The 72089-nt window shown below is 38.5% G+C and overlaps 4 protein-coding genes across 4 annotated transcripts in view; 1 reads left to right on the top strand and 3 right to left on the bottom strand.

Annotated features, from left to right (window-relative positions):
• LOC120289874 (B3 domain-containing protein At3g17010-like) overlaps nucleotides 1–4043 on the bottom strand; it is a 4500-nt gene extending 457 nt beyond the window's left edge. Inside the window, exons 1-6 of the mRNA XM_039305254.1 lie at nucleotides 3905–4043; nucleotides 2633–2721; nucleotides 1901–2300; nucleotides 1448–1548; nucleotides 779–1022; nucleotides 66–235 (exon numbers count right to left, since the gene is read on the bottom strand). Coding sequence (XP_039161188.1) covers nucleotides 66–235; nucleotides 779–1022; nucleotides 1448–1548; nucleotides 1901–2300; nucleotides 2633–2721; nucleotides 3905–4043 — 1143 coding nt within the window. The remainder of the gene's footprint in view (nucleotides 1–65; nucleotides 236–778; nucleotides 1023–1447; nucleotides 1549–1900; nucleotides 2301–2632; nucleotides 2722–3904) is intronic.
• Nucleotides 4044–17004: 12961 nt separating this feature from the next.
• Nucleotides 17005–17433, top strand: LOC120289873 (classical arabinogalactan protein 7-like). Its single transcript, XM_039305253.1, has 2 exons — nucleotides 17005–17310; nucleotides 17413–17433. Exons 1-2 carry the CDS (start codon nucleotides 17005–17007, stop codon nucleotides 17431–17433), a joined length of 327 nt encoding a protein of 108 aa, XP_039161187.1.
• A 26254-nt stretch (nucleotides 17434–43687) lies between these two features.
• Nucleotides 43688–45765, bottom strand: LOC120290039 (methionyl-tRNA formyltransferase-like). Its single transcript, XM_039305734.1, has 4 exons — nucleotides 45570–45765; nucleotides 45239–45336; nucleotides 44120–44220; nucleotides 43688–43996 (listed from the first exon to the last, which is right to left on the bottom strand). The coding sequence occupies exons 2-4, from the start codon at nucleotides 45327–45329 to the stop codon at nucleotides 43895–43897; spliced, it is 294 nt and encodes a 97-aa protein (XP_039161668.1). The 5' UTR covers nucleotides 45330–45336; nucleotides 45570–45765; the 3' UTR covers nucleotides 43688–43894.
• Nucleotides 45766–47659: 1894 nt separating this feature from the next.
• Nucleotides 47660–52098, bottom strand: LOC120286144 (pentatricopeptide repeat-containing protein At5g48730, chloroplastic-like). Its single transcript, XM_039304466.1, has 5 exons — nucleotides 51678–52098; nucleotides 50572–50753; nucleotides 49397–50126; nucleotides 48847–48940; nucleotides 47660–48612 (listed from the first exon to the last, which is right to left on the bottom strand). The coding sequence occupies exons 1-3, from the start codon at nucleotides 52089–52091 to the stop codon at nucleotides 49418–49420; spliced, it is 1305 nt and encodes a 434-aa protein (XP_039160400.1). The 5' UTR covers nucleotides 52092–52098; the 3' UTR covers nucleotides 47660–48612; nucleotides 48847–48940; nucleotides 49397–49417.
• Between the last annotated feature and the right edge of the window lie 19991 nt (nucleotides 52099–72089).

The following is a 72089-nucleotide window of genomic DNA, read 5'->3' as shown; positions in this document are numbered from 1 at the left end:
ATTTGAATTGGACTCATACCATGAACTCGATGTATGCCACCAATGAATAGAGCTCATGATCTTACCGAATAATTCTGAACATAAGAAGGCTGCATCACCACTTTGAAAAAGGGATGGTCCGATTCAAATCCGCTAGCTTTTTCATGAGTACTGACAGGGCTCAGACATAGAGAACCATGAAAAGAGGGCTCCAAAGAGCTCTCTCGGCATTGAGACTGTTTGATTTCAATCCAACCTGCACTACAAAGAGGAGAAATCTCATAAGCGCCGCTATGAACTTTTCATGAATTCACAATGGAAGGATTTAACGAGGATCGCATATCAATATAGATTATTGTTTTCATCATCGTCCCAGAAGATGTAACCAAGAAGATTTTACACCTCCCAAATCATCTCATAATCAAAAAAGAAACAGCTTCTTTAAAGATTTTTTAGGATTTGAAAACAGATTAAGAATAGAAAGAATGTCAGCAGAAACATAACTTATAAAGCAACAAGTGACTGACACCTCCAAATTTAGATTTGACATGGCAACATCAGTGATAGCACTGTGCAGTTGATTACCATGAATTTCACACACCATATGGAAAAATTCATCATCTTGGAAGACTCATAACTAAGGAAGAAAAAACAGATAAAAGTGCACTTTTTACGAATGCGGCAGGTACTAAACTGAACAATGGAGTAGTAATTAGGAATACTGAATTCCTAGGTGACTTACACAGCTTAAAGTGACAATTTTAATGTCCATCTCAATCAATATAAATCAGGTCCTTACCATCATTGTTGAACATGGAGACTCTGAACATAATGTCATCCCTATCAATGAGCTCGAACACACAGACATCACTTATATGAAGACCAGTTTCTCTCATGAATGAGGACCAACCAGTAGAGAGAAATGCCATTCGTCTGTGTTCATAGCTCCTCAGCTTCACTTGCCATGATCTGTCTGAGTACCTAAGAGTCACAAATTGCTTGTTCTTTTGAACATGTTTCCTGAAGAATTTACAAGGGACGCACTGCCCAGTACCAGTTTGAACAATCAAAATATGATTAAGAAAGGTGATAGAATAAGGATTCACTCACAATAAAAACATGCCCAGATGTGGATTTATGATAAAAATTGCTAATTTCAGGAGTTTTAATCAACTGCTTTTAATTGTCAATGGAAGTTATCAATCATAATGACTTAACCTGCAATTTCGCATCTGAACGTCAAAATATATGCTACTGGACAAAAAGTGAAGCTGCCAATTTTGCGACTAGATGTAGATATCATTCATATTTTAAATTTGACTCATACCATGAACACTTCAATGAGAATAACATGTCATGCGGTTTCCTTCACAAACTAAATCAACTTCAAGAACATAAGACAAGATACAGACAGCGATCAAGTCTGAACTCAATGTATGCCACCGATGAATAGAGCTCGGGATCTTACCAAATATTTCTGAATATAAGAAGGTCGCATCACTACTTTAAAAAATGGATGGTCTGATTCGAATCTGCTGGCTAATTCAAGTGCAGTGAGAGAACTTGGACCTGTAGAACCACGTAAAACAAGCTCAAGATGACTTACTCAGCATCCAAACTCTTTGATTTCCTCTGCACTTAAAGATGACAACTGCACTAGATTTTATCAATTTACCTATTACGACATTTACATAGATTGAAAAGTAATGTGATCTATTTTCTAAGTAAAAATAACTTGATGCAGAAAATTTGTCATCACCTTCACATTAGAAGTAACTGAATTAACTACATTGTCCACATACTTTATCGATCAACACGTAAAGAAAGCTTATTAAAAAACTTCGAAGACATTAAACTTGAAAAGAACTGAGGAAACAGAGTCATGCCGAAAACGAACATGTTGGAAAATCGCAACTCACACCTCCGAATTCTCGTGACAAGCCCTTCGAACTTGGCCAAGAACGAGGCACGAACCCCTCTGAATCTCCGATTTCCACGACATTTTCCTCTTTTCGAGAGAGGAATTCACCCTCAGGGCTCGCCCTGTAACTTCCGATGCTCGAGGGATAATCAATCTCCGAAGCACTCTTGTCGAATATTATCACATGGAAAACGGAGTCCCCTTCATTTCTGAAGACTAGGAGGTGACCATGACCGATGGAGTAATGTTCCATGAATTTTCGCCATCCTTTCCACAACCAAACCATGGCATCGTCACTCTTCTCTAGTTTCACACGCCCGGTTAAACCGCCTGCAACCTTGAGAAGCACCAAGCCCGAGAGATCCTTTCCATGTCTTCTCAAGAATCTTTTTGGGATTCCCTGTGACGAGAGCTTACGGTAAACACATTGCACTTACACGAAGCCAAACTCAAGAACGCCGAAAGAAAAACAGGGGCGGGAAAGAATAGGAGACGTGGTGGATGAACAGCATGAGCCGAGAGATCTCCAGCAAGACGCCAAGCACAACGAAAGAGACGCATAAGGGTGGAGGCCAAATCGACAATGCCATGAAGATAGCCGGTGGATATGGAGCGAACTGTGAAGTGCGGACGAACTTACTAGCTTTCCAGATTCCAGCGTGTGAGAGAGTATGATCTTGAAGAAATGAGGACGGCTCGGTGGAGTGGCGGGAGTCGCCTCCTGCTCGGCACCTTGGTCTTCCACTCTCCGGCGACGGTGGCCACGACGACGGCGACGGCGAGCCATGATCGATCTCCGGTGACTGTGACCGTTCGACTACCTAAGAACGAGAAGGAAGAAAGACAGAGAGTTGGCGCGTTGGATGGAAGCGTGCGCTTTCGTCTTTTAATTGTTTCAAGATGTACCGACAGCTTTACACGTGGCGTCTCCTGCTTTGGTGTCTCTCCTATCTTGTCAAGAGATTACACATATATCACTTTTTAGATCTTGTAACCGAGTCTCCGAAAAACCTACAAGATTTTAAGCAAAATTACAAAATGATCCGTCAACTTTTGCTGATATTCAATGTCTTGTCAAAAGAATGTCACCAACATTATGACTATTATATACCGATTTAAGATGAATACTTACCTGAATAATTTGAGTACGACTTTTTTTTTTTTTATCATTCAAACTTAATAGATTGATAATTACTTCAACAAAAAAATATTTTGCAGCAAGCATTCTTTTGCTACATCCACTTAGAAATTGACATGTGTCCACTCATGCAGAATTAAATTGAAAAATAAAATTTTGTCTAGAAAGATATTCTATCATAGAAGCTTATTGCCTATAAAGTAAAAGCTTCTTTGCTTTGTTGCCTATTGAGAGTTGTTCATCCATGGTCATCATTGGCGACAGCTAGGGATAAGAATAGTTCTAGGGTTAAAACTTGGAATCGGAGAACCAAATTAGCGGAATTTTTTCGTTTCAAGTTTCAAGATATGTAAGGTAGATTCCGGGTTTCAAAATTTGGGAAACCGATTTCGACAAGTAAGTTCTAGGTTCTATATAAAAGGAACATGGAACCTAAATTTTGGAGAAGTTTGTGCTTTTCTTGATCTATGTTTTCACGCAATCCTACAAAATTCCATAACTTCCGATGATGAGTATATAATCTAAAACCACTAGTTTAAGCTTCCATTTTATGATTAAAACTTTTATATATTCTTCGTGTCTCTAAATATAAATCGTGGTCAATGGATTATAGCAACAAATAATTATCATTAAATGTGATGATTCACTACAATCGTTTAATTAATAATATATATGGAACATAGACAGATCTTAGAACCGATCCCGCAACTTATGACGGGATAGGTCCTAGGATCCAAGTTATGTTAGGTAAGTTATATATTCCAAAAAAAAAAAAAAAAAAAGGAATCTCTTACAAGGTTCCAAGTTCAAAGTAAAACCTGTTTGGAACCGCTCAACCTTAACGACGATCATTCAAGATGAGCCACCCGTATACCCATCGCACATCGTTTGTAGCCATAGAGGAGCCATGTCGCCAACTCCAAACATGGAAGTTCCCAAGCTAGATGTGAAGACGCAATCCACATTTGGACTGGTAAGCCATGGACCAACAAAGCTTTCAACCATGGTCGAGGTAGATGCGGACTAGCAATGAGCAAGACAACCCTAAGTAATGATGAAAGGGGTGGCTCGACCTAGATGCATAGGATGTGGCGCTCATGACTGCTAGTGGCAATGGTGGGGGAAGCACGGAGGTCGGACACAGAGGGCTCTGGATTGATGAAGAGAGAGAGAGAGAGAGAGAGAGAGAGAGAGAGAGAGCTAGTTGTGGATGAATGAGGAGGAGGAAGAGAGAAACAAATGAAAGATATTTAATTTTTTTAATTAATTACACATCTATTGTTTACATGGTATTGTGGGCATATGTCAACTTGCAAGTGGCTGTGAGTGAAAAAATACGTGCCACAAATAATATGTATCGCTTGAAGGAAGATCTCCACAGATAGCCGCTAGAACTAATGCAAAAGTGAAAATTTTCTTTATTAGAATATGTAAAACGGTAGATATTTTAGATAAAAGAAACGCTAATTGTAATCAAAGAAAAAACTAAAAAGGAGGGAAAATCCTTTTAGTATTTTAGTTGATTTATTATTCCCTCTTAATTTAGTTTTCTCCAATTTTTTATATCTTTTTTTCTTTTTCTTTTTTACGGTAATTAAGGGTAAAAGAAAGATTTCCTACACAAAATAACATGAAAAATATACTTGTACATTTTGAAAACCACATGCATTGCCTATACGAACGGAAAAAGTAGAGTTAACAAAAGTTTAGTGCGGTATCATGTAACGGTTGAAAGTTGGACACCGAATGGGAACAATCTCCAAAGTTCATGGGAGTTTTGTGTAATTTTCCCTTGCATTTTAATACACGCGGATAACTAGTCCAATGAAAAATAAACAAATTCATCATGCAAATCAAATAAGGAAATAGCTATTTCATTAGTGTTCTTACTTTGTAGGTGTGAGCATAATTCCAATGTAGAACGTGGAATCTAAGAACCGGACTAATGGGAATCTATGTAGTTCTATGTTCCAAAATATGCATTATAGGTTCCAAGTTCTTGGGGAACCTGTTTCAATAAATAAGTTCTAGGTTCTAAATTGGTGGAACCTAGACCTGGATCAAGTTATTGTGTTTTTCTTATTTTATGTCTTCGTGCGATCATGCGGTATTCTATAATGTTCGATGATAAATGTATAATTTGGAATCATTAGTTTAAATTTTCATTTTATAACTGAGACTATTATTTTATAAATGTTTCATATTCCTCATGTATCTAAATATAAGTAATGGTTAGTGAATTATAACAATGAGTGGTAGTTATTAAAAGTGAAAATTCACTGCAATTATGCAATTGATAACTTGAGTAGACCTTAGTTCTAGGATTGGTTCTAAGATATGCTAGACAGGTTCTAAGTTCCAAAAATGAAGAACTTGTTTCAATTGATAGGTTTCAAATTCTAAGTAGAACTTATATGGAACGCGGAGCTGCTCACCCTCGTTACTTTGCTATAGTAGCATAGAATGACTTTTTATTTCCATTTTTAAACTTTCAAACGTTAATTTATTTCACGAATCGAAGGACAAGGGAAACATTATAAAAAAAAAGTCATAAATTTATTGCAATTGTATCAATTCTGTCTTGAACTTTCTTTTTTTGCCAATAGTCTTAAATCTTTTACATTTGTGCAAATTTAGTCCATCGCTAGCCGATGCTAATATGGCATGGTTAATGCTAACATAAACAAATTTTAATTATTTTGTTCTTTTTCCTTTTCCTTTTCTTTCTCTTTATTTTTTTTTTTACTTCCTTCTTTCTCTAGTTGCCAGACTGACGCAACCTCGTCAGCCCCAACGAGGCTCGCCTTGCCATCGCTAGGTGAGGTCAACCTCCCCCAGCTAGCTTTCCCTCGCCTTTGTCCAGTCACCTCGGTCTAGCAACCAGTCGAATGAAAAAGGAAAAGGAAAAAAATAAAGAGAAAGGAAAAAAAGAAAAAGAAAAAGAAAAAATAATTAAAAATTCAAAAAATTACTAAAATATTATTAAAAATTATTTATGTCAGCGACGGCCTACCATATTTGGCTGAATAAACTGAACTAGCACAAATACAAAAGATTTAAGATTTGATTAAAAAAAAAAATATAAACTAAATTAGTACAATTGCAATGAGATAGAACTGTTTTGGAAATACAAAAAAACATGTCACGAGTGTGAGTATACTGATATATGTAAATTATGTTAATGAGTAGCTAAAGAGGCTATACATAGGCTAATGAGAAAAATCTCGCTTTTGGAGAACAAAGGATGTGCCTGTTTTCAATAGAGAAATTATTTTTCTGAACAGTGAAAATGCTATATTTGATCATTAAATGAAAATATATCCATTGAGTAAGTTCCCACGAAACATTTGTTATTAAAATTCCTATGTATTGATGTGTTTTTAACTCTTCAAATACAATTAAGGAAAAATCCAAAAAGGGACCCGAAGTACCTTCTTTTTCTCAAATAAGGGCTTAAAGTGGACCTTGTTTCAAATAAAAACCTAAAATACATTCATTTTCTCAAATAATGGTCTAAAATGGATGTTATTTCAAATAAGGACCTAAAGTGGTTATGTTTATTTCAAATAAGAGCCTGAAGTGGCTATGTCTATTTCAAATAAGGACCCGTCTTTCCAACAATCAAGGGTATTTTCGTCATTTGTCATTTTTCCCTTTTTTTTTTCTTTTTTTTTTTTTTTTTTTTTTTTTGGCTAGTTCTTCTTCCTCTTCGCGGATGGCCCTTGGGTGAGAATCGCCATACCCAGGCGAGGCTGTCCCTCACTTGTGGCCAGCGTGGGTGGCCTTCGCTGACGAGGGCGACCCTTGCTTAGCCCTATGTGGGCATCACCGATGGCCGGTACCACCGATGAAGAGGAAGAAGAAGAAGCAAAAAAAAAAAGGGGGAAGAAAAAAAAGGTGTAATGCAAAATGACAAAAATACCCTTGATCAATCAGAAAATTTAGCCAGTCGGCGATCGGTGAGGTCGGGTCCTTATTTGAAACAACCAAAGCCACTTCAAGCCCTTATTTGAAACAACTAAGGCCACTTTAGGTCCTTATTTGAAACAAAGTCCACTTCAAGCCCTTATTTGAGAAAATAATAACACTTCGGGTCCTTTTTTTAAATTTTCCCTACAATTAAATAGTATTCCACATATAGCCGCTAGAACCAATGCAAAAGTGAAAATTTTCTTTATTAGAATATGTAAAACGATAGATATTTTAGATAAAAGAAACGCTAATTGTAATCAAAGAAAAAACTAAAAAGGAGGGAAAATCCTTTTAGTATTTTAGTTGATTTATTATTCCCTCTTAATTTAGTTTTATCCAATTTGTTATATCTTTTTTTCATTTTTTTACGGTAATTAAGGATAAAAGAAAGATTTCCTACACAAATTAACATGAAAAATATACTTGTACATCTTGAAAACCACATGCATTGCCTATACGAACGGAAAAAGTAGAGTTAACAAAAGTCTAGTGCGGTATCATGTAACGGTTGAAAGTTGGACACCGAATGGGAACAATCTCCAAAGTTCATGGGAGTTTTGTGTAATTTTCCCTTGCATTTTAATACACGCGGATAACTAGTCCAATGAAAAATAAACAAATTCATCATGCAAATCAAATAAGGAAATAGCTATTTCATTAGTGTTCTTACTTTGTAGGTGTGAGCATAATTCCAATGTAGAACGTGGAATCTAAGAACCGGACTAATGGGAATCTATGTAGTTCTATGTTCCAAAATATGCATTATAGGTTCCAAGCTCTTGGGGAACCTGTTTCAATAAATAAGTTCTAGGTTCTAAATTGGTGGAACCTAGACCTGGATCAAGTTATTGTGTTTTTCTTATTTTATGTCTTCGTGCGATCATGCGGTATTCTATGATGTTCGATGATAAATGTATAATTTGGAATCATTAGTTTAAATTTTCATTTTATAACTGAGACTATTATTTTATAAATGTTTCATATTCCTCATGTATCTAAATATAAGTAATGGTTAGTGAATTATAACAATGAGTGGTAGTTATTAAAAGTGAAAATTCACTGCAATTATGCAATTGATAACTTGAGTAGACCTTAGTTCTAGGATTGGTTCTAAGATATGCTAGACAGGTTCTAAGTTCCAAAAATGAAGAACTTGTTTCAATTGATAGGTTTCAAATTCTAAGTAGAACTTATATGGAACGCGGAGCTGCTCACCCTCGTTACTTTGCTCTAGTAGCATAGAATGACTTTTTATTTCCATTTTTAAACTTTCTAACGTTAATTTATTTCACGAATCGAAGGACAATGGAAACATTATCAAAAAAAGTCATAAATTTATTGCAATTGTATCGATTCAGTCTTGGACTTTTTTTTTTTGCTAATAGTCTTAAATCTTTGACATTTGTGCAAATTTAGTCCATCGCTAGCTGGCGCTAATATGGCATGGTTAATGCTAACATAAACAAATTTTAATTATTTTTTTTCTTTTTCCTTTTCCTTTTCTTTCTTTCTTTATTTTTTTCTCTTCCTTCTTTCTCTAGCTGCTAGGCGACGCGACCTCGTCGGCCCCTAGCCGAGCTCGCCTTGCCATTGCTAGGTGAGGTCAACCTCCCCCAGCTAGCTTTCCCTCACCTTTGGCCAGTCGCCTCGGTCTAGCAACTAGTCGAATGAAAAAGGAAAATGAAAAAAATAAAGAGAAAGGAAAAAAATAAAAAATAAAAAATAATTAAAAATTCAAAAAATTACTAAAATATTATTAAAAATTATTTATGTCAGCAACGGCCTATCAAATTTGGCTGAATAAACTGAACTAGTACAAATACAAAAGGTTTAAGATTTTATTGGCCAAAAAAATATATATATAAATTGAATTAGTACAATTGCAATAGCATGAATTGTTTTGGAAATACAAAAAAACATGTCATGAGTGTGAGTATACCAATATACGTAAATTATGTTAATGAGTAGCTAAAGAGGCTGTACATAGGCTAATGAGAAAAATCTCGCTTCTGGAGAACAAAGGATGTGCCTGTTTTCAATAGAGAAATTATTTTTCTGAAATGTGTAAATGCTATATTTGATCATTAAATGAATATATCCATTGAGTAAGTTCCCACGAAACATTTGTTATTAAAATTCCTATGTATTGACGTGTTTTTAACTCTTCAAATACAATTAAATAGTATTAGATTTGATATTGATCCTTCCAATTAAGATGACTCATCCCTTTTTTTAAAGGATTGCCATAAAAGTGCAGTAAAAATATTAAATTTACCTAATTAATGCAATCAAGTCTCTTTTCCTATTAATTTTATCTAATTTGACTAATGGAAAATGTTATTGTCATTTTTCCTTAATTTTTGGAAGGAGAGGTGTTAATTTGTCAACCCCGTCGGCCATTACAGAAGGAAAAAAGATTAAAAGAAGTTGTAAATGAAAATTGACAGGTGGCACCTGCGACCATGGAAAACTAGAAGGAGGTGCACGTCAAATAGAAAGCTGCACGCGGCCATGGCTACTCCAGCTTCATGGAGCTTGACCACAGCACTTGAGCTTTAGTTTTATTTAACGTCGTGATGCTCTTTTCTGTTTGATGGATGTAGTTTCCACTTTCATCATTAGGAATCAACACACTCCTTCAGATCCTCTAAATCAATAAGTCAAACATGACTGATGAGGGATACGGTGAGTTCGTGTTGCATTGAAAGTACTTATACGACTTCTTCAAATTTTGAAAGCTCTTATCCAATCAAGATCAAGATTTGGAAGTTCTTCTCTTCCAATTTAAATATAGATCTAGGAGTTTCTGTACTTGTTCAACCTCTCTTGACCTAAATCTACGTTTGAAGTCTGTTTAACTAATTTTTGGTGTTTTTGTACGGTGATGATATTGAGTGCCCTAGGCATGTATCACCCACCTATTGGGCAAGTCGTGACTATCAGAAATAATATTACGGTATTTATTCATCGCTTATGATGATGTGAGATTTGATGATTAGTCACCGTTCATTTTATTTTGATGAAATTAACTAAGCAATTTAATTGCACACAATTTTTATGTTTTAAGACTTGATTGAATTTTTGAATATTTTAAAACTCAATTACATCTTTAGATTATTAATACATTTATTTTTTTCTACGATATCACTTACCTCGCGTCAATAAATTTGATCTATGAACATCCAGTGCGGCGTTTTCCAACACCCCCTCGAGCATTGCAATCCGTGAAAGACAATGGCTTGAAGAAATGAAAAAGAAGAAAAGGGCACAGAAAAGAGCAGACAGATCGTCATTCTCATCTCTGCTTTACCTTTTAGCTTTTTCTTTTTAATTATTTCTTTTTTGAACACCAAAATAAATGTTGTTTTTACAAAGATCCCTCTACTACTGATTGGAAGAACTATATGCTCGTTTGAGAAATCGGAGGAAGGGGAGAAACGGAAATTTGGAGAAATTTTGAAGTCTCACGTTCTCTTCATCTGACAAAGCTTTCAATTTTTTCCTTAAATTTCAAGCAAATTTTCTTTCTCGCTTCATGACGGCTCACACCTCCCATCTTGGGCCGCGTCCCACCGCTTGCATCGCCCGTCCATCCGTCCCTCCCTCCCTCCCTCCCTCTTTCTCTCTCTCCGTGTATGTGTGTAAGTGTTCAATAGCAACACCGGCCTCAAGTCCAGTAAGCTCTCTAAGGTTGCTTCCGATATGGACCACCAAAGGTTAGATGGACATTCATGGTAATCACTCTAAGCATCTAATTGTTCATCATAATTTGAACAACTTTTGATCGGAATGGTCAATCTTTATAAGTTAAAAAAATAAAGTACAATCGAATGGTACAATTTAGTTGCACACTATAAGAGCTTCCCAATGGCACCCAATTTGCCAAATTTGATTGAACGGATCTCAAAATATTGCGAATTTTAACCATTTTAATACAAATGAAGTTGAACAAACTACATATTTCACAGATTGACGTAATTCATAAACTCTCCAATGTCTTAAGAATTGCCTCAATTGGAGCTTTTCTCAATTATGATTTTTCACAACAATGGTCTATTCAACTTGATTCACAAAAACCCACAATCTTGACACTTATTCAGAAAAATTGGATTGCATTTATGGAAATTCTGTGTCGCTAGCTTTTTGTGAGCTGAAGAATCAATTGGATCAAACGTTAATCAAACTAGTTGTACTCCATCAATATTTGATCAAATTTTATTTCAAAAAAAAAAATCTACTTTCCATCCTTGTACTTTCACGATTTTTTTAATCAGTCCCAATAATTTTTAATTTGTCCAATCAAGTCCTTTAACTTTAAAAAAATTTCAATCAAGTCCTTCCTACACCAAATCCAACTAACATGGCCGTTGAACAATCATTGTGTGACAGGAGTTCTAACAATATATTGTATGGAATGTTAATGGATGGTAGATTTGGATCACGAGTACTAATTTAGGGTTTTTGATGAGATAAATATTAACTTAGAGTAAATGTGTGGTGAATTTTTTCGATGAAAATTAGTTTATGATAAATGCATTAAGGTTACCATGAGATTTTTAATAATATTATCCATTTTCATTTTTTTCTTTTTTCTTTTTTTGCCTACTCAACTATTGAATGGATGATACTCAGCTGCCACATATACTATTAACAATGAACTGGATAGATAGAGTAACGAGGGCTAACTTTGAAATAAAAACTTAAGTTTGTGCACCTGTGTGAAACATTTTAAATTCCGTGCTATTCTTTATAATATAGGCATAGTTCATGCTGTTTTTTCTTTAAAATGAATCTTGGCTTAAAAAAAAAAAAAAAAAACTGTTGATCTTGAGTTCCAAAATGAGAATTACTACATTCAAATTGCTTCACATGCATTCTAAAATTTATTATCATATTCAAACAGTATTAGAATTGTTATGCTCAAATTACAAAAAAAATTTCTCGGTAGTGCTAATACAAGATGTAATTTTGATTGGCCGATTCTAAAATCTTGCTAATTTTATGAAGTTGCCGTGTCAAAAACTATGAATGACACCCCTGTACGAAAATAAAAAGGACAGATATTTTTCATGATTTTTGAATAATTGCATTGAGCTCTTACCTTATATAATACATTCCCTCTAAAGCACGGCCAATTAAATTAAATTTCATTAATTAATTTCCCTAAAATAGCGCTGCGAAACACTCACTTTAACGTTATACCTCCAACGTGCACGGCTTTCCCCCCCGAACGAGTGTTGACCGCTTGACTTGTGACCGTTGCTAAAGGCAAGCACGCAATCCGACGGCTCCGAACCCCCCCTCCCCTGCGGACGCCACGTGTGCGGCGGCGATGCCGTCACAACTGTCGTCGCTAGGGGCGGAAAAGCGCGTGATTGATTGGCTACCCGGTCAGAATATACGAATGAATCTAGACCGTCAGATCGGCCCGGGAGTTTCCCGATTATTATAAGGATCCAACGTTCGACTCACCCCCCAGCACCGACTCGAAGCGCGAAACCTTCTATAAATACCGCCGCTCTTCTCCGTCGTAAATCGCACCAAAAACCCTCGCTCCGATCGGCAGATTTTCTCTCACCGAGCTCTGTTTGGTAAAAATAATTTATATTATTCGAAATAATTATTTCTGTTCTTTTATTTCAGGAAACGAAAAAAAAGATAAAAACATGTTTGGCAAAATTTTTGTTTCCGAAAATAAAAAAATTATTATTTTGTTCTCAGGAATAGAAATAAGAATCAAAAAAAGTAACTTCTTATTTTTAAAAATAATTTTTTTTTTTTTTTCTTCTCTTTTCTCTCGCCCGACCGGTGAGGCACGACCTCACGCAAGCGGCGCAAGGTCGGGCTTGCCCAGCCAAGGCGAGGCCGAGCCTCGTTGATGGCCTGGCGAGTCTCGCGGTGGCCAGGTGAGGCTTCGGTGAGCTTGTCGGACCGACCACAAAGGAGGAAGAATGAGAGAAAAGAAAAAAGAAAAAAAGGTAAAATATAAGAAAAATATTTAAAAATTAAAAGAAGCAACAAAGTTATACAATTATACCAAATGCATTTTTATTCCGGGAATAAAAATTTTGTACAGTTACCAAGCGCGTTCTTATATTTAGAAATTGTTCCCGGGAATAGAAAAAAAATCATTTTTGATAAAAAAAATTATTCTCAAGAACAAAATCATTACCAAACGTGGCTTAAGTTTTACTTCCCTCTTTCTCTTTCCAAGAAGTAGCTTTTCTTCTTCCATGGCTGGCTCAAGCACGTTGCTCTCTCTGGCTGTAATGGCGGTCCTCCTCGTCAGCTTGGTGGCGGCGTAGAGCCCCGCCCCATCGCCGGCCCACACCTCATCCAAGTCGCCCTTGGTCTTGCCCAAGGCCTCGCCGTTGCCACCGCCCCTCCATCAGCTTTCGCCTCGTCTCCCTTTGACACTGTCACCTAGCCCCCGTCGCCCCCGCCATCATCTCCCGCCCCCGGGGGCCCCGTGTCGGGATCTACGCCGTCGATCGCGACGCTGCCGGGCGTGGTGCCCGCTCCCGTTGACAACGAGGCCATGAGCAACATAGTTGGTTTCACCGGGGCAGTGGCCATCCGCGCTCTTGTTGCTCGTCTGGTCATCTAGGCGATAGTCGGATTCCTGCTGCTGCTACTATTTATTTCTTATTACTTTTCTTTTTTGAATTGTTCATAATACTCGAAGTTCTTTTTTCAATATTTTTAGGCGCAGAGAGATATGGACATTGGACAGATCATTTTAGAGGATTGATTATATATTATTTATCTATAGATCATATTATTATTATTATTATTTTGGTAAAGGTAGATCATATTATTATTTATTGCCAATAATATTCATTTATTTATTTTCTTGGTGAATGGATACCAATTCTTTTAATTATTGTTTGTGATTCTTGTTCGCTTAAACAAATACTGTCCATATATTTTCGCAATAAACACTATGTCTAATGATCGGAAAATGGTCTAATTGTCTCATTATTTACTTTTCCGAACGCTACCCAATTCCCAATACTCATTCTCGAGTTTTACATTAAAATAACAAAATAAAGAGGTAATTATCTCAAATCAAGCGAAAAAAAAAATCAAAGATTTCTCTGTACTTTACCGATATCAAGTTCCTCGCAATTCTATAATTTCTAGGGAACAATGATACCAAAAAGGCCATCTTTTAAATCTTATTTTTTCTCACAAACTTAAAGATCTGCACACTGGGTAAAAATTCATACATTTTATCAATTAAGTGGCATCAATTAAGTGAGATTAGAAAAGTGGGTAGATGGGGCATTGAACAAATTAAAAATTTAAGAATTGTACACCAGGTTAAAATTCAAAAATCGCATTGATACATGTTACAAAGGGACGGAAATGGACTATACAACCAGTTTTGAAGGCAAAAGCAAAGAACAAATTTGCGAAGGATGACCTCGGTAATTGATGGGGAGTAGAACCAGTCTACTAATCGGTATTTTGAGAAAAGTATACAGGATTATTGAGAAAAGCAGAACCATCAATTAGTGGACTGGTTCTACTAATTGATGGGCTTTGTTTTGAATTTTTTTATATTTTGCATTTTTAGCATTATTTTCCTTTTTAAAATTTTCAAATCTTCTTTTTTCTGATGTGGCATTTTGTGGGCACGTCACATTATTAAAAAAGTATTGAGAAAGGTCGCATCGATATTTTATGTTAGTCAAATTAAATGTATTTAATGAACACACTGATTCGACAAGTTTTATAAACACTTATTTTAAGTTTTAAGATCAAGTAGTGGGACTTTTTATGATAATTTTTATGACTTCCAACTTCCAAGTACACTTATCTCCCTTTATTCAATGACTAAAAACTAGACCAAGATGCATGACTCAGAAGACGTGGAACAAGAATTCGTCGAATTCAAATCGAGTTTTCAGGGGCTTGAGAAAACATATGATGACAATAGATTCAAAAATTCTAATCAAGCGTCGTCTATTTATTTCCACAACTAGTTCCTAATTTGAAAGTTAACCGGTCCCATAAATTAGAATAAAACTTGATATTATTAGAGATCTCCCAGGGTGAAAGATATACTCAATAAGTCGATGAGTTTTTGAAAAACTTTAAATAGGAGCTTGAAGTACATTCGTTTTCTCAAATAAGGGTATAAATTAAATATTGTTAAAAAAAGGCTCGAAATGGATTTTATTTTTAATAAGGCTTGAAATAGCCACATAAGTCTCGAAGATTGGCTTGACTTAATTGGCTTGTTAAGGGCATTTTCGTCCTTTAATTTTTTTGTTACTTTTCTTTTTTTTTTTTTTTTTTTCTCTCTTAAAAAAGACAAACTAAAAGAATAGAGGGCTACTAGCATCCTTCCCCTGCTTGTGGCCATATCCCCATCGCCGGTAGGGCCGTTGTCGATAGGGCGTTGGCCATAGGGGGCCCTCCCGCCTATTTTTTAATTTTTTTGTTTTTTAAGTTTTAATCTTTTTCCTTTTTTGAATTTTTTTTATAGAAACGTAGATAAAGGAAAAAAAAAAAAAAAAAAAAAATAACAGAAATGCTCTCGATCAATTGGTGAGGCTGGGCTCTTCTCTAAGACTAATATGACACTTTAAATTATTATTTAAAAATAAGATTTATTTAAAGTCATTCTTTGATAAAAAGATGTCATTCCAGACTTTTTCATTTTTGTTTAATTTTTCCAGTTGTTTCGAAATTTATTTTGGGGCTATCGGAACGTGCTACGATGATTAGACCCTTTACAACTGTCCCAACTAAGGGCCCGTTTGATTCGGCTTTGGGCAAATGTCATTGGGAAAATGCTTTAAGCTAAAGGGGTTTGTGAAAATGCAAATAGCTTTTGATAAATTGTAGTTTTAAAGTGCATTGTGAAAGGACTTTAGCTTAAATACCGTTTGGTAAAAGTTACATTTTGTAAAGGACTTTTACTAAGTTTTATATATAAAAAAAGTTTTTAATTTTTTTTTAATGTAGCCACCGGCGATCGGATCTGGCCACCGGACAGCCTCGTGCCTGGGGTCGCGACCCAAGCGGTCATCTAGGTTGGCAAACTCAGGCGGGGGTCGCTTGTTGCCACTGGACCTCAGGCGACGCCTAGGGTTCACGACCCAAGCGGTTGTCGCCTAGGTCGCGAACCCTAAGCGCCATTGCCTGGGTCACGCGGCCGTCGCTTGAGGTTTGGCAACCTTAAGCCTCCGTCGCCTGGGTCATGTGAACCTAGGCGACCACCACTTGAGGTCGTCGGACCTCAGGTGACGCCTGGGTCGCGCGACCTAAACACCTGAGATCGCACGACCTTAGGCGACGCCTGAGGGGTCGCGCGACCCAAGCGGCGGTCGCCGAGTGGCCGCAACCCCCATGCGGCGATCGCCGAGGTCGGGTGATGCCTCAGGCGACGATCGCCGGCGCAGGCAACTCTTTGGCCGATGGTTGTCAGCCTCCGTTCGTTTCTCCAAAGAAGATAAATAGTACCAGGGACTTTCATTCCGAAGATGCAACTTGCCAAAGCACTTCCAGAGCTACATTGGGCTAAAGGCCCTTAGAGCCATTTGGAAATGTAATTGCATCTTGCCAAAGTCGCTAAAAAATTGAATCAAACACGTTTGCGTTTGGCCAAGGGACTTTAGAGTCCCAAAGCCCCTTCCAAATGCCAAACCAAATAGGGCCTAAAGCCCCCGGGGAAGGCCCCAAAACCGCGTGATTGATTGGCCACACCCAGTTAGCAGACATGCAACAAAATCACTACCGTTGGATCGACATGAGGGTTTTTCCAATTGTGATACGAATCCAACAATCAACTCCAATGAACACCACCCCGGTACGGAACTCTGAGTACAAACCTTCTATAAATACTTGCCACCCTCCTCCGTCGTATAACGCACCCGAAGACCCTCACTCCGGTCAGCATATTTTCTCTCACTAAGTTTTAGTTCTCTCTCTAGGAAACTATTCTTCCATGGCTGGCTCAAGTGTGTTGCTCCCTCTGGCCGCAATGGTGGTCCTCCTCGTCAGCTTGGCGGTGGCGCAGAGCCGTGCCCCGTCGCTTGCCCACACCCACTCCAAGTCCCCCTCAGCCTCGCCCTTGCCGTCACCTTCTCCAATGGCGACGAAGACTCTGCCGCCGGCTTCCGCCCCGTCTCCCATTAGCGTCGTCACCTCTCCCTCCTCGCCCCCGCCGTCGCCTCCCGTCCTCGAGGGCCCCGCGTTGGGATCTACGCCGTCGATCGCAACGCCTTCAGCCGTGGCGCCCGCTCCGGCTGATAGCGAGGCCGTGAGCAACGGAGTTGGCTTTGCCGCGGTTGCCAGATTCTTGCTTCTCTCTCAGTACTTTTATTTCTTTTTCTTTTTTATTTAATTTTCATAATACTCAATATTCTTTTTTCGATGTTTTCATGCGTAGAGAGATATGGACATTGGATAGATCATGAGGATTGATTATATATTGTTTATTCGGAGATCATATTATTATTTATTGTTAATAATATTCGTTTATTTATTTTCTCGGTGATGGATATTCATTTTTTTATCCATTATTTGCGATTCTTGTTCACTTAAAGATCAATTTTCGAAAATAGCACAACACATCACGATCAAGAAAAAAAAATTGCCAGTTGATCAAATTATTCGCTTTTCCCAATGCTACTATAGTCCCAATAAACAGTTATTTGACAATTTTACATCAAAATAACAAAATAAAGGTAATTATCTAAAACAGAGGGAAAAAATTCAAAGATTTCTATGTACTTTATAGAAATAAAATGGTGAGGACTTTGCAATTTAATTACCATTTTATAATTTCTAAGGAATAAAAAGTCAATTAGTGATATGTTAGAAGGAATATCGAGTTGAGAGCGACCACTAAAATACTATGCTCTCCTTTGAATAATACAAGAAAAGGCCATCGTTTCTTATTTAAGTTTTAATTTTTCTGGCTCGCATATGGAAATATGATTGTTTCGGGACCACATTATACGAATTAAAAATTCTAAAATGGCATTTGCATGTTGAGGTAAAAGTACGAAAATGACGTAAAATAAAGTAAAAGTTAAAGAAACATTGCATGGACCATATTTGTCACTTGAGCAGTGAAATCGATATAGTACAAAGAAAGAAATTCCCGGAAGAAATGAAAACTCATTATGGCAGAGAAAAAGCGTGCAGATGATGATATCTTATTCAAGGATGGTGGATATAAAGTTGGAGCCCAATCAGTTTGAAGGCTGGTCAAACCAGTTTGATCGTTGGTAATTGATGGGGAAAGAACCAGTCTACTAATACGTTATTTTTGAATATTTTTGTAATTCTTAACATTGTTTTTCCTTTTCAAATTTTCATATATTTTTTCCCTGATTCAGTGTTCCATAGACACCACATCGACGTCACGTGTCTTGAGAAAAGTCGCATTGGTATTTTCTGTTTTAAGATTAAATGGAGATAATGGAGGACCTTGATTGCATCAATTTAATAGGTTTTGGGACTTAATTGCACTTTTTAAAAGTTTCAAACTCAAATAGTAGAACTTTTTGTGACAAGTTCTATAACTTTCAAGTACAGTTAGTTTCAATGACTAGAAACTAGACTTGGATACATAACTTATGAACACATAATCAATTCATCGATTTCTAACCAAGCATCATCCCTTTGGTTCTACAATTGATTCTTAACTCGAAAGATTTTTCGTTTCAAAAATTAGAAAATGCTGACATAAAAGATAATACTCGATATTATTACAAAGGTTAATACCATAAGAAAATCTCAAATTTATATATTGGTGACAAATTTAACTTCAATTAATTTTCATTAAACTTTATTGTTAAATTGTTAATAACGGATGTGATTTTTCATGGTGTTAATCTAATTTAATTGAAAATAATGGATGATAAATTTATCACAAGAATATCAATTTAGAATTTTTTTATGATAAAAAATTATATATGTATCAATTTAAGATTTTTCATGAAATTAAATATTTATTGAAAATATGACTTGAGCAAGTCCTTAAAAGGCTTAAGAGGAGAAGAAACAGACGGGAAATCCGCCTTGGGGTGGGAGACCTCGTAATGTCACCCCCATATTCCATCTTTGTTGGGAAGACAAAGATAGATAGGGAATTAGGCGACCCTACGATGGTGAAGGTAGACATTACATCAAGATTTCGATCTTAACTACTGCGGGTTAGGCATGTATAGTAATCTTCCACGAGTAGGGATAGGTGAAATGCCCACTGCAACACTAGCACGCCTAACGGCAGAGTCTGCATAACCAACTGCCTAGTGTTGTATCTTCGGATGGTAAATTTATCACAAGAATATCAATTTAGATTTTTTTGTAATAAAAAAATTAATTTAAAGTAAATTTATTATATATATATATATATATATATATATATATCAATTTAAGATTTTTCATGATATTAATACTTATTGAAAATGCCCTAATCGCGAAAGATGCACCCGGTTAGACGTTGATGTGCTGTGAATTTATCTTTGGCCTGTTAGAACGTGCTAAAGAGACATAACCCTTTACAACTATCACCACTAAACCCTAGCTACGGGCTAGCATCACCACACAGGACGGAGAAACACATCGCTGATTGGCCATGCGATCAGAAAATACAAATAAATCTCGGCCATTGGATCCAAGGGTTTCCGATTATAATGCGGATCCAACAATCGACTCCGATGAACTCCACCCCAGCATGGAACTCACCAGCACTGACTCGAAGCGTGAAACCTTCTATAAATACCGTCGCTCTCCCCGTCGTCAATCACACCCGAAGACGCTCGCTCCGATCAGCAAATCTTCTCTCACTAAGGCTCCGTTCGTTTTGTGGAAAATAATTTTTGGAAAAATGTTTTCCAGATTTTCCGTAGTTCATTTCACGGAAAATAAATTCTTTGGGGAAAATGTTTTCCATAAAAGGAAAATAGTCTTCCAAATTAAGGGAAAATATTTTCCACTTTTGAAAAGTGAAAAATATTTTCCTCACTTGATCTCTCTTAACTCACATCTCTACAAATCATCACTTTCTCCTCCCTTTTTCTTTTTCTTCTTTTCTTTTTTTGTTTGAATTATTTTTTAATTTTCTTTTTCTTTTTTAATTTGAATTATTTTTAATTTCCTTTTCTTTTCTTTTTATTTTTCTTTTTTTTATTTTCTTATTTTCTTATTTTCTTATTTTTTTTCTTTTCTTTGTTTCCCATCTTCTTCTTTCTTGCCTAGTCGTCGGACCAGGTGAACCTCAAGCCCGTCGATCTCAAACTCACGCTTGTCGATCTGGCAAACCTCGAGCTTGACACTTGCGCTCGCCAATCTGGGGAGCGGAAAATATTTTCCTTATTGAACACCGGAAAATATTTTCCGAAACATTTTTAGGTTTTAGCCGAATTCCAGAAAATATTGTCATTTTCCTAGAAAATGACTTATGAGAAAATATTTTCCGGAAATGGTCCATTTTCTACGAAACGAACAGACCCTTAGGTTTCAATTATCTTTCTCTCTCTAAGAAGCTCTTCTTCCATGGTTGGCTCAATCGCGTTGCTCCCTTTGGCGGCAATGGCGGTCCTCCTTGTCAGCCTGGCGGTGGCGTAGAGACTCGCCTCGTTGTCGGCCCTCACCCCTCCAAGTACCCCTCGCCATCGCCTTCTCCGGCGGCGATGACGACGACCTCACTGCCGGCTTCCGCCTTGTCTCCTCCCCCGGCCACGTCGCCTCTCCCTGTCGTCCCCCCCCCCCCCCCCCCTGTCATCTCCCTTCCCGAGGCTCCTACACCGTCGATCGCAACGCCACCGGCCACGACGCCCGCTTCTAAGGATAGTGGCGCTGTCAGTTAGGGGTGAGCATGGTCCGGGTTAGGCTGGTCCACCCCCTAACCCTAGGACCAACCCGCACAGTGCTGGTCCTCAATTTTTAGGACCGAAGACTGACCCTATTAAGCTTGGGACCGAGGACCGGACTGATCGATAATATTTTATTTCATTTTTTGTACTCCTTAAAAAAGCGATTGAGGACTAAACTGACCCATTGGGTTCGGTCCGATTTCAAGGTCAACCTAGGACCAACCAATAATTTTTTATTTCATTTTTTGTACTCTTTAAAAACACAATTGAGGACCGAACTGACCTAATGAGTTTGGTTCGGTTTCAGAGTCAACCCATGACCAACCAATAATTTTTTTATTTCATTTTTTGTACTCCTTAAAAGGGCAATCGAGGATTATATTGACCCGATGGGTTCGATGATGAGCGAGGTCAGCTAAGAAAGGCAAGCGGTGAGGGTCAAGTGGGGTGAGCATTGAACAGAATGAGCATCGAATGTCGAGCGGGAAGCGACAAGCCTAGCAAGCATCGAGCGGCAAGCGGCATGAGTGACCCAAAGTGAGCGAGGCGAGTGTCAAGTGGTGAGTAGAGAAGTTGTTTATTTCGATTTTGGCAAATTGAAAACTAAGAGGACAAATAAGACAGAAGAGAACAAATACTAGAGCATGATGCCATAAGGAGCTGTTTATACATTTTTGGACGCCGTGAGGACTTCTTACAAAAACATTTTCCTCATTGGTAAATTATGACTATTGACGCCGTAAAAAGACATTAAAAATCTAAGTTATTAAAGAACAATGTAAAATTACTTGAACTCCTCACTAAATAGCTATTTAGTCAGGGTTGGTCCGGGTTGAACCAACCCGAAACTCTCAAGACCGAGAACCAACCCATAAAGTGCTGGTCAAGGAATTCTAGAACTAAGGACCGACCCAATCTCCCTGGGAACCGGACTAGGACCGGTAGGGTTGGGTTGGGCCGGTCCAGGGTCGGTCCAGGGTTGACCTTAGACCGATGCTCACCCTTACCATCAGCAACAGAGTTGGCTTCGTCGGGTTAGCAGCAATCGACTCCCTCATCGCTGGTCCATTCATATAAGTGAGCGATCCGTTGGATTCTTCTAAGGCTACCACCGTTTATTTTTTTTTTTAAAAAAATTGTTTCTTAATACTCAAAATTCTCTTTTTTTTTTTGGGGAATTTTAACACTTTTATGTATACAGAGAAATGCTTATCGAACAGATCATTACAGATGATTGATGATATTGTTTATCCAGAGATTATTATTATTTATCGCTAATAATATTTGTGTATTTAGTTTCTTGGTGAATGGATATTCAATTGTTTATCTATTATTTGTGATTCTTGCTCGCCTAAACAAATACACATTGTCGATGTATTTTTAAAAATTAACAAAATGCCTCATGATCAGAAAAAAAAAAATTGTGATTTGGTCTAATTTTTCGCTTTTCTGAATGCTCTCAATAATAACATCAAAGGTAGAATATACTTTACCAAAATAAAATGGTGAGGATTTCGCTATTTAATTACCGACCTATAATTTCTAAGAAATAAAAGGGTCGATTTGTGATATGTTAGTAGGAGTAGCAAACGAGAGTGATGATCAAATGGTTTGTGCTACTAAGAGTTATGGATAAATATACAAATGGTCTCTAAACTTTGGCCCAACGAGTAATGTGTGAATATAATCACCAAACTTTTAATTTGTTCAATATGTCCCTAAACCTTTAATACATGTTTAATACAATTCATGAATTATATAAAACTATGTTCACGCTAGTCCTTACATTAATTTTCATATAGTTCAAGGACTAAATTGAATAAATTAAAAATTCACGGATCACATTGAACAAATTAAAATTTTAGGGATCACATTACATATCGAGCTGAAGAACCACATTAGACAAGTTAAAATTTTAAGGGCCATATTATATATCGAGCCAAAGTTTATGCACCAATTGTATCATTTTTTTTCAAATAGTTAATGTCATTTGAGGATTCAATTTTTATCCCAAATCTATGTTCTTTTGAAAAATACATGAGAAACTACTATGTGACTGAAAGAAAGGAAATTTAACTTAAAAGGTTCATTTATTCAAGGGAATAAGTATACTAGAAGTCCTATAATAATTGAGTTCTAAAACCTTATTGAATTAGTGCAATCAAGTCCCTGAATTTGGCTAAACAGTTTTTATCAATAAGTTTTTTTTTTTTAAATATTTTTTTCTCTCCTACGGGACTTCAGCATTGAAATAATATACCCAAAAAGCCATTGTTTCTCATTTAAATCATAATTTTTCTCAAAAAAATTAATTAAGTGGGATCAACAGTGAGATTAAAAACCCACACCCTTCCAAAAAAAACTTCCCTAGAGGAGACTGTAACGGTGGCGGAGAGGAGTTTCCGGTCGAAGAGAAGATATATGAGTTAGATCTGGCTGTTTTGACGTCAGCTGCGACTAGTGAGTCATCTAGGTCCGTGGAAAGCCAAATGCGAATTCGAACTCTTTGTTGCCGTTGCCGTCTTCTTGTTCTCACGGCAAGAGACGATGGTTCTGATTGACCTTCTCTGTCGAATCTTCGCTGGTTTTGCCTTAGATTTTTGCGCCTTGATGAGTGCGGTGGGTTCTGGTTATTCTTGTAATTCTCAGCATTTTATTTCTTTTCAAATTTTCGAAAAAGATCTTGATGTTGCATTGAGTGGGCACGAACTTGGCGCCACGTATCTTAAGAAAGTATTAAAGAAAACCACATCAACCTTTACTACCAAACAAATTTGATTAGGATAATAGATAAATTTGATTGAATTGATTTAACGTTTTTTAGGACTTGATTACACTTTTTATGAGTTTTAGGACTCAAATGGTAGCTTTGCAACAGGTCCTGGGATTTTCAGATTGCAATTACTCTTTTATTTATTCAACGACAAGAAATTGTACTTAGATGCATAACTCGTGGATGTAGAACAAGAATTCATTTACCTCGCATCAAACTTTTGTGGGCTCAAGCAAACATATAACAACAACACAAGAGATTCAAAAATTCTAACCGAGCACCGTCCCTTTGGTTCCACAACCGATTCTTAACTCGGAAGTTTCTCTGTCCTAGAAATTAGAAAGAAATGCCAACATAGGAAATAACACTTGATATTATAAAATAAAAAAAAAAAAGGCCAGAATATATATCATATTCGTAAAGTAGAAACATAGGCAAAACTCCTAAAAATGCAAAAAAAAAAAAATATATATATATATTGAATTTATTTTTGGGGCATTAGAACGTGCTAACGAGACACGCCCATTCTTTACAACTGTTCCCAATAAACCCCCGGCTATAAAGCTTGCATCGCTGCGCAGGGCGGGGAAAACAGTGTGATTGATTGGCCGCACCCGGTCAGAAAATACGAATAAATCTCGACCGTCGGATCCACCCCGCTGTTTCCCGATCATAACACGGATCCAACGATCGGCTCCCCACACCGACTGCCACCAACCGAAGCAGGAACCTTCCTATAAATACCGGTGCTCTCCTCCGTCGCATGGTGCACCCGGAAGTCCCTCGCCCGGACCGGCTAGACTATCTCTCACTAAATTTCGGTTTTCTCTCTCTAAGAAGAAGTTCTGCTCTAGCTCAACCGCGTTGCTCTCCCTGGCGGCAATGGCGGTCCTCCTCGTCGGCTTGGCGGCGGCATAGAGCCCCACCCCGTCGCCGGCCCACACCCCACCAAGTCCCCCTCGCCGTCGACTTGTCCAACGGCGGCGACGATGACGACCCCACCGCCAGCTTCAGCCCCATCTCCTCCCTCCAGCCCCATCCCCTCTCCCCCATCGCCCGCTGCGTCGTCTCCTGCCCCGGAGGCTCCTGCGCCATCGATCGCGACGCCATTGGCCGTGGCACCCGCTTCTGGGGACAGTGGCGCCAGCAACTTTGACAAAGTTGGTTTCACCGATTCGGTGGCGATCGGCACCTTCGTTGCCGGTCTATTCATATAAGCGACCGATCTATCGGATTCTTGCCGCTGCTCCTCGCTGGCTACTACTATTTATTTCTTTTTCTTTTTTTTCTTTTCGAATTTTTCATAATACTCAAAATTCATTTTTTTAGATTTTTTTTTAATGTATAGATAGATTTGCGCATTGGACACATCATAGGTTTGATTATATATTGTTTATCCAGAGCTTATTATTGTTATTATTATTAATATTTACTGCTCATAATATTATAATATTCCTTTATTTATACGTAATTTACGATTCTGATTCACCTAAAAGAAACACATAGTCAATGAGAAAATTGAATTAATATCATGCCACCCGAGCCAGAAAAAGGAAAATCTTGATTTGGTACATTTTTCGCTCTTAAACGAATGTTTTCCCATGATTTCTTGATATTACTTTAATTAACAAAATAAAGAAGTAATTATCTATAATGAAGAGAAATATTCAAAGATAAAATATAAGTTGCCAAAATGACATGGTGTTAGATGTTGCTTTTTTATTTTACTTATTTATTTATTTTTCGGTTGAAGATGTTGCCATTTAATTACAATCCATCTAACTTGTGAGGAAAAATAAAGCGATTAATTATATATTCATAGGAATAGCAAGCAAGATTAAGTGATTGGAGACTCAAAAGCATTTTGTAAGTGATATAAATAATTATTTTTAAGAAATTTTTTTCTAGATCATTTATATTTTGCAAAATAGCAAGTTGTGTTTTTCTCACATCTTTAATGTGTACACCATTCTCCAATTCTCCAACAATAATTCAAGTCATTCCATCCCGTTATTGACCAATCTAGGCGTGATTCCTATATCTACAAGTACATGGAGCAGAATTACAATTTGAACCTCCAGTCTAAAGTTTTTGTTCATGAAAGTTACGTTTATCCGGTGACTAGAATTAGACCGAGATAATATAGGTCGGAGACGTTGAGCAAAGGTTTGCTTATTTTGCGTTAAGCTTTCAGAGGCTCAAGCAAACATATAATAATAGATTCGAAATTGTAACCTAAGCATCCCTCTTTGGTTGTTACAACTAATTCATAACTCGAGAGTATCCGTGGCACTTTGCTAATCAAGGCCAAAACTGAAATATTAGAAATGCCAAAATAAGGAGTAACACTTGCATGTTACCTGAAATGCCCATGATGTATCATCTTCCTAAAGCAAAAACATAGATGGATTCCTAGAGTGTCAAACTGCGTTTAAATTTATTTGCGTTATTGGAATAAAGAAATGCTACAAAGATAAAATTTTTATTTTCTTTTCTCTTTAATATAACCCCTTCACTTTACTAGTGAGTTGAACTAGTCAAAAAATTTAGAAGCAATGAGATTTTTTTTTCTTTGTTAATGCCATAAAAAAATCTCAAATTATACCATCAATAATATAAATATCCCAAACCTTTTTTTTTTGTGCTATAACCCTAAACTTACTCATTATAATACAAATATCCTAAACTTATATCAATGTGATAAATATACATCATATGAAACAATGGACAAAATTAAACTTTTTCGTGACACAAAAAGATAGAGAATATTTATATTACAATGGACAAGTTCAGGGATTTTGACAATACAATAGGCACAATTTTTTTTTACCCATTTCTTTAAAAAAAAAAATTAGAACGACTTGATCATAAAAAATAAAGAAAAAAACATGGATTATCTCAAAAGATGGTAGCACGGTATGATTTACAAGAATACACACCAAAACCTGCATTTACAACCAGTTCAAAATTTCTATAGGCCTACAAATTTCTAAAGCTACTGATACGAATCACACTTATGAAACAGAAGAATGATTGCACGTACCAGTTCTTCCCCAATCTTGACACGGTTTTGTTAGAATGGAATACCCAGAAATACGGTGAAGCAGTCAAATGGAGTCCCATCCCCCACCTCAACCACTGATTGGTCGAGAACACATATGATACATAAAAACGCGCTGATCACACTTCATTCCTGTGAGTACTTTCACTGATAAAGAGAGGAATCAACAGATCCCCCAAGATCAGGACAATCCAATCAGGTTCTTCCTGAAGGAGCCCATTCACCTTACCCTTTACATGTTGAATGAAAAGAAGAGACGATGCATGAAGGGGAGCTCGAGCAGAATCTCCGGCAGCCAGATAAATGTAGAGTGAGTAGACGTGCTGTATTGCCGTCTAATATCTATGAGTTACTAATCATCCTCCAGATATTGGTGCACGTGTCAAAGGTGGTCATCTTTGTTGGCAGAAGTACAGCTCAAGTGATAAAACTTGGCACGAGAGGACACTTAAGTGTCACTTTTTTTGAAAAGTGGGACACTTAAGTGCCACTTCTGGCGAACCTTGCCGGAAATCCTACGTGGCAATATTTTATTATTTTTGCTTGCCTATGTGGCTCGCCAGAGAGCTGACTCGGCTCAAACTCACCCAAAACAACGTCATCTACAAAATAAAAATTAAACTACCAGCTAAAATATTCTAAAAAATAAAAATGTGTAAATAATTAATATAAAATTAATTTAATTTAATTTAAACTTAAATTTATTTAAAAATTCTAAAAAATTAAAAACTTAAAATTAAAAATTTTAAAAATGGGGTGCAAAACGACGCTGTTTCGCACCCAACTCATCGGAAAATTGCCACGTCAGCAATTTGGCCGGATTTTAGCCAGAATGGCACTTAAGTGATCCACTTTACTCCGATTATGGCACTTAAGTATACATTGACAAAGTTTTGGCACTTAAGTGTTCTCCGTGCCAAGTTTTGACACTCCAGGTGTCTGTATCTCCATCTTTGTTGAGTCGAACTCAAACTTATCCACGACCCTTTTCTCCCTATCAACAATATCTATGGTTATTGAGATTCAAGGACCGACTGATCTGTGGAGAATGGTGAACTATAGTTAGTGGCCACCACATTAGAGTACATGAACAAGAACAATTGAAAGGATACACCCTGCTTTTCACTAGCATCATCCCTCGAGACCTTCCATCCACAGAGCACCATCGTCACTCATGACCTTCCATTGACAAGCCATGGCCTCAGATCTGGAGCTCGTCCTGGAGATGAAAGATCAAACAGTTCCTCTAGATCTTCACCATATCATCTCATATTCACCCTCCTCTCTCGATCTAAACTCAATTCAACATCGATCCACTCTCAAGCTCCCTCAAAGTTTATATTTTTATCCCCAATCTGATGCGTAAATGAAGGCTCCGACTACGTGTTGGTGACCTGAGCGAGACTAAGATGGGAAAACTCATTCTCTACTTCGACCTCATATGTCGCTTCGTCCGATTATGTTGGCCATGAGTGTCACTCTCGAGCTCAAGGAATGGTTCTCTCTCTTCCCCCACTAAGCAAGGTTTATTCTATACAAAAGATGAAAAACACAGGATGTTTCATACTATGGAAGGGGCGGTGCTCTTTGGATGAGAGGCCCCGAGCGACGGCCCATTCAATGAACAAGAGTGGTTGGCTTGAGGTAGCGTTGACAATTGCATTGGTGACCGAATGAAGGAGGTGACGGTGGACGGAGGAGGAAGAAGAGAGAGAAATCACAGAAGTTCAATTTTGATTTTCTTTTATTTAGCTGCCAGGTCATGGACACATGTCGATTTTTTATTGGCCTTTAGTACAAAAGTATATGCCACGTCATAGGCTGACGTGGCATATATTTTTGTACCGAAGGCCAATAATAAATCGACACGTGTTCATGAATGGGCAGGTAAAAAAAATCAAAATTTAACTTCTGTTTTTTCTCTCTCATCTTCTTCCTTCGTCTACTGCTGTCACGCCCCGACCCTCGAGTGCGCAGCATCCCTCGATCTCTTTGGTCATGGAATTGTGACATCCCAGGACGCGTGGTCGATCCATTCATCTTATCTTTTGATTATACGCTAGTGGAAGCAAAAGAAACATCTCCCAACCATTAACAAACAATAGGAATAGTAAAAGTTATACATCAGAACATCAAACCCAATACTTCCTTTACAAATTTACTATTAACCCTAGGAAGTTTATGATTACAAGCCTTTACACCGGCAACTTCCAACCAACCAACAGTGGGTCAGGGTTAATCTAAACTTCACTAACGCCAGGCCAAACTCTCGTCTCCAATGTAACCCCGAACCGCACATGACGGTTCTCCATACTACGGGCCTGAAAAATGTTAAATCACGATGGGATGTGTTCAACAACTCAATAAGTAAATCGCCTAAACCCCAGATAGGCAGATGCCTCGTTTTGGAACCTACGAACTTGACGCCCACTTGTCGATGGCAGATCAATAGCAAAGCCTTTGCTTTGTCTTAACTATAAACATGAAGGAAAATCTTCCTCTACCTGCACATCCATCCTATCAAGAATCTATGATTTATCTCACACTCATGAAATTTCTAAGCATGCCAATCAATGACTTCAACCACATACACGGGTTCCTCGAGTCCTCCATAATAGCATAAAAATTCACACATGCTACATATTGTGCAATAGATAGCCAATAATACTCACATGTGTCATATATCATTTTCTAACATATCACCATGGCCTTCATGTCTCAAACAATAACTTCCAAAATATTTACGTGCCTCTCTCATCCCAAATAACAATTATAACATGCACGTGCCTTTCAAATCACTAAGTGACCAAATTCAAACATATGCTCAAATTGATGCAAAGACTTAATAATACATATCAAAACAAATCCAGCTTTTGCAAGCATTACACATGTACAGACAATGGCATCACTCTTATCATATGCATTCATGCACTCATGCACTTTTCACACAACCATGTCCAGATTATTATGGTCACTCAGGACCCAAGGCCAACCCGAAGGTTCGTAGTTATCCGGCTTAACCGGGCATCGTCCCGCATAATCATATGCATTAGGACGGATCCATCACCCCGCATAATCATACGCATCAGGGTATTTAAGCGATCACACGAGCATACAACACTCCAAATTTAATTAGACGTCATCCCGCATAATCATACACATCAGGGTATTTAGGTAATCAAGTATGAATGCCTCAATGGCGGTGCCAGGCGGAGTGTATCTCATAATCTATCGAAACTACATCATGCCAAGCACGAAACGAGAGTCTGTGGTTTGCCCGTTACGTTGAGCATCGACCTAAGTCCAATCCGGATCGGAAACGATAAGCTTTGATATCACACCAAGACCAAGAGAGGACAAGTACGTCATGACATGATCACCGTCCTAATACCAAAGAGCACTGCCCCTTCCATAGTATGAAACATCCTCTATCTTTCATCTTTTGTGTAGAATAAAGCTTGCTCAGTGGGGAAAGAGAGAGAACCATTCCTTGAGCTCGAGAGTGACACCCATGACCAACATAATCAGCCAAAGCGACATATGAGGTCGAAGCAGAGAGTGCGTTTTCCCATTTCAGTCTCGCTCGGGTCACCGACACGTAGTCAGAGCCTTCATTTATGCATCGGATTGGAAATAAAAATATAAACTTTGAGGGAGCTTAAGAGTAGATCGATGTTGGGTTAAGTTTAGATCGAGAGAGGAGGTTGAATATGAGATGAGATGGTGAAGATCTAGAGGAACCCGTTGATCTTCCATCTCTAGGATGAACTACAGATCTAAGGCCATGGCTTGTTGATGGAAGGCCATGAGTGACGACGGTGCTCTGTGGATGGAAGGTCTCGAGGGATGATGCCGGTGAAAAGCGGTAGTGGTCAAATGAAGGAGGTGGCGGCAAATAGTGACGCATTGGTGATGCAACATCGGTGACTGCCGGTAAATGAACGAAGGAGACGGCAGTAGACGAAGGAGGAAGAAGAGAGATGAAAAACATAAGCTAAATTTTGATTTCTTTTACCTGCTCATTCATGGACACGTGTCAATTTCTTATATGCTTTCAGTACAAAAATATATGCCACGTCAGCCTATGACGTGGCATATACTTTTGTACTGAAGGTTAATAAAAAAATTGACACGTGTCCAAGACCTGGCAGCTAACTAAAAGAAAATCAAAATTGAACTTCTGTGATTTCTCTCTCATCTTCCTCCTTCGTCCATCATGACCTCGTTCATTCAGTCACCGGTGGAGTTGCCGACGTTGCCTCAAGCCAACCGCTCTTGTTCATCGAATGAGCCATCGCTCGTGGCCTCTCATTCAAAGAGCACCTCCCCTTCCAATGTATGAAACATCCTCCTTTTTTCATCTTTTGTGTAGAATAAATTTTGCTTTATGGGGAAGAGAGAGAACCATTCCTTAAGCTCGGGAGTGACACCCATGGCCAACATAATCGGCCGAAGCGACATATGAGGTTGAAGAAGAGAGTGCGTTTTCCCATCTGAGTCTCGCTCAAGTCACCAACACGTAGTTGGAGCCTTCATTTGCGTATCGGATTGGGATAAAAATATAAACTTTGAGGGAGCTTGAGAGGGGATCGATGTTGGGTTGAGTTTAGATTGAGAGAGGAGGGAGAATATGAGATGAGATGGTGAAGATCTAGAGGAACTCATTGATCTTCGATCTCTAGGATGAGCTCCAGATCTGAGGCCATGGCTTGTTGATGGAAGGCCATGAGTGACAACGGTGCTCTGTGGATGGAACGTCTCGAGGGATGATGCCAGTGGAAAGTAGTAGTGGTTGAATGATGGAGGTGGCGGCAAATAGTGACGCGCCGGTGACACAACATCAATGACTCTTTCGGTAGTTGAACGAAGGAGACGATAGTAGATGGAGAAGGAAGATGAGAGAGAAAAAATAGAAGTTAAATTTTGATTTTTTTTACCTGCCCGATCATGGACACGTGTCGATTTCCTATTGGCCTTTAGTACAAAAATATATGCCACATCAGCCTATGACGTGGCATATACTTTTGTACTGAAGGCCAATAAAAAATCGACATGTGTCCATGACCTGGCAGCTAAATAAAAGAAAATCAAAATTGAACTTTTGTGATTTCTCTCTCATCTTCCTCCTCCGTCCACCGTCACCTCCTTCATTCAATCACCGGTGGAGTTGCCGACGCTGCCTCAAGCCAACCACTCTAGTTCATCGAATGAGCCGTCGCTCGGGGCCTTTCATCCCAAGAGCACCGCCCCTTCGATAGTATGAAACATCCTCTGTTTTTCATCTTTTGTATAGAATAAATTTTGCTCCATGGGGGAAGAGAGAGAACTATTCCTTGAGCTCGAGAGTGACACTCATGGCCAACATAATCGACCAAAGCAACATATGAGGGAGCTTTCATTTACGCAGTCGGAGCCTTCATTTACGCATCTGAGTCTCGCTCAGGTCACCGACACGTAGTCGGAGCCTTCATTTACGCATCGGATTGGGGATAAAAATATAAAATTTGAGAGAGCTTGAGAGTGGATCGATGTTGGGTTGAGTTTACATCGAGAGAGGAGGGTGCATATGAGATGAGATGGTGAAGATCTAGAGGAACTCATTGATCTTCCATTTCCAGGACGAGCTCCTGATTTGAGGCCATGGCTTTTCGATGGAAGGCCATGAGTGACGACGGTGCTCTGTGGATCGAAGGTCTTGAAGGATGATGCCGGTGAAAAGCAGTACTTGTCAAATGAAGGAGGTGGCGGCAAACAGTGACGCGTTGGTGATGCAACATCGGTGACTCTGCCGGTAACTGAACAAAGGAGATGGCGGTAGATGGAGGAGGAAGATGAGAGAGGAAAAACTTATGTTAAATTTTGATTTCTTTTACCTGCCCGTTCATGGACACATGTCGATTTCCAATCTGCTTTTAATACAAAAATATATGCCACATCAGCTTATCACGTGACAAATACTTTTGTACTGAAGGTCAATAAAAAAATCGACACGTGTCCATGACTTGGCAACTATGTAAAAGAAAATCAATATTGAACTACTGTGTTTTCTCTCTCATCTTCCTCCTCCATCCACCGTCAGCTCCTTCATTCAGTCAACGGTGAAGTTGCCGACGCCACCTCAAGCCAACCACTCCTATTCGTCGAATGAGCTATCGCTCGTGGCCTTTCTTCCAAAGATTACCGCCCCTTCCATAATATGAAACATCCTCTGTTTTTCATCTTTTGTGTAGAATAAACGTTGCTCAGTGGGGGAAGAGAGAGAACCCTTCCTTGAGCTCGAGAGTGACACCCATGGAAAACATAATCAGCTGAAGCGACATATGAGGTCGAAGCAGAGAGTGAGTTTTCCCATCAGTCTCGCTCGGGTCATCGACATGTAGTCGGAGCCTTCATTTACGCATCGGATTGGGGATAGAAACATAAACTTTGAGGGAGCTTGAGAGGGGATCGATGTTGAGTTGAGTTTAGATTGAGAGTGGAGGGTGAATATGAGATGAGATGGTGAAGATCTAGAGGAATTCGTTGATCTTCGATCTCTAAAACGAGCTCCAAATCTGAGGCCATAGCTTGTCGGTGGAAGGCCATGAGTGACGACAGTGCTCTGTGGATGGAAGGTCTCGAGGGATGATGCCTATGGAAATTAGTAGTGGTCGAATGAAGGAGGTGGCGGCAAATAGTGATGCGCCGGTGACGCAACATTGGTGACTCTGTCAGTAATTGAACGAAGGAGACGGTAGTAGACAAAGGAGGAAGATGAGAGAGAAAAAACAGAAGTTAAATTTTGATTTTTTTTACCTGCCCGATCATGGACACGTTTTGATTTCCTATTAGCTTTACGTACAAAAATATTTGCCACGTCAGCCTATGACGTGGCATATACTTTTGTACTTAAGGCTAATAAAAAATCGACACGTGTCCATGACTTGAAAGATATTTAAAAGAAAATCACAATGAACATCTGTGATTTCTCTCTCATCATCCTCCTCCGTGCACCGTCACCTCCTTCATTCGATCACCGGTGGAGTTGCCGACGCTGGCTCAAGGCAACCACTCCTGTTCGTCGAATGAGCCGTCGCTCAGGGCGTTTCATCTCAAGAACACCGCCCCTTCCATAGTATGAAACATCCTCTGTTTTTCATCTTTTGTGTAGAATAAATCTTGCACATTGGGGGAAGAGATAGATCCATTCCTTGAGCTCGAGAGTGACACCCATGGCCAACATAATCGGCCGAAGCGACATATGAGGTCGAAGAAGAGAGTGAGTTTTCCCATTTGAGTCTCACTCGGGTCACCTACACGTAGTCGGAGCCTTCATTTGTGCATCAGATTGGCAATAAAAATATAAACTTTGAGAGAGCTTGAGAGTGGATCGATGTTGGGTTGAGTTTAGATCAAAAGAGGAGGGTGAATATGAGATGAGATGGTGAAGATCTAGGAGAACTCATTGATATTCCATCGCCACGACGAGCTCTAGATCTGAGGCCATGACTTGTCGATGGAAGGCCACGAGTGACGACGGTGCTCTATGGATGGAAGGTCTCGAAGGATGATGCCGGTGAAAAGCAGTAGTGGTCGAATGAAGGAGGTGGCGACAAATAGTGACGCGCCAATTATGCAACATTGGTGACTCTGCCGGTAACTGAACGAATGAGACGGCAGTAGAAGGAGGAGGAAGATGAGAGAGGAAAAACATAAGTTAAATTTTGATTTCTTTTACCTCCTCGTTCATGGACACATGTCGATTTTTTATCTGCTTTAAGTACAAAAATTTATGCCACGTCAACCTATGACATGGCTTATACTTTTGCACTAAAGGTCAATAAAAAATAGACACGTGTCCATGACCTAACAGCTAAATAAAAGAAAATCAAAATTGAACTTCTGTGTTTTCTCTCTCATCTTCCTCCTCCGTCCACCGTCACCTCCTTCATTCACTCACCGATGGAGTTGCCGACGCTGCCTCAAGCCAACCACTCTTGTTCATTGAATGAGCTGTCGCTTGTGGCCTTTCATCCAAAGTGCACCCCTTCCAATGTTAGAAACATCCTCTGTTTTTCATCTTTCGTATAGAATAAATTTTGTTCCGTGGGGGAAGAGAGAGAACTATTCCTTGAGCTTGAGACTGACACCGATGGCCAACCTAATTGCCCGAAGCGACATATAAGGTCGAAGTAGAGAGTGCGTTTTGCCATATGAGTATTGCTCGGGTCAGTGACACGTAGTCGGAGCCTTCATTTACGCATCGGATTGGGAATAAAAATATAAAATTTGAGGGAGCTTGAGAGTGGATCGATGTTGGGTTGAGTTAACATCGAGAGAGGATGGTGCATATGAGATGAGATGGTGAAAATCTAGAGGAACTCGTTGATCTTCCATCTCCAGGACGAGCTTCAGATCTGACACCATGGCTTGTCGATGGAAGGCCTTGAGTGACGACGGTGCTCTGTGGATGGAAGGTCTCGAGCAATGACGCTAGTGACAAGCAGTAGTGATCGAATGAAGCAGGTGGCGGCAAATAGAGACGCACCGGTGATGCAACATCGGTAACTTAACTAAATGAAAGAGACGACAGTAGACGAAGGAGGAAGATGAGAGAAAAAAATAGAAGTTAAATTTTGATTTCTTTTACCTGCTAATTCATGGACTTGTGTCGATTTCCTATTGGCTTTCAGTACAAAAGTATATGTCACGTCCGGACGTGACATATACTTTTGTACTGAAAGCCAATAGGAAATCAACACAAGTCCATGACCTAGCAGCTAAATAAAAGAAATTAAAAATTGAACTTCTGTGATTTCTCTCTCATCTTTCTCCTCCGTCCACCGTCACCTCCTTCATTCGGTCATCGATGGAGGTTCCGGCACTGCCTCAAGCCAACCACTCATGCTCGTCGATTGAGCCGTCACTCGTGGCCTTTCATTCAAAGAGCACCTCCCCTGCCAATGTCTAAAACATCCTCTTTTTTTCATCTTTTGTGTCGAATAAATTTTGTTCCGTGGGGAAAGAGAGAGAACCATTCCTTGAGCTCGAGAGTGACACCCATGGGCAACATAATCGGCCAAAACGGCATATGAGATCGAAGAAGAGAGTGCGTTTTCCCATATGAGTCTCGCTCGGGTCACCGACACGTAGTTGGAGCCTTCATTTACGCATTGGATTGGGGATAAAAATATAAACTTTGAGGGAGCTTGAGAGTGGATCGATGTTGGGTTGAGTTTAGATCAAGAGAGGAGGGTGAATATGAGATGAGATGGTGAAGATCTAGGAGAACTCGTTGATGTGAGGCCATGGCTTTTTGATGGAAGGCCATGAGTGACGACGGTGCTCTGTGGATGGAAGGTCTCGAGCGATGATGCCGGAGACAAGCAGTAGTGGTCGAATGAAAGAGGTGGTGCAAATAGTGACGCATCGATGACGCAACAACGGTGACTGCCGATAACTAAACGAAGGAGATGGTAGTAGATGAAGGAGGAAGATAAGAGAGAAAAATTAGAGGTTAAATTTTGATTTTTTTTACCTGCCCGTTCATGGGCACATACCGATTTTCTATTGGCTTTCAGTACAAAAATATATGCCACGTCAGCCTATGATGTGGCATATTCTTTTATACTTAAGGCTAATAAAAAATCGGCACGTCTTCATGACTTGATAGCTAAATAAAAGAAAATCATAATTGAACTTCTGTGATTTTTCTTTCATCTTCGTCCTCCATCCACCGCCACCTCCTTCATTCGATCACTGGTGGAGTTGTCCACGCTGCCTCAAGCCAACCACTCCTTTTCGTCGAATGAGCTGTCGCTCGTGGCCTTTCATTCAAAGAGCACAGCCTCGTCCATAGTATGAAACATACTCTATTTGTCATCTTTTATGTAGAATAAAACTTGCTCAGTGGGTGAAGAGATAGAACCATTCCTTAAGCTCGAGAGTGACACACATGGCCACGGCCAAAGCGACATATGAGGTCGAAGCAGAGAGTGTGTTTTCCCATCTAAGTCTCACTCGGGTCACCAGCACGTAGTCGAAGCCTTCATTTACACATCGGATTGAGGATAAAAATATAAACTTTGAGGGAGCTTGAGAGTGAATCGATGTTGGGTTGAGTTTCGATCGAGAAAGGAGGGTGGATATGAGATGAGATGGTGAAGATCTAGGGAACTCATTCCATCTCCAGGACGAGCTCTAGATCTGAGGCCATGGCTTGTCGATGGAAGGCCATGAGTGATAACGGTGCTCTGTGGATGGATGGTCTCAAGGGATGATTCAGGTGACAAGCAGTAGTGGTTGAATGAAGGAGGTGGCAGAAAATAGTGACGCATCAGTGATGCAACATCGGTGACTCTGCGGGTAACCGAACTAAGGAGACGGCATTAGACGGAGGAGAAATATGGGAGAGAAAAAACAAAAGTTAAATTTTGATTTTTTTTACTTGCGCGTTCATGGACACGTGTCGACTTCCTATTGGCTTTCAGTACAAAAATATCTGCGATGTCAGCCTATGACGTGACATATACTTTTGTACTTAAGGTCAATAAAAAAATCGACACGTGTCAATGACCTGTCAGCTAAATAAAAGAAAATGAAAATTGAACTTCTGTGATTTATCTATCATCTTCCTCCTCCGTCCACTGTCACCTCTTTTATTCGGTCACAGGTTAGTTGCCGGCGCTACCTCAAGCCAACCACTCCTGTTCGTCAAATGAACCGTTGCTCGTGGCCTTTCATCCAAAGAGCACCACCCTTCCATAGTATGAAACATCCTCTGTTTTTAATCTTTTTGTAGAATAAAGCTTGCTCAGTGGGGGAAGATAGAGAACCATTCATCGAGCTCGAGAGTGACACCTACGGCCAACATAATCGGCCAAAGCGACATATGTGGTCGAAGCATGGAGTGCGTTTTCCCATCTGAGTCTCGCTCGGGTCACCGTCATGTAGTCGGAGCCTTCATTTACCCATCGGATTAGGGATAAAAATATAAACTTTGAGGGAGCGTGAGAGTGGATCAATGTTGGGTTGAGTTTAGATCGAGAGAAAGGTGGATATGAGATGAGATGGTGAAGATCTAGAGGAACTCGTTGATCTAGGTGGCCATGGCTTGTTGATGGAAAGCCATGAGTGACGACGGTGCTATGTGGATTAAAGGTCTCGAGGGATGATGCCAGTGACAAGCAGTAGTGGTCGAATGAACTAGGTGTCCGCAAATAATGATGCGTCGGTGACGCAACATGGGTGACTCTGTTGATAACTGAATGAAGGAGACGGCAGTAGACGGAGAAGGAAGATGAGAGAAAAAACAGAAGTTAAATTTTGATTTTTTTTTACCTATCCCTATCTAGAGATGTAACGTCCTCTACACTCTCCAAAGACGATCAAATATGGAAAGCTCCTGCATCAGATTAAATGTATAAAAGCAATTTGTAAAGAAAAGTCTCTTTCCATCGGAGAATTAAATGTTAAAAGGAATTGATAATGCTTGGAATGATAACCAAAGGAAATCAACCCAGCAAATTGGCTCGATACAATGAAACTCTGTTCTTTATCCATGGCGAAGCAGAAAAATCCTCTTCCGTCACAACTTCTTTGGAGTTTGCCCTTGCAAACTGTTAAAAGTAAGAAGGGTAAATGGGTCTTTTCCACTTTTAGGGTTTATTTTAATGTATATATATTAAACGTTATTGAATAATATTGAGTACGTTTTCCTCACATGGTATCAGAGCCTACGGCTTAACCCTAGACGCCGGAACAGTCACCATCGCCATCATCGGCCACTCGCCGGAACAGTCGCCGTCGCGGCTAGTTTCCATCGTGTGTCCCTTTTCTCGCGTGACTCTTCCTTACGAGAGTTCTCTCTCGTGCGACCTCGCGCCTCGCACAATTCACGCTCACCTAGTTCGTGGAGCACCCTCGCGCGGCTCACCCATCTCGGGCTACACCCTTGTGCGGCTCCTCTAGTTCGCTTGGTTCCCTTGACGTAACTCTCGTGGTTGCTGGGATGCTGGTTGTTGACTTTAGTCATTGATTTTGGTTGCTGGGGTGCTGGTCGCTGACGTGAATTGCTGATTTTGGTCGCCTCCAGCATTGAAAAATATATATATGGGTGGCAGGTTTGCTTATTTCTGGGCTGCCAATTCTTGGTGAAATATATGAGTTGATTTGGTCAGGTCGTTTCTTAAGAATGTCTCTGGGTATATGAATTGTTGATTATTGCATATATATGAGTTGATTTTAACGTATTTGCTGATGTTTATGGGTCATTGAGACTCTTTTATATGGAGGTATATTATTATCAATTTGGTGAGTTGGTGAGTTATTGATTTGTTGGGGCTGAGTTATCTGAAGAAAGCTATTGTGATAATTTTTCTGTCGTTCTTGGAAAATGGGTGATCACTCGAAGAGTACAATTGAAGTAGATCCTGAGAAGAATAATACTATGATGACTGAGGTGATTTCCTCTTCGTCTAATCGAATTACTGATAAGAAGCTCGTTGGTAGTGCTAACTTCCACCAATGGAAGAAAATAGTGAAGCTTACTTTGACAGGCAGGAATCAACATAGACACTTAATTGAGTTTAAGCCCAGAGATGATGTAACTTGGGATGGTGTTGATGCACGTATTCTTGGTCAAATGCCGAATTCTATGGAGAGTAATGTAGTTGACATGGTAACTCATATTGATACAGTCAGAGAACTATGGGAGTATTTGAATGTGTTGTATTCTGGCCAAGATAATTTGTCACGGATTTATGAGCTATCACAGGAGTTTTATCGGTTTGAAAGGAAGGGACGCTCTATTACCCAGTGCTTTGCAGACTTTAAGAGATTGTATGAGGAGTTGAATGCTGTTCTCCCTATTTCAGCTGATGTTCAACAAATGCAACGTCAGAGGGAACAATTGGCTGTAATGGGATTCTTAGGAAGTCTTGGTTCTGAATATGAAACTATTAGATCTCAGATTCTTGGAGGAGAGAATATAGCGTCACTCACAGATACGTTTGCTCGAGTTTTTCGAGTATCTCGTGAGTCTTCTCAGGATACTACATCAATGGTGGAGAGTTCAGCTCTTGTGTCCTAGACTCGGACTGGTAGTGGTAATAGGAGTGATGGAGGAAACCGTGGCGGATATAGTGGGTGTGGTGTCCGAGGATGAGGCCGAGGCATAGGAATAGGGAGAGGTCAAGGTAATCGGCATTCTTATGGACAATTCCACATATCTACTGATAATTCGGGGACTACACGAGTTTGTCATTACTATGGCAAACCTGGTCATATTCAAAAATTTTGTTACAAGCTACATGGGAGAGGGCAGCAGCACCAGTTCGCTAATACGGCATCTAATATTGACTCTACTCCACAGTCGTCTGAAGACAAGGTAGTGGTTATGTCTGGTGAGGAATATGCTCGGTACAAACAGTCTCAAATCTCACAGCCTATTTCTTCCACTGCTACTTTAGCACATACAGGTAATGCTACTGCATGCCTTTCGGCTACTTCTCGTCCTTGGATCATTGATTCAGGGGCTTCTGATCACATGTCAGGTCTTTCAGGTATATTTTCCTCTCTTTCTCCGTCTTCGTCCATAGTTACTCTAGCCAATGGATCACCTACACATGTTAAGGGAATTGGCACAGTTAACCCAACTCCTTCATTGCCATTGTCTTCAGTGCTTTATCTTCCACAATTTCCATGTAACCTCATGTCTGTTAGTAAGTTAACCAAAAACTTTCAGTGTTCAATAACTTTTTATCCTGATTCTTGTATTTTCCAGGATCTGGCTACGAAGAAGACGATTGGTAAAGGACGTGAGGAAGGGGGTTGTATGTACTTGAAGATGCTTCTTCAATTGCTTGTTCAAGTGTTGCATCCCCACATCAAATCCATTGTCGTCTTGGTCACCCTTCTCTACATAGTCTTCAAAAGTTGGATTCTAGTTTTCAATCTATTTCTAGTCTAGAGTGCGAGTCATGCCAACTTGGCAAATTACATCGTGTTAGTTACACACCTCGAGCCATTAAAGGAGTAGCATCTCCTTTTTTATTAGTTCATTCAGATATTTAGGATCCATGTCATGTGGTTTCTAATTCGGGTTTTAGATATTTTGTTACTTTTGTCGATGACTATTCCAGAGTTACTTGGTTATATTTAATGAAAGATCGTTCAGAATTATTTTCTATTTTTCGTGCATTTATATCTGAAATTTATACTCAATTTGGCATGCATGTTAAAGTTTTGCGTTCTGATAATGCTAAGGAGTACTTTTCCACATCTTTTTCTGATTTTATGACTCAACATGGTATGATTCATGAATCTTCTTGTCCTGATACTCCACAACAAAATGGCGTTGCTGAAAGGAAGAATAGGCATTTATTGGAAGTTACCAGATTCATGTTATTTGAGATGGTCCCCAAAACCTTTTGGTCTGATGCTGTTCTAACTGCATGTTATCTCATTAATCGCATGCATTCTTCTATTCTGCAAGGTGGTATTCCTTTTTCCACTTTGTTTCCTAAAGAACCATTGTTTGTTCTACCACCCCGAATCTTTGGTTGTGTCTGTTTTGTTCGTGATCATCGACCTGGAGTATCAAAACTTGATCCCAAGGCAATCAAGTGTATGTTTATGGGTTATTCCCGCACTCAAAAGGGATATCGCTGTTATTCTCCATTACTGAAAAAATATTTTATAACAGCTGATGTTTCATTTTTTGAATCCACTCCTTATCATAATGTTCCAAGTGATGTGTCTGAATTAGATGAAGACTTGTATGTGACCACCATTCGGTCTACTATTCCAACTGTATCACCAGTATCTATAGAGAAAGCACCTCCTCTCCAGGTTTATACTCAACGTCCTCGTGTTGCTACTGCTCCCCCCTCTCCTCCCGTGATTACTACGTCATCTTCTGCTCCAGATCCGCCATTAGCTGACCCTCCTCTTGAATCTGATCTTGATCTTCCTATTGCTCATCGCAAAGGTACCCGTACTTGTATTCAACATTCTATTGCAAATTTTATTTCGCACTCTTCTGTGTCTCCTACTTTTCGAGCTTTTTTAATTACTATTGAACAATATCCTGTCCCTAAGTCTGTCGCCGAGGCATTACAAAATTCTGGCTAGAGGACAGCAATGGAAGAAGAATTAAAGGCTCTCGAGATTAATCAAACTTGGGACTTAGTACCACTTCCTCTAGGCAAAACTGCTATTGGTTGTCGATGGGTATATGCTGTAAAGGTCAACCCCGATGGCTCTCTTACTCGTTTAAAAGCAAGACTTGTTGCCAAAGGGTATGCTCAGGTGTATGAGGTTGACTATCTAGATACATTTTCTCCTGTTGCCAAACTTACCTCTGTTCGTCTTTTGATCTCCCTTGCTGCAACATGTAACTGGCCTTTATTTCAGCTTGATGTTAAGAATGCTTTCTTACATGGCACTCTTCATGAAGAAATTTATATGGAGCAACCTCCGGGGTTTGTTGCTCAGGGAGAGTCTGGACTAGTTTGCAAATTAAAAAAGTCTTTATATGATTTGAAACAATCGCCACGGGCATGGTTTGGAAGATTTTCTGAGATTGTACTGTCTTTTAGGCTATCAAGATGTGGAAATGATCATTCTTTCTTTTATAAACAATCAGAGGGAGGCAAACTATTCTTGATTGTATATGTTGATGATATTATCATCACGGGAGATGACTTGGTTGGTATAGCTGAGCTAAAAACCTATCTTCAGCAACAGTTTCAAACTAAAGACTTAGGAAAATTGAAATATTTCCTAGGAATTGAAGTGGCGCAATCACAGAAAGGTATTGTTCTGTCACAGCGAAAATATGTCTTAGATTTGCTCACTGAGACAGGTATGTTGGGATCAAAGCCTCTTGATTCACCCATGGAACAATGGGTTAAATTAGTTGCTGATGGAGGAGAAATTCTTAATAATCCCGAGATATATAGAAGACTAGTAGGTAAGCTGAATTATCTTACAGTTACTCGACCAGACATTGCTTTTCCTGTTAGTGTAGTAAGCTAGTTTTTGTCTTCCCCTCATACATCTCACTGGGATGCAGTTATTCGGATATTGAGGTATTTGAAGAAAGCTCCGGGGAAATGAATTGTTTACCAAAACCATGGCTATATCAGGGTTGAAGGATTTTCTTATGCTGATTGGGCTGGGTCTCCGGATGATAGAAGATCAACTACTGGGTATTGTACCTTAGTCGGAGGAAATCTAGTATCATGGAAAAGTAAGAAACAAAGTGTTGTTGCTCGCTCTAGTGCTGAGTCAGAATATAGAGCCATGGCACAAGTGACATGTGAATTAGTGTGGATTCGATAGTTATTGACTGAGTTAGGCTTCAAAGATTTAGTACCCATGACTCTGTGGTGCGATAATAAAGCTGTAGTGCATATAGCTTCCAACCCAGTGTTTCATGAGAGAACAAAACACATTGAGGTTGATTGTCATTTTATCCGAGAAAAGTTGCAAAATGGAGTAATTCTTCCCAGTCATATTCGAACCGGCGAACAACTTGCAGACATCTTCACTAAATCTTTAGGTAATGGGAGGATATAACATATTTGTAACAAGCTGGGCATGATTAATATTTATGCTCCAGCTTGAGGGGAGTGTTAGAAGTAAGAAGGGTAAATGGGTCTTTTCCACTTTTAGAGTTTATTTTGATATATATATATATATATTAAACGTTATTGAATAATATTGAGTACGTTTTCCTCACACAAACCATTCCAAAATGCAGCAGCATTGACCACTTTCTTACCTGGAAGTTGAACTTCCAATACCTGGTCATGTAAGACAAATAACAAATCATCCTTTTGCAACATTTCTCCAAAAACATCTAGAAGACAAAATACCAATGTCCCAAGAAAAGAGAACTCATTACTTTTTCCAAAACTCCAAGCATGATAAAAGCAGTGGGCTCTGAGGATAACCCAAATGACCAAATTCCATAATAAATTTTGATTGGAAGGAACAAAGCATACCTCCGATCACCGTGCCACCTCCACAAGGAACTAATAAAGCACCCTTGGCAAAACTTATGCCATCCACTTCACCACCTTCACTTTTGATCTCACTGCATACCCTCGTAGTGATGATTTTAAGCTCTATGACATTTTGCTGACCATTCTCTTTGTCCATCATGGCAAAATTGGCTCGCATTCCTGGACAACCTGCAAATGCACAAACCTAAAATGGTTGTATGTCATTCCACACGGTCCAACACATGGAAGAAAGGACCACCCACTTTATTATGAAGGGCCACAGCCTCCTCATTGAAGCATAGCCATGACTCCTCAGGGGTTATCTGTGAGAAGTAGGAGAAGCTATTAAAGACACTAACCTCAGTTTCAAGCGGTTACTGAAATTAAGAAATTGACTCAATCTATCATATCCTGTTCTGGCACTTATTATGTACGGAGAGTAGTACCTTTGGAGCTAAGGTGACTTTAGTCTCATCTTGTGGCTTGGCTTCTGCTTGAGCAGAGCCATCAAGTAAAGATGGAAGTTCACGGATCAAAAGCTTAGATCCTGCAATAGAGAATATTTTCTTCAGGAGGTAAATGTGCATATAACAAGTGGACGTCATTGTCCAAATGAAGAATTTAGATACAACACTGAATGGAGAACACAACTTCACATGTGAACAAGATAACACACTGGAATGATGCTGAGTTCAGATGTTATCTTTCCTCCTAATTAATTGGATCCTCCAAGTCCATAGCAAAGTATTGCCAGTACCAAAATAAACATGAAACCACCATTCTGATAACAATAAATGTCATTACAAAGATGAGGGATGACGAGTAAAATTAGAATATAGAAACATATAGCCATTCTATTGCAAGATTCCAGCTTTACAAATGTTAAATCAACTTCAACTGATTTAGTACTTCGATTATCCCCAGGACGGTCACTCTCTGGATGAACAGAAGTTGATTCAAGATCTTTCACACCATCTACCTCAATATCTGACTGAATTCTTTTGTTGCCCTTGGCACTTGAGCAAACTCTCTTCCTTGTGGTCCTTGGTTTCCGATACCGAGCCCTTAGGGTCTCTAAAACCCACTCGTGCAGCTAAAGATAATCCATGACAACCACGACCATGAAACATATCAGCAGAACTTGATCGGGCACCATCACGGTTTGACCTTGATCGATTCCTTCGAGCATATGGACGAAATACAGCAGACTCTTCAGAGTCCTTGGCATTTTTACTCCCATCAAATTGAGATGACTGCTTAGAAGAAGCAAACTTATCCCTTCTTCCACCACGGAAAGAGATCTTTTCTCCTTCAACCAAATGGACCACCCCATAAGAATCTAATTGATTATCGGCACAGTTTGAACCACAGAGAAGTCTGGGCCTATCACTACTCTCAAGAGAGTCCCCTTGAGGTGATGCAGCCAATGCAAAACTACCCCTCGCTTCACTTTGACAATGATCTGTTGGTATGCAGGATGCAGGAGAGGACAAAGAATTGAATGATCCATTCAACAGCTCGACTGAAAGGCCCTGTATAACCATTGAAAAAGCAGTCAAGCATACCCGGTCGCCACTTGTTCCAGATGCTGATCAGTAAGCGGAGTTGATTGCACACTGGTTGAGGTTGCAGTGCCATTTTTAAAATCCAAAGCATTGCCTCCCTGAAAGCGAAAACCATGCAAAAGGATCATTACTACCTACATAAGTAACTTAAATAATTAAATTATAGAAGCATTTGCTAACATACTCAAATCGACTAGAACCGCGTCCTCGCAAGCATTAAGCCCAAAACCCCAAACCCTAAGAACACCACGCTCGTTCCTCCGACGAACCGAACTCCAATGCACCTTCATCCCACGAAACGAGCGCGAGCAAAGGAGGCGATAAGAATCACCTGAATCGCGACGATCTAACGCGAGAGAACCGTATCGAAACCGAGGCACGGTGCGCTTTGTGGCCGGCGAGGAGGCAGCGGCGGCAGCAGCAGCAGCAGCGCGAGCCTGACCTAGCGACTATCGTCGGTGCCCGCGAGGGAGGCGATTCTCTTCTGTGCGCGTGGAGGATGTGATCCACCACGCGTCCATCGCTTCTGCGGGGCTTGAGCTTCGTTATGGATTTTGGTGATTCTCTCTGGTTTTGATCTCTGCGTTCGAGTTCGAACCGGGGGAGCCCACACGAGCGGGGCGCAGGTCTGTTCGAGAGGGGAGTTGGGCCGGGTCATGGTGATTTTGGACGGTGAAGAATACGATCGATAAAGAAAGGGCGGCCCGTGGAAAGTGGCCCACCTTATAAAGTGGGCTTCTCGTTAAAATCGCCGTGCCTTTTTTTGTGATTTATTATTATTATTTTCTTTTTGTGATATATATCATATAACTTTTGAACCGTTTCACAGTACTCCCATGGACTTTTCATTTTCTTCCTACGGTTAGCTCTCTGCTATTTTTTTTCCATTAATATACATGACTTTTAAAGGTTAAAGGATAAATACCACAAAAACAAAATCTCTAATTATGTCTGTTCCGACACAATTATTTCAAACTTTTTTGTATTACCAAAAACTCTAAACTTGCCTATTATAACTCAGATACCTCTAACTTTTTTTGTGTCACAGAAAAATTCAAACTTATATACACAACATATATACCATTTATTTCATTTCCATCGAAGATGTATTAGTATAAGTTCGAGGTTTGTTGTGACACGAACCAAAAAAAAAAAAAGTTTGGAATATATTCTTGTGTCGCAACAAGCAAACTTAGGGCTTTTGGTGACAAAAAAAAAAAGTTCGGGGCATTTGTACTATAGTAGGTATAGTTTTGGGTTTTATCATGGTATAAACCCAATGTTAAAAGTATATTTCCATTTTCATCTTTCAAGGAAATTTATCTCTTTACCCTTAATTGTTGTGAGAATATGAGAAACCATAGCAAATCGAGAAAAGCTAAATTAGGTAAAATAATAAATACCAATAATAATATTTAACAAAATTTGATGAATATAGCCACTTTAATTTGACTAATCAAGCTATTTTAACCAAAGGGATAAACACAAATTAAATAAAAAGGGAATGGTCCCGGATGACAAAATTGGAAACTCACTATGTGTATAATAAAGGGTTGATTAACGTGAAAAATGAATGATTTTCTCCGGAAGTCATCCATCCCGATAGTGTTCCCCACCTAACTAGGCTTAATTTTAGAGTTTCGAAGTTAAGCATTGTTACTACTTCAAAGGCACTTTTAGGGATTAATTCTAGTTTTTACATGTATATTTTAAGAGAAGAGCGATTCTAAGAAGAAGCAACCGCTCCTTTTCCAAACCCTCTGGCCCTAGCAACTACTCCCTTCCCTTGTTAGCTCATAAAAGGATATGATTATCTGAAATCTAATCTAATTTATTGAATGACGGTGAATTCAGTTTTAAACATTTTTATTGTATTAATTTAGTCTTAAATCTTTTGACGATTTATCAATATTAGTAGAAATCATTATTGTGAATACTATGCCTATATGGCATGATTGACACTGATGCGAACAATTTATATAATTTTTTTAAAAAAAAAATTCCAAATTTGTTATTGATTTTTTTGATATACTTTTCTTTTATTTCTTTTCAATGTTAAGGGTTGCGAGGGCCACGACCCCAAGCGAGGACCTTGAAGCCCTCGCTAGCTGTGAATGAGGGCTTGTGTTCCCACCCTGACTATGGTTGGTGAGGATTGCTTGTTGGCCATAACTAGAGCTTGTGAGGCCTTGCCCAAATTTGGCAAGGGCATCTTGGCTCTCACCTATAGCTAGCGTAAGTTGCTGCACATTGCCCAAACCTAGGCCACTGAAAGGAAATAAGAAAAAGGAAAAAGTAAAGAAAATGAAAAATAGAAAACTCTAAAAAATTTAAAAATTTGAAAATTTTGCAAAAGATGTCCACTTCTAGCCAAAATTATTTCAAATGAATACATTGTTGGACTCAATTTGCATCATTACAAGATTTATGACTGAATTGATCACCGTATAATAAGTTTAAAACTTTTTGGACAATTCTCTCAAACATTTTACTAAGAAAAGTCTAAACAAACTGGCCTTACTATCTAATTGAGCGCTCCTTTTCTGTCTGGAGAAGTGTCATAAGATCACTCGACCCAAATCCCTCTAGTCAAAGCGTCACGTACGCATCTCACTGGTGCCGAATCACATTAAAGAAAAATCCCTTCGGTGTAGGCGGGGTGACGCTCCTCCAATTTAGGAAAACATTTGGAGATAACACGACCAATATGTCTTCATATCTTATCGAGTCTTTCATCAAGTTCAGTTCCAGGGCTACTGAGATTCGAATCAACGGTTACACTAGAACCTGTCAAATGCTTTAAATGTTTTGCACCAGCATTTTGACCAAATGCGAGACACAGTACAAAATAACTTGTAAGATGATATAAAAGTCTCATGCCTCATAAAGAACGAACAACCTTCATGTGATTTCTCTTTTCCAGAGTCAGTGGAGATCCCAAAGTTTAGAAGTTAGGAGTGTGCATCATCTGGTATGACCGGGCAAGATGCTTCATTTCCATCAAAACTTCTTGTGATATTTACCACAGAAAGTATAAGATTTTCGCCTTTCAGTTGCTCAGATTTTTATCCAAAAATGCCTCAAAGAGTAGGCTATAACTGCCTATAGCTGCAACGAATGAGTTACCATGGCTGCACATACGGTGTTGTCTGATCAGTGCTCTCCATAGCTATCTCAAGGCTATTTTAGAGTGTCTCCGCTTGTTCCGCTCTGTCTCTTGAGCAAAATCGACTGCACTTCTCTCTGTTCTGATAAGGACCCAAATCCAATAATAGATTTGAACACTCTCTTACATAAAAGGTCTTGTAAGAAATAAATTAAGCCGTCATCGAGAACAATCCAAGAAGCAGATCAATTGCGGAAGCTTGATGTGCCTAGGAAATCGTGTTTCAAACAGAATAATTAGAATTAAGAAGAAAGAAGCAGGAAGTACAGACAGTCCTTTTTTTTTTTTTTTGGGGGCGCAATAGTTTACTCTCATATTCTTATTAGCAATGCCTGATTGCATGGAGAAAAAACAAAGTGCTTCAGCTTAAAAGGTCAACGGAAAAGCTGCAGAATCTATCATGGTGCATATCTCCTCATTTGCAGATGAGTTATAACTTCACCTTAAAATTGTGCAGAAACTGGAGAAGCACTCCACAGCTGCTACTCCAAGATCAACTTTACTTTCATGATGCAGTTTTATGCTTCAGTGAAACTCTGCATGATGATATTAGGCATTTAGATTCTGAGGTAAAGACGCATCCACACGAAAACTTAAGGCGGAAGTAAATTCATTCACTGAGGCCAAAGAGAACGGTCTCTCTAAACGGTCTCCCTAGGCATAAGCTTCCCATAGACAATTCTGAACTCGTGATGATAGAGTAGACAAATCTAATGGTGCATAAAATGATATTTGGGACAAACATTCCCTCCAATGATTCTGTCAGCTCTTGAACACGTGCATTTGGCATGTCAATAGGCACAACAACTGTTTGGACTGCATTCAGCATGTTAAGGATCATTAACTATTCACACTCACCTCTTGTCACCTATCTTCTCATATCAAATAATAAGCATTCACAATCGGATGCCAAGAAAACGAGAAACTTATCCTTTGCTTAATGCATTGAATCTAAAACAACAAAAAATGTCATCAGAGCAGGATGCACTGACCTGAAAATTTCTCACTGTAAGCTAGACTTCTCCATCTTCTGTTGAACTTTTCCACCCCGATTCAAAGAGAGCTTGTAGTTCCTTCACATGGCTCATCATTCCACTGTTTGAATAGGCTTTAACCATGGTTCTATATGTAATTTTGTCTGGTTTACATCCTTTTTGCTTCATCATCTCAAGCGCATCCTTCATCTCTGCAAAGCATTCCATCCTCCCAAAAGCATCCACTAAGCAATTAAAAAACACTGTATCTAGCATTACATCTGAATTATCTATAAACCGCAAAACACCTTTAATTTTATCAGCTTTCCCAGCTTGTCCATATGCTCTTACAAGTGAACAAAGTGTGACGCAGTTTGGCTTAATCCTCTCTGACAGCATTAGCCTAAACACATGTTCCATCTGTTTTAAATTCCCAGCCCTCCCAAATGCGTCTATCAGAACATTGTATGTCACACTCGTCCAGGAGTATTGGTACTTCTGCATGTATTCCATCACCACACTCATTTTCTCATAATTTCCAGCTTTTGCATATGAATCCAGAAGAATATTGAATGTTCTAATATTGGGCTGTATTCCTGCACTCTGAAACTTCTCATAACACTTCTCCATGGTTCCTATTTGTCCACTGCTGCGAAAGGCTCTAAGTGTAGAGTTCATGGTCCAAACATCAGGCTCGCAGTCTGGTTGATGTAGCATTTCTGCTATTCTTGATTCCATCTCCGCAAACCTTTAAATCATGCTAAAAGGTTACTTCTCTAGCCATATCATGTCCATCGAGTCATTCAGGATATACGGGGAGGAGATAGCAGGCCAAACAAAGAAAAACGTCAAGGAGCGGGACATGTTTCTGCAAGCTCGAGGAGAAGTGGAATAAGTATACAAGTGAATTCAAAGAATTTGATCTTGATTGCTATAATGGTACTGGTGTTAGTTGCAGCAGAAACAGTCTCTCTCTTTCTCTCTCTCTCTCTCCCCCCATTCATACATGTGTGTGGCCATGCATGCAAGTGTTTAACCGTCTCCAGATTATTCCCACTTTCCGAAAAATCTAAATGGGGAAGAAAATTAAAGGTGTGACAGATTATCCAAAACCAAAACAACCTTTCAACATAATCTATGATCCGAGAGACGAGATGGAGGTTCCGAAAACTAAAAGAGTAATTAACACGTACATTTTTGCTTTCCCATAAGAATCAATTAGGGTATTGTAAGTGATCGTGTTGGGTCTAATGCCTTCAGCTTCCATATCAGAAAGCAAATCCTGCACTTTATCAAATGCAAAAACTTGCAGGCATGATTTTACAAGGATAGAATAGGTATGGACATCTGGCTGACAGCCTCTGGTGCTCTTCATCTGCTCAAGGATAAAAAATGCCTTGTCAAAGAGACTGCTCCTACTATAAGCAGATAAAAGTGCTGTATATGACTCATGATTGGCAACACATCCTTCATCTATCATAGCTCGAAAGAGCTCATGAGCCTTTTCAGGTTGCTTACATTTCCTAAGCATGACAATTAGCTTAACATAGGTGGCAGGGTTTGGTCTGTACCAGAGCTGCTCACGTAACAGTTCAAAAACCAGAAAATAATGCATTTAGAAATATGCGAACATGAGACAAATGCATAGGTTATAGTTGAAAGTTACACGCGGATAAATGATGAAAATTTAGTAGTTGAACTATCAGTGCTCATCAAGCAGAGAATCAAGAAAGTGTCCCTGAGATTTCTTAAAGTTCACTGAATAGAAATGGCCCCTTCAGTAAAATGTCTAGCCGGACTTGCTTTTTCCTAAGAAAAGTCACAAAATTCAATGCCATATTGCCTGGACTTCCAATTCATCAAGCCCTATGTCCTACATTTTCTCACCAACAAACTCAGAAAGCTGCTAGAGCTCAACTCGAACACAAATTAGCTCGAAACTTAGCAGAACTAATTCAAAATGATGGCGAATTTACTTAATCAGAGCAAATTAACTGAATTATACATTATTTGTTTCTGCAATGTTTTCCTAGAGGCAAGCTAGTCATGTTGAGTGATATTCTAACAACTGGTCAAACAAAACTGCCCCATCAAGATCACTTCCTCCAATTTTTGTTACCCAAACAGCCAATTAGACAGCAGCAGCAGAGCACTATTCCAGCAACATTGGCAAGACCAATTCCATTTCCATAACGAGCAGACGTTCCCCCAAATCCAACAAGATTCCACCAAAAGCAAGCGAAACTAAGACACCGAACGCCAAATGAAGCGCTCTCTCGTAATCAACCCGTTCTCTGACCTTGAGCGCCGACTCCCAGCGCAGAGCCGTGATCCTCTCGTGGAGAGCCTCGAGGACAGTCCTCGGGAGCAGCTTCCGCGAGTTGGTCGGCCCGCGCTTCTTCTCGATCAGGGCCTTGGTGGCCTCCCTCCTCAGGATCACCGATATCGCCTTCTGCGACGCGATCTTCCGGTTGACCTCCTCCTTTCTCTCTCTAGCCTCTCTCTCCTTCAGCTTCTCCGAGTCGACCGCCTCGCTCCACCTCCGCCGCGCTCCGTCAGTCAGGGACAGTTCGCCCGCGCCATCGGAGGCGGAGGACGACGCGCGGATGGGCCTCGCGCGATGGGTTTTGCATTGGCGTAGAGGAATCGGAGGAGGAGGAGGAGGAGGCGGAGGCGCATGGCGAGGATATGGAATGCTCGAGAGTGAGGCCATGACGGTCTCACGGGGAGCTCTGCGAAACTATCAACCGAAATGGGGAGCAGCGGTCTAGGGTCAACCTGGATCGACTCTGGATTGGCCCAACCCTGTCAATCTTAATCCGATTCCCAAAAAGATTGGATTGGTCATTGGTTCTGAAATTCCAAGTCTAATATTATATGGATTGATCAGTCCTAAAAATTTTGGGTTGGTCAAACTCTATATCAATCATGTATATTATATTATATTATATTATTTATAATTTTTTTTATATATTTAAATCTAAGTAAAATATCTGTTATATTATATTATATTGAGATGTTCTATCAATAGCACTAATAGTAATTTCAATTTAAAATTTTTATTGAGTATTAATTAAGTGTCGTTTGTTTTATTTTCAGGTGTTTATTAACAAGATGTGAAGTTATATATTCATGGTTTATATTAAGTATTTTGAACTTTTTATGGTTTAATTGTATTTTACTAATGAATTTCAGCTGCACTGTACTTTTTAATTTGTGTTAAATGGTAAAAGTTTTTAAATAGTAGAGTAGTACTACAGTTATTACGGTGATTTGCTAGTCAAGTGGTGTGAAGCTCATTTTTCGGTTGAGTGAACTCTACATGATTAAATGCAGGAAAACGCTTTTGCATATGGTGTTATGAATATTAAAAATAAATGATTACAAGAACTTTGCATCTTGTCTCATATCTCGATGAGCGGTTAGTAGGTACGAAAATTATATTATTGTGTTATCTTAAATTTGCTAAATATGTATTGGTATTTATAGTTTAGTTGCATAATGTCGCATTGTTAATGGATGTGTAATTTGAATTTGTAGGTTTGCTATTTTAGGGAGTATAAAAAATAAGACGAAAAAAATTATCGATCGGTCCCAGGTTGATCCTGAAATCAGACCGAACCCATTAGATCGGTCCGGTCCTTGGTCTTAGGCTCAATAGGGTCAGTTCTCGATCTTAAAAATTGAAGACCGACACTGTACGAATTGGTCCTAGGGTTAAGGGGTGGCCCGAACCAACCCGGACCATGCTCACCCCTAGAGACGATATCGTCCATCCTTTTTTATTATTTTCTTCCGTTACAGAAAAATTCCTAAACCAAGTCCTACATTTACTTCAAATTTTGTCATCACACAGAAAATCCCCACACGTTTATCCCAGATTATTTATTTATGACCCAACAACCCAAAGCTTATCATATTTATGAAAAATGTGTGCACAGATCCATATTTAAGATTTTTAGTGTCAAAAAAATTTAAAAGATGTGTCACATTGATATAAGTTTGGAGTAAATACATCATATGAATCTAAGTTTGGATTTTTTTGTTGCAAAAAAAAAAATAGAATAAATATATTATAATAAGTATAGATTACGATTTTTTATGGCTTTTTTTCCTTAGGTTATCATTATATTTTGCTGTCTTTTTTCTTACTTTTAGGAAAGGAAAAAGTGCTCATGTCATTCTGAAAAGGAGTCTGACTTCAAGGGCATTTTTATCCTTCACTTTTTTTTTTGTTTTCTGACTTCAAGGGCATTTTTATTTTTTGTTTTCATTTTCATTGATAGCTAGCCTCTAAATAGCACCGATACTGACACGCATTACATGACACGCCACGACACGCCGATACGTTGTTTCTAAAAAAATAGAGAATTCCGACACGTTGGGACGTTGTATTTTTATATATACATAATAATGATCATTTTTATGATTATTTTAATCAAATTAATTTGAATCAAATTCATAAATAAATAAATAATTAAAAAATCCTAGAATGAATATACACTAAAAACATTAATCCGCCATTTATTAATATCATTCATTGTTTCAATTTGACAAATTCAACTCTATTTCAATAATTCAAAAGCAAGCGATCCAAATTCTAGACTCTCATATTAGATATGTTAGAAAAGGAGAAAATGGGTAAATTGTGTATTACGAGAAGTGGGAGTCAGAAGAGAAAAGAAGACTAGGTTTTTCTTCTTTTTGCATTTATTATTTTTATTATTATGTTTTCTTTTTTCACATATATATTTTGACCTCTCATTTATTCAATTTTTAAAATTGACCCCAATATCGGAATCATGTGTCGAAAAATCGTATATCAGAATTCTAACTCGAGTGTTGGAAAGTATTAAGAAAGCTGACCAGGTGTCGGATTTTTCGACACGTGTTGACCGATTGTTGGAGAGTGTCCGAGAGTATCAGAGAATGTCGGACACGTGTCGAAATATTGGACACGACACGAAGGCTCTTAAAGAGTACTAATGCTACATAGGCTAGCTTAAGGCCCCTTGAAAGTCAAGGCACGGGCTAGCCTTGCTTGGGCGATCCTCGACAACCACGAGCAAGGCTGGTCTCAATGGCTTGTAGCCCCTCGTCTAAGACTTTTGCTAATTCCTAATTTGACTAAAAAAATGCCTAATATTTTATATCTCCCATATGACAATAAGGTTGACTAAAGGCCTGTTTGTTTATTTGTGTTTTGTTTCCCGGAACAAAAATTTTTGTTCTTTTGTTCGAGGAACAAAAAAAGAACAGAAATGCATTTGGTAAAACTTTTGTTTCCGGGAATAAAAAATCTATTTTTTTGTTCCCGAGAACAGATTTGGAATGGAAATAAGAAGTAAAAAAAAGTTGTTTCTTGTTCTCGAGAAAAATTTCAAGAAACACTTATTTTTTCTTCTTTTTTCCTTTTGGCCAATCGCCAGCCTCGGCCATGGCCAACGACCGGCCGACTAGGGTCGGTGACCTTGCCGGAGTGTCGCTAGCCCCCGGCGAGGCTCGGCCTTGCTAGGCCAGGGCAAGGCTTGGCCTCACCGGGCCACCGCTGGGTGACACTAACCTAGCGGTGGCCCGGCGACTGGCCAAAAGGAAGAAAGAAGAAAAAAAAAGAAAAAAGAAAAGGAAAAATATAATAAAAATATTGATAAATTAAAAGAAACAACAAAATTATACAAGTTTACCAAACGCATTTCTATTCTCGGAGTATAAATTTTTTGCAGTTACCAAGCGCGTTCTTATACTTGGAAATTGTTCATAGGAACATAAACAAAAAAAAATTATTTTTGTTCAAAAATTGTTCCCCGGAACAGAAACATTACCAAACGCGCCATAAAGTACTAAATCGACATGGTTTTGATCCAAAGCCTAATTTTTACACAAAATCTTAATTAGATTAAGTTCTAAATCCAAAATTTTCCATAAAAAAGACAAAATTAAAAAAAGCTAAAACTAAAAAACAAGAAAACACACAAAAAAAAAAAAAAAAAACCCAGGACTCCACGGGCAAGGCTAGCGACCCTTGTCGACCAGATGTAATGGCTAGCAATTGAGGATTGACAGCCATTAGCGAGAGGGTTGGGGCTAGCCCTCCCACCTCTATTTTTTTTCTTTCTAAAAATTTTAAACTTTCTTATTTTTTAATCTAATTTAAGTAAAATTTAGATTAAAATTGTCATTCAACGATAATGTCATTAACTAGTCGGAATTTTCAATAGGTCGGCAAAGTCGGGTCTTTATTCGAAACTACCATGGCCACTTCAAGCTCTTATTTTGAATTTTCTCTTATTTTTATGGAGCTTAAATTTAGAATTTTCTTTTCGAAAAAACTTTTCAAAATTTACATATATTCACCTCCTAATATAAAAAAAAAAAAATCAATTTTTTGTTGTTTGAATATTTTAGAAAGGAAAGGTAGACTTAATATAAGACAAGAAGAACCGATTTTTCAAAAGAAAGATAAAGAAAAATAGAATTGCAAGTGCTTCCTTCACTTTTTTGATGTAATTTTCAAAATACCCTCAAACTCCTTTCATGTTATCGAAATTTTAGTAGTACCACTAACAATTTTTAGAAAGGAAAGGTAGATTTAAGATAAGACAAGAAGAACCGAATTTTCAAAAGAAAGATAAAGAAAAATAGAATTGAAAGTGCTTCCTTCACTTTTTTATGTAATTTTCAAAATACCCTCAAACTCCTTTCATGTTTTCGAAATTTTAGTAGTACCACTAACAAATTTTGAGATCTTTCTTCACTTTACTTAACGAAAGATGAAACTCTAGTGAAGAATTGGGATCAATTAAGATCGAACAGAGTAGATGCATAAATGAGTTAAAGTGACTTATAATTCCATATCGTAGTCTTATGACTTGTTAATTTAATCATAAATCTTTAAAAGATTTGTCAATTTAGTCTTTCCTGCCAATTTTTGCCGAAAATCATTAATATGTCGATCTAATCAGCACCAGACATCTTACGTGCCATAATCTCAAGTTTATAGATCTTTTTGATTTTTTTTTCTTTTCTTCCTTTCCTTCTTTCTATCCCTTGCCAGCCACTAGAAAGTGGCACTTGCAGAATCTAGTGTCCTCATCAACCTCAAGCGACATTGAGCATCACTAGTGTTTGGGTGAGGCTTGCCCTCACCGAATCTAGCGAGATTTGAGTCTCAGAGAAAGAAGGAAAGAAAAAAAGAAAATAACTATTAAAAAATGTAAAAAGCTATTCACATTAGTGTTAGTCGTGTCGACGCTCACTAGACCGCTACATCAACAACTTTTGACCAAAATTGACAGCAAGAAATAAATTGGCAAATCGTGAAGAAATTTAGAATTGAATTAGCAAAGTTTAAGACTAAATTGATATAATTATAAGGTTTAGGATTAAAATTTAGGATTAAAGTAGCAAGTTATTATAAGGTTTATAACTAAATTGACACAATTGAAAATTTAAAAACTGAATTGGCAGGCAAGGGCTTTTTGGATAATTTTCCCCATCATATCAAAGATTTTTTTTTTTTTTGATTTAGTTAGTTATTTTGCTCAAAAGGCCTAAAGTCATGTTCAAAAGCAAAGGCAACGAACTCGTCTCCTTTCACCCGTCGATGACTACATCTGATTTATTCACCTCTACCATCATTTTTTTTTTTTTTGAAGCACAACTTTACACATAAGCAACTGCTATTCATAATCGTCAACCATAATACTTATAGACTGCCAATATTTCCTATCACTCCATTTCAAGAAAGCTCTTTCGACTAATTCTGCATAAATGGCCGAAAAAAGAAAAGCTATATAACATGGGCTCCACTAAAATATGATTCAGAAAACTAATCCTCCAAATCGAGTCCATTGACGAATTTAGACAACAGCAACAGTGGCTTCCTCCTAATGCACTCGATCTCAATCAAGAATGGCTAATGACACTTCCCTCGGTCCAAAAAGAAGGACGAGAAAGAAAAAATAAAAGCATCAGTCAGCCTGTTTTTGAGTCTGTAGAAGCCGGACTGTTCTCAAGAACCCTTTGCAATGAACTATAGGTGTCGCATGAATTGGTGGTCCTTGCAATAAACGGCGTTGCTGATGATCGAAGAGATTCTGGCCCTTCTGACTCTATCCTCTTGCATGGGCCATCACGGTTACCAATAACCTCTGTTAATCTCCCCTTAAGTTCCCCAAGCTCCACCTGCAATGCATGAACTGTATAGATTTCCAGAATAAGCGATGAAAGAATGTGTCGTATGAACATTTCCAAAGCAATAATGGGAAACAATCAGGAACCTTATTGTGGAGAAGGCGGGTTATTCAACCCATGATTTCTGTATTCAATCCTTTGGGGTACTAAAAGAAAGCGCGCAGCAAATAAGATAACAAAATCATGAGAAAAGTACCTTCTGATAGATGTTGAGGGGTGGTCTTCATTGCTGACACAGCTAAGGCATCCACAAGTTCTATCTTGTTCTCTATGTCTTCCACCAGCAAAATGCACCAAAACTTAGGTCTGTGCACTACAAACTCTCCTGGTTCTGATAACATGTATGATTGGCGGAAGATCAGTTCCCATAATATCACAATACATGTACTAAGTAGATGGAATCAGATCCGATCCTTCAATTCAGGTGAAGTTTGAATAATTCAAGGTGATCAGGACACAAGCCTGTACGGTAAACATCTCAGGATCATACTAGTCTATTTAACATCCGACACGTGCACATCGCCTCCATCTTCGCCCACTTCCTCTCTGACCTCTAGCGTCGCCGCCTTCTGTCCAACTCCTCTTGTGCCCTCTGCATCGGCGCCCGTGTCGGCTAGGAGCTTGAGGCCCTTCGCCATGTCAATGAGCCACACCATCGCCTCCGAATCCACCTCGCCTCATCTGTTGCCTACGCCGACCCAAGTTGGCCTCGAAGATTTGAGGTCGAGCTAAGCTTTAGATCACAAATCTAGGGCTCAACTCGAGCTTAGATCCAAAGTATGAGGCTCAAGTTCACTGGCGAAGCTCGAGATCGACGACGGAGGACTGAGATGATGGTGAAGTGGTGGTGGAAGGTGATTCATGGGATAAAGTCTTCGATGGAGTGAAATGAGGAAGATGAAGAAGAAAAAAAGAAAAAAAAAAGTAAAAGCATTAATTGAAGAGAGTTAATACAAAGGTTGTCGGACTGATGGTCCAAAATGACACGTGTCGAATGCTAAATAGACTAATATGATGCTGATATGTCTCCATTTGAGCACCTAATATTTTATCATTATTAATAACTGCCTTTGAAAACCTATTGGCATATTTTTCTAAAGGTCCAATGTTGTCACTCTTTTAGTGAATTTGAATTCGCTTACGGTGACGTGAGATTTTAGTATTATGGTTTTGACCTCTTTTTAGTCCTTATCATTTCAAATTGAAAAGCACGTGATTTTTTTTTTCTTTTTTATAATGGTTCTCTAGTCAGACGATTAGCAGGGTAAAATGATGACTAATGTAAGGGAAAGCCGCCACATATTCATGTATTTGATTCTTTGATTATTTTTCAATAATCAAATAACAACTTCAACTTTAATCATAGTTACATCACTCTCCTTTGTAATTATACGTATCACTCTTATCGTGTTTTGCATTATAAAAAAGTAACATTATATTAAGAGTCGCGTCTTTTCACTCCTCATTTGGCTTAAATATTCTTTTTTTAATTATATTATTCCTTGCGAGGCTCATCACTTATGTTATAATTCTTCAAAATTGACTTTTTTTATGGCCAATTCCTTTTATTTTGTTTTTTTGTCCTTGTGGGTCCCACTTTTCTTCTTTTCCATGCTGGCTTTGGTTCTCGACTCTTGCAAATTGTCTTGCTATCTTCTCTTTTGTAGGTTATTCTCTTCTTTTTATGTCTCCCCACTCCTCAAGTTGCAGGGCATTGAGACAAGGTTGGCTTGCATTCACACTAATATAGATCAAACTTACAAAAATAAGGTAAACATACATTGGCAATCCTAACAAGCCCCATAAAAAGATCATTCTTTATATCGTCATTGGTCTCGAACGAACCGCCTCTAGTGTCAAGTTCTTGAGATAGATGTCAAACCGTAATATCGTTAGTTTATTCTGAGACAATGAGCTAGACATGTCTGGCAAGTTCTCAGACCAAGATAATTGCATCAACTATATGGTCCTTGTGCCTCGCCAAACTAGACAACCAGCCAATGGTGGAGTCACAGTGCATAGCACATCCTCGAACTCCAAATGGGGGCTTGGAGGGGTAGAAATCGACTCGGTTCAACTGCAAAAGGTAGTGGCTAGGCAATGGGGGCGGCCGTGGGAACGGTGGGTGAAGATGGACCCGCGGCTTGTCCCTGATGAAGCTCTTGAGGAGCCAAATTGGGGACTTCAACCCGATGCGGCGGCAGTTCGAAAGCAAAGGATTTCCAGGCCTTTTGTTCTTCTTGGCAATCTGTTATTTTGGCAAAGGCAAACCTTGGAAGCCTCATCAAGGTTCCAACCGGTGGTCTTAATGTCCATAGTGCAAAAGGAGGCTGTGTGCGGTGGAGAAGAGGGGCTTGTTGGGGAGGTCAACACTCAACAGCGAGGCCAACGTCAAAGCCAACGAAAGTTTGGAGGACAGGGTCAACTTCTCAATGCCCTGCGACTTGAGGAGATGGGAGGCGTAGAAAGAAGAAAATGGCTCGCAAGACAGAAAATGGAGAGAGATTTGGACGTTAAAGACGTGGAAAGAGATTTGTAAAACATCTCTCTGCTTAGCGTCCCTCGTGCACTGCTAAGTGCTACCCACTGAAAAGTGGTGTCGTTTTGTTTTCGGGCTTGGGCTACGCCCAGTTCTCTCTATCAATTTTGGGCCCAATTGAGCTGAGCCACGGTCCACGCCATGGCGACTTGTGCTCTTTTTCTCTTCAGATCTCGGGGCCCAATCTTCTTATAAGAGTATATGAAGGTCCGGCCTGCCCTACTTTTGGCCGGGTCCTGACCCGGACATTTTTCATATGCATGTCTCGGGTAAAACACCAGGCCCCTTGACCGGATCCTAACCGACCATCAATCCAAACTCATGAAGTCCGAATATATTCATCGAATAAAATAAGTTTAATGAACTCATCCACTGTTCAATTTTTTTCCCCAAATAAATCATGTCTAGTGTTAAATATCTTATTGAAAACTTACAGCAGCTTGCCAAATAATAGTCAAGAGAAAAAAGAGACGGGTATTACTAACATGGCAATTTGGCTAAAAAAAAAAAAAAATTGCTTGAATAAAGGGTGGAATGAAGACATGTACAAATCAAACTAAAATACTAAGTACAACAAATATTTTTTTTCTTGGACTTGGAGATAATCGTGTTTAGATAGAGTTATTGTTAATAATAATTGACATCCCTTAAAATTGAAGTATACCGTATTGAATTAATAATTTACATCATCGGATAATGATGGACATGTTAACACCTTAATTATTTTTCCATTCTTAATGTAGAAGGATAAAAAGATTGACATGCCAACTTATCATTTTTAAGAATCCAACTCGACATATAAATAACGTATGATTTGTTGTTTGAGAAAATTAAAAACAACATTGAACATTTACTAATAGCTTAAGGATTCAATTGAATAAATTAATAATTTAGAAATTACATCGAATATTAAGTCAAAATTTAAAAATCATTCGCACAGGCATGTGTGTGAGTGTTTTTTTTTTTTTAAATAGAGTTGGTCCAAGACAAAAACATGTCGAAACGATTTCATGAAGTAAAGCTCGAGAGAGTTCTCGTCTGCTCAGACTGCCAAATGCTGGGAATGCAGTGGAAACTTTGCAGAGGGAGAGAGTCAAAAGGTGAGAAAAAAGTCAAAAGGAAGAAGAGATGTAATAACTAAACAAATAGAGAAATTAATACACGAAATACGCATGATTAACGAAGCTAACTGAGCGTCAGACAAACAAATAGCGTATTCAATGAAGAGGTGTTTGTTTTCCAAGACTTCGTTTGTTTCGCGAAAAAAAATATTTAAAAAATATTCTCTTAAAAATAATCATTTGTATCGCTTAGAATATTTAATTAATAGGAAATATTTTCATAATCGACAATAATTTATATATAAATATTTTTTATTCAATTATGTTTTTACAGGTGATATAAGAAATGATTTTTCAAAAAATGCTTTTCAAATCATTCGTTTTCTACAAAATAAGCGAAGTATAAATGACCAAAGAAAAAAAGAAGAAGTTGAAGCCTAAATGTCATCATCAAGCGGGCAAATTACAAGAGAGGGAAAAATTAATCGATTTGTTTCGCCAAAAATGACTAATTAATATTTTCGTAAATATAATAACTTGAAGTAAATAGCCAATGAGAGAGTGTTATTATCATCATCAATAATTTTCATCCATTCGTTTTTTAAGTGATATAATTGATTAATTTTAGGTCATTTTTTTGTGAAACAAACAGAGTCAATATATAAAAAATTAATACTAATTATTGATGTTGTTGTTATTAACTTATTATTGGGCTAATCCCTAAAAAACCCTAAACTTTAGATTTAGTTCCAAATCTATCCTAAACTTTTTTTTTGTCTTAGAAAAAAAATGCAAAACTTTAGGTTTAGTCCCAAATCTGCCATGAATTTTATTTTATTTTTTGTCTTAGAAACATTCCAAACTTTAAGTCCAATCCCAACTCTACCCTGCTTTTTTTTTTGTTGAAAATAAAATCATCTATTTTTGCTCTAGTCCTAAATTTAAACTGTTAGTCATCTATTCAAAAATAGTGATTAGTCGTCCCTAATTTTTATATCCTATAACAATTTTATTTTGAAGATAATTTTCCACGTCGCCTTACCAATGTGTATTTATTATCGATTTGGAAATGTCACATTAAGTTGAGATTGGATCATGAGGTAGATTTAAGAATATATTAAAAGTTGGTGATTTTTTTTTTAGTTAACAAAAATTTTGGGGCAGAATTGGGACTAGATCTAAAATTTAGGGATTTTCGAAATAAAAGAAAAGTTTGGGGCAGATTTTAAAACTAGATCTTAACTTTGGAATTTTTTATGAGATAAAAAAAATGTTTGGAATAAATTTAGGATTTAGGTATTTTAGGGAATTGAACCTATTATTATTATAAAGTTGTGAACAACGTGCGAGGGAACTAGAATAGGACTGGGGGTTCTAGAAAACTCCAGCAACGACCACACCCGCGCCCCCACGACATAAAGATGACCAGAAATCCTCCAAATCCCCCACGTCAGTTTCCTCCTTATTCATGGCCAACAAGCTTTCTCCCTTCTCGCGTCGTCCCTCTCTCTCTCTCTCTCCCAACCATTTGCCTCGGCGCCGCTTCGCTTTCCCCTTTTTCTCTCAGGTACTCTCTCTCTCTCTCTCTCTCTCTCTCTCTCCGTGGATCGCGTCCTGCGCGGTGGTCCTGGCAATTCTCCCGACTGGAGGCGTCTCGCGGGCGGGGTTGGGGAACGGGCGCATTCCGTTCGAGAATGGGGTTTCCGTTCGCGAATTGAAGCTTTCCCGTTTTCGATTTGCTCTTGGATCGACCGGTTTTGCGTGCGTCAGTAAAAAATATTCGAGCCGCGTTTCCCACGTTAAACTCTAGATTCTTCGTGGCGTCCGCATCTTGCATTTTATGTTTGCTGCTATGCAAACTTCTGCGGTTAGATTCGACCGATCTCTGTATCTTCCGTATGGAATATTGGTTTGGGCACGGGGTGGAATTTTAGCCGACAATTGCTTAGCTTTTTTTTTTGGTCGGTCATATTTTACTTCTATTTTAATTCTCACTCTCAAATTTTTGCACTGCCAGTTGGTACGAAGAGCACTAGGGGATTTTGAAATGGCATGAGAATGTAAATACTTTTGAGGTAAATGACAAATAGCATTAAAAAAGTAATTATAGCATAAATACTGTTTGACAGAACTCACATTTGTAATGAGCTTTTATTATTTTATTATTATTTTTAGTTTGAAAATCAAATTCGATGGCTAGATCTGGCGGCCTCAGGCGGTGATGCTGCTTGGGTCGCGGGTCGCGCTGCCCCAGGTGGTGGTTAACGGGGATGCGCAACCCCCAGGTGGCGATGGAGGCTGCCGAAGAAGCCCGACTCTCAGGCGGGGAAGACGAAGATGAATGGGGAAGAAGATGAACAATGACGCAGATGAACAGTGAACTTGCATTTCCACTTGTATTTCCAAAATGTCAAATGCTCAAAGTAGGTTCGGACTTGTATTAGGCTTTCTCAATGTTGATATTTGTCCAATGAGCTTTCAAAAATATTTGCCAAACGCAAAAAAATTTCCCCAAGGCCTAAACCCATTGGGAAAGCTGAACCAAACGAGGCATTAATTCTGTTTAATTGATTGCGAAATCATCAAAGACTAGGCGTAGGAACTAACTGCAATGCTTTATTTGGAGCGTATAGCATAGGGATGGTTTATGATGGTTTGTGAATTATTTATATAGTTAGGTTCTGATCTAAATGAGATGGTTTGCTCTTGGTTCAATTGGAAGCTAGACATGATAATTTTCTTCATCGAATCTTGGATCCCCTTAGTTGGTATAATCTTAATCTGTACTTAATGTGCTGAGTTATTGCATGGTTATACTTAGTAAATGAGTTTAGAATGGTAAAATTTATAATAATGATGGGTCAATAACTAACTTAAATTCAACTCACTTTTATGGATATCTTTTTATTTACTTTTTGGCTTTCACTCAATCTAATGTTAGCTCACTTTGTACTTGCACATTTTAGATTTACTTTAGTAATATGGATTGGATTGAATATGGATCACTAGCGGGTTAAATGTTACAAGCCAACTTACATGTTTGATAAGTCTACAAATAAGTTATTCCTTGCATGCATAGGGCTATCATTTTCAAATTATAATAAATCTCGATGATAGACACAGATAATGTATTTCAATTTTCAGATGCTAAAAGACAAATCGCATCTTATTACAACTTTTCTAACTTGATTGGGGATCTCGTATGATATAAATAAAATTAAAGGTTTTAATGTATTTACATTTTGTATGACAAAGGACGTGCAAGGAAATTGTATTCAATTTCTGTGGACTATTTATTTCTTATGATAGATCTTATTACTCACGCATAAAATATTTAATATCATAGTGGGGTCGTCAAATGAGTTGGTTAGATGGGGTCAGAGACGGTGCTACCCAAATCGATTCATTTAACCCATTTTGACTTATTTATATGTAATATAAATTTAGTGATTCATACTTGACTTAACCTCGTGACCAAGACCTGGCCCATATTACTAAAACACACACACACGCACATATATATATTTAAAAACAAGAAGCTTTATACTATGCGGTAGTGTGTAAAAAATAAAATTTTAAGTATTAACATAAGGTTCCAAATAAGATTTTTGACTTGTTCACGACTTTTTTCTTTATTGCAAAATATTTTGAGTTTCACAATGAAATACCCAACATCTCTTTAAAGTAATAAGTCAATAAAAATTGACAAGAGAAATCATATATTAATTTTCGTCATTTTCTAAAGATTTCAATTTAAAAAGAAAAAAAGATCATAAGTGAAGCATAAAACTACAAGATAAGTTGCCCCAACCAAAAACCCCAAACCTAAATGTGAAGACAGATGGATAGGGAGTGCGGGTGGATTGGGCTTTGAACCCATTAAAAAACCCACATTTTATTGAACTTTAGTATTAAAACCCATATCAATCCATTTAATGAAATTTAGCTAATCCATATATCACTTAACCCATCATAAATAGGTAAATAAATGGTCTTCAATCCATTTTGACAACTCTACGTTTTAGGCACTAAAGGGTAAATTGCAGCTCAATTGGATTAGTTGCCGTGGGCTTGACGGATGGGCTTACAAGTTATGTAGGTGAGTTCAAAAGACCCAATGTATCTATGCCTTACACGACAATGCACCTATTATTATTATTCATTTTGGTCCACTCGTGAATAAATTATCTTCAATATAAGTAAATAGGAAGGAAAGCCAGTTTAGCGCGTTTTCATACTTGGGGTAGTCAGGCAGAGGCCAAGCTATTAAAAATCACCTTTTCGCAGGGCATGAAATGAACAAAATTTTCTTACAAGCCGATCTAAGTGATGCCGGAATAAGACTTGCTACTATTATGGGTATTTCGATTTCTAGAGTGGGATTTGCAGCTCAAAATAAGGCCATAGAACAAGTAGCTGGAAAATTAAAATTGGAATTAACGTAATTCGCAGAATTAGAAACCTTTGCTCAATTTGTTTGTAATCTTTATAAAGCAACCCATAATCACTAAGCTCACAACTAAAAGAATTAAAAAATAATTAGAATAAAAGAAATAAGTAAAAAATTTCCTCCGTGATGATTCAAATTAATCAATGATTTGTAATGATAGGAGGGTTAAAGCGAAGAAAACGTGACAGCTTTTTAAAAGTCGAATCATTGAAGAATTGTAATTATCGTAATTTTTAATGAAGTATTATATTACTTATCGTCGAAGTACGTCCCACTTATAGACGTGTATAAAATATTTGATGGCAAAACATATCAGGCAATACAATACATATCACGGAAGCAAAATGTGCATGAAAATGCATGCGTAAATTGGCATGGAGACACAACTCAATGATGTACTCCAGAAATTCTTCTCTCAGCTCTCAATTTTTTGAGCAAAATCAGGGATAAGCTGCATTTTTTTTTTCTAATCTTGGGAGACCAAGCATGCGAAGTGTGATGTGATCTTGCAAAACTAAGCTCACAAAAGGTGAAATATGTTAGGGTTAATAAAGGGCAAATAATACAACCTATAGAGGGTGAATAGGTTGTTTGGAAAACTCCGACAAATTTACAAAAAATAGTAGCAACTTTAGCAAATATCAAGTCAAGCAAATATTTCAACCATTGTGAATCAAGTCGTGTGCTAGTACAAGTAAGATAAGGGTTCGGCTTTATCCCTAGGTCTATGTCCATTTTCCTAACTAACAGCCACAAGTTGAGTTGGATTGCCCTACTAAACTGCTCAACAACTTACAATCGGCAAATATTAAATCTTTTCTGATGATAAATCATATTATTAGGACTTAGTTGCTGTATTTACTCTTGTACATTTGATCTTTTACATGTTTACAAAAGAGCAATAATATAGCTTTTAGCTTTAGAACACAGCTTCTAGCAAATCTCAGAGCTTTGTATTGCATGTACCTCTAAAATTTTGGTTTCAAAGATCTTCTCTTATGTAATCTTCAATTTTCTCATTGAAGATGTCATGGAGAGCTAAGGAGCCATTAGACATCCGTTGGTGCTGCCATCCAAGGCATACAGTTCCTTTTCAGAACTTTTGCAAACTACCTAAAGTAGTTACTGTTGTCGTCCTATCGCTTCAACTATGATAGATTTGTCAAACAATCTTTTTTCCTATTCTTTATATGATTTCCAGTTCTTTTGTTGTGCATAGGGGTGAGCATCAGTCTAAGGTCAACCCTAGACCGACTCTGGACCGGCGCAATCATGCCAGTCTTGGTCCAATTCTCAGAGTAACTAGGTCGGTCATTGGTCCTCGGATTCTTGAACCAATACTGTGTGGCTTGGGCCTCGATCCTAAGAGTTCAAGGTCGATCCAACTCGGACCAATCCGGACTTTATATATATATATATATATTTTTATATCTAATATATTATTTATAATTTTTTTCTATAAAGAAAATCCTAAAATAAACGTCGTCAACAAGATTAAATAACTTCATAGTGAGGAGCTCAAGTAATTTTACATTATTATTTAATAACTTAGATTTTAATGTCTTTTATGGTGTTAACAGCCATAATTTATAAAGGAGGAAAATGTTTTTGTGAGGAGTCCTTACGGCATCCAAAATGGCATAAATAGCTTATCACGGTATCTTCATCTAGTACTCATTTCTTATTTGTCCTCTTAGTCTTCATTTTGCCAAAATCCAAAAAAAAAAAAAAAAAAAAAAAAACAACTTCTTCGCTTGCCACTCAACACTCACCTTGCTTGCTTTAAGTCACTCGTGCTACTCGCGCGCTCGATGCTCACCTGGAAAGGCATACCTACAAAAAACTGACTTCGTCATCCCTGGTTCTAAGTCTAGGTCCATTCAATGGTATCAGAGCCATGGTTTCGTTTGTAATGGTATTCGTTCCATGCGCTCAGTAGGTGAATCCAATGCTGAGAAGATCTCTTCGCATGATGACAGATCAACCAGAAATACTAGCGCACCTGTTTCACTTGTTGCATCTCCATCTTCTTCCACCCCTTCAGATTTTCGTGTTTCAAATGCTTCCAAGATAGACTATCTCTATGAAGTCTCTATTAGTGATGAAACTAAGATCTCTGAAACCCAGTTTCCCCTGATGAACCCTTATTCTTCTTTTGCTAAACCTACTTCGTCATTCTCTCCCATCCAGTATATTCGCCAGACTCCAAAGGAAGTAAAGGAGTACGTTCAGTCCTCCAAGTTCGATCAACATCCTATTCTTGCCACTGAAAATGAGTACTTTGTTACTCTTTAGATCCCTCCAGAATTTCCCAAGCAGTGGATTCAACAAGGATATTCTCATGTGTATTATGGAGCTGTACGTATTACTCTTACTTTTCATGGTCGAAAAGGCTTGCCGGTTGTGGCAAGAATTGCTTTATTGGATACTAGGTTCTTAGAATACTAGTATGTTTGCATTGGTACCGTCCAAACCACTTTGAATGCTGAAACAATCTTTGTGACTATGTATCCAAATTTCAATATTGCCCTTTCAAATCCTCAGTTACTCTCTTTTCTAAAAGTCCAAATTCAGCTCATTGGAGCTCCTCAAACTGCTAATTCTATAGCAGCAACACTACACTACCAAATGGTTTACCACGTGCAGAACCATGCTCTTGACTTAAATTTCCAATGAAGATGCTCTGTTCATCTCCATGCATAATGACCAAGCATCCTGCATTGTTGACACCTAAATTTTGACGATTTAGTTTATATATTTATTACATAGGAAATTATGGGTTAATTTTATTAATTGCATAGCATATAGATTTATATTTGCATTTATTTTGTTATTTGCATTTTATCTATTGGACCGGTGGCGGATGAATTCGAATTAGATGGATCGGCCCACGAAGCGAGCGAGTTGGCCCAAGCCCGCGTTTTTTAATAATTAAAAATTATCTCATGGGAATATAATATTTTAAAATTTTTCCGAGATATGAATCTTTTTTAGATAAGACAGATGGTTAAAAAAAAATATTGTGATTTGGCCTTGAAAGATTTGGATTTAGGAAAAAATCTCATCTTAATCTTGAATCCTTATCAATATAGGATGAATTTTATGAAAAAATATTGCGATATTGCGATTTATCTTTGCGAGATTTGGATTTCGAGAAAATATTTATCATAATCTTAAATTTTTATCAATAGTGATCGGTTGGTGAAGATGTATCGCAGATGTAGATTTGAAGAGGAAATCGAAAGCTTATCTCTTACCCCCTATAAAAGCAACCGTGTACGATGACCTGGGGGGAGCTTCTTTGAAAAAAAAATTCAGAAAAAGGTCAAGAGAAAGGTCAAGAGAGGTGTTTTTCTCTTCGTCGAAAAAAAAAAAGAAGACAGAGAAGAAAAAGTGAAAGAAGGGAGAGAAGCCATCCGTGGAGTTTGAAAGTAAAAAGAGAGAAAGAGTACGAAGGAAGAAGGAGAGTGACGTGAGAGAGAGGGAGAGAGAGGAGAAAAGTAAAGGAGTGATTTGACCCCTACTATTCACCATCTTCCCCAAATCACTGCCCTTCCTCTGCAACCTCCATCCGCGAAGCTTCCGCCACCGTCCTTCCCCGACGCCGCGCCGCGCATCAACGCCTTGCCTCGCGACGACCCAAGCTCGAGTCGAGCCACTCTCCAACGCACCACCGCCCCACCGTCAGGCGCATGCCGTTTCGCCCGCGACCGCTTGCCGCCGCACCGCTGCACCGCCGGACTCCCTCGGTTTTCGTCTCCGCAAGCTCGCACCGCCGCCCAGCCGCGCTGCTCGCACCAAACCGACGTTCCGCTGTTGCTGTATCTTCGCCGGCCACCTCTGTCCGTGAGCACCCGCGACCCCCCTCGCGAGCCCAGTGCCCGAGCTCCGCCCCTGATCTGACCACGATCAGCTCCGCCCGAGCGACAACGCCGTTGCAGCCCGAGCCGATCTCGCCCACGAGTTGCTGGTTCGAGACGCCGGAGTGTCCCCGAGTCCTCCGCCCGAGCGCCCTTGCTCCACGGGTTTTTGCTGTTGCTGCTCCCGTGCCGTCCCCGTCCTGCCTGACACGCGACCAACCGTGCTTTCCCTTCGCCGGAGCTGCCCTGCTGGACCGACGCCAGTTGCCGAGCCGATTCGTCGATTCCCCTTGGAGATCCACGAGTGGTGCTGGAAAAGAAAAATAAAAGAAAAAGGAAAAGAAATTAGGTAGTTTTATTTTCTTTTTATATTTACTTTATTTTGTTTATATTATGTAGTTTAGTTATTTAATTGAATCCCAATGTTTACTGTATGAGTCTTGTAGGCATTATCCGCAGGATCTTCTCCATAATTATTATAATTATTAATTTGACCCGTAAGATGTCGGGTCATTTTTTTAATTATTTTAATTCTTGGGGTTTTGATCGATAGCACATTAATTGTTGAATCAATATAACTATTAATTTGATCCGTAAGAATTCGAATCAGATTTTTAGTTATTTTGATCTTTTTGTCGTGACATTCAGGATTATAGTTATCGTTAATTTAACCTGTGAGACGATAGGTTATTTTTTCGATCATTGTAATTCTTTATTTGATTGCATATCTTGATTGTTTAGATTTACTTTTTAGTTGATAATGGTTTGTTTTGGAGAATCACTAAAAAATCCAAAAAAAATTGAATTAGGATTCAGTTTGTTTTAGAATATTTCTTGTTATCTTGCATAGCTAGGATATGGATTTTAGTTCGAAAAACAATAAAAAAAAATGCATTAATTTAAGATTTTAGTTGCGTGTTTAATTACGTGGCAATTTTAAATTTTGAATTTTTAATAAAAATAAAAGATAAAAAAAATCATGCATATGTCATGTAGAATTAGGGCTTGCTCTGCACGTCATTGCATATTAGATCAATTACATGTTAGACTAAGATAATATCTTAGTTTAAATTAGGATTTAATGTGACTTAATCCTTAGTTTAAATTAGATTGAATTTTAATCTAGCTAGATTATTTTCGCATTTTTAAATAGAAATATCAAATGCACGTCATTTAGTTTTTATTAGGTTCATTTAATTAGAACTTCCTCATCATTAGACTAAATCATTTAATAAATGTCGCATGACATATAGCTCGCGTGCTAAATTATATGCAGCATGACATCTTAGTTCAAATAATTTTGCATGTCATTGCATCGCATTGCATGTCATTAGAATTAGGTCATTTAGATTGCATTTAATTATTGCATTTCTTCATGTCATATAGTTTAGGTCATGCTGCCATGTCATATTAGATTATCAACATGCATTGCATAAGTCATGATTTTCATTAAATAAAGTGAAAACACAAATTGAAATTGCGTGTTAATTAGAAATCATATCTAGGGCTGCTGATGTGAATTCGATTTAACAATGCAGATGCTTTCGTTGCTCCTAGGTATGTTTTGCAATATTTAATTGCTTTCTTGAGTGTTAAATTGGTGGTATGCGCACATGTATGATCACCTCACATGTTAGGAAGTTAAATTAAAATCAATTCAATTGCCAAACATTTCTTTTAAAAATGAAATAAAAAAGTACCGAAAGGGCACTAGGATAGTCTAGTGTAACCAAGTCCCCGTACCCTTAGTCTCTGGTTCGTAGGAGTAACGTAATTCTCCCATTATTTTACTTAGGTGTCTAATCGACCTACCATAAACTGATTAGTGGCGACTCCTAAATAAAATCAATTTGCATGTTAAGAATTCAAACCTAAGTCGCGAATTGGTATGGGCTTGGGAGAGCCCGAGTTAAGTTTAGGCTTAACAATCCATTAGCCAAACTCTAGATGGTTTATAACCCGAAAAATTGGTCGCGACATGCATTTATGTTCCCAGATTGATCCCGAAGGAAAAGTTGGCCAAGCTCCTCCTAGACACTTGGATCACCAATTATGAAAAGCTGCATCAAAGTAACAAGCCATTCCAATCTTCAGACTCTGAATTTGTCAAAAAAAAAAGATGGAATTGTTTCCATCAAATTTGGCAAGGAAAAAGAAGAAAGTCCTTCTATCTTCCAAACTCTCTTTATGATTGAACCATGTGTTCCTGAGTCAATTTCCGAGCTAGATCCAAAAAAGCTTGTTAAATATTTCAAAAGTGATGGGCATCATGTCCATTACTATAAAGACCAGTATGGTAATTGTTTTTGGGATCCTTTTTGTCAATTTTCTTATTGTATAAATTCTCCTGATGAGGTAGATCCATTTGCAAAATCTCCACCTCGGCGAAAAAAGCCAAAGAATCATGTGTATTAAAGGTACCTAAACATTTGACCAAAAAAAAAAAGGTACCTAAACGGAGACCCCTCCGTTGATACTCTTAGTGAGTATGATAAATTCCAGTTTATGGTTTCATATGCACCAACACCACCACCAGAGTTCACTGCTCCCCCCTTAGTCTCACCAACTCCATCTCCTCCTAAAAAAAAACCGGCCATTTCCCCATTTT

This window comes from Eucalyptus grandis, chromosome 11 (assembly GCF_016545825.1).
Source record: "Eucalyptus grandis isolate ANBG69807.140 chromosome 11, ASM1654582v1, whole genome shotgun sequence".
NCBI lineage: Eukaryota > Viridiplantae > Streptophyta > Magnoliopsida > Myrtales > Myrtaceae > Eucalyptus > Eucalyptus grandis.
Note: the sequence above shows the minus strand (reverse complement) of the source record. Positions and strands in the feature narration are given on the sequence as shown.

Bases quoted from the DNA above. Each gene is read 5' to 3' on its own strand.
- LOC120286144 (XM_039304466.1), bottom strand. From the start codon at position 52,091: ATGGCCTCACTCTCGAGCATTCCATATCCTCGCCATGCGCCTCCGCCT. The intron at 50,754-51,677 runs GTCAGAGAACGG...ATCCTTGAGCAG, and splicing joins GCTGGGAGTCGGCGCTCAAG to ATGAAGAGCACCAGAGGCTG. The intron at 50,127-50,571 runs GTACGTGTTAAT...CATGATTTAAAG, and splicing joins TCTTATGGGAAAGCAAAAAT to GTTTGCGGAGATGGAATCAA.
- LOC120290039 (XM_039305734.1), bottom strand. From the start codon at position 45,329: ATGCTTTGGATTTTAAAAATGGCACTGCAACCTCAACCAGTGTGCAAT. The intron at 44,221-45,238 runs GTATGCTTGACT...TCTCTATTGCAG, and splicing joins CTGGAACAAGTGGCGACCGG to GATCTAAGCTTTTGATCCGT. The intron at 43,997-44,119 runs GTACTACTCTCC...TACTTCTCACAG, and splicing joins AAGTCACCTTAGCTCCAAAG to ATAACCCCTGAGGAGTCATG.
- LOC120289873 (XM_039305253.1), top strand. From the start codon at position 17,005: ATGGTGGTCCTCCTCGTCAGCTTGGCGGTGGCGCAGAGCCGTGCCCCG. The intron at 17,311-17,412 runs GTTGCCAGATTC...TTTCATGCGTAG, and splicing joins ACGGAGTTGGCTTTGCCGCG to AGAGATATGGACATTGGATA.